Source organism: Silurus aristotelis (assembly GCF_946808225.1).
Source record: "Silurus aristotelis genome assembly, chromosome: 21".
Taxonomy (NCBI): domain Eukaryota; kingdom Metazoa; phylum Chordata; class Actinopteri; order Siluriformes; family Siluridae; genus Silurus; species Silurus aristotelis.
This window is the reverse complement of record NC_139594.1, coordinates 7409138-7479095: the sequence shown is the minus strand read 5'-3', so window position 1 is coordinate 7479095 and position 69958 is coordinate 7409138. Positions and strand designations below refer to the sequence as shown.

At 37.1% G+C, this 69958-nt stretch overlaps 8 protein-coding genes across 11 annotated transcripts in view; 3 read left to right on the top strand and 5 right to left on the bottom strand.

The window, feature by feature from the left end:
• Positions 1-6153, top strand: part of zc3h7a (zinc finger CCCH-type containing 7A) — a 16704-nt gene extending 10551 nt beyond the window's left edge. For both annotated transcript variants that reach the window (XM_083524362.1, XM_083524363.1), the window contains 9 exons: positions 247-332; positions 463-644; positions 729-799; positions 890-1026; positions 1129-1234; positions 1347-1455; positions 3736-3869; positions 4152-4315; positions 4400-6153. In XM_083524362.1, the coding sequence (XP_083380488.1) occupies positions 247-332; positions 463-644; positions 729-799; positions 890-1026; positions 1129-1234; positions 1347-1455; positions 3736-3869; positions 4152-4315; positions 4400-4589 (1179 nt within the window). In that variant the 3' untranslated portion in view covers positions 4590-6153. The remainder of the gene's footprint in view (positions 1-246; positions 333-462; positions 645-728; positions 800-889; positions 1027-1128; positions 1235-1346; positions 1456-3735; positions 3870-4151; positions 4316-4399) is intronic.
• A 498-nt stretch (positions 6154-6651) lies between these two features.
• Positions 6652-9501, bottom strand: snn (stannin). The gene is made up of 2 exons (XM_083524660.1): positions 9296-9501; positions 6652-7821 (listed from the first exon to the last, which is right to left on the bottom strand). Exon 2 carries the CDS (start codon positions 7738-7740, stop codon positions 7477-7479), a length of 264 nt encoding a protein of 87 aa, XP_083380786.1. The 5' UTR covers positions 7741-7821; positions 9296-9501; the 3' UTR covers positions 6652-7476.
• Positions 9502-14658: 5157 nt separating this feature from the next.
• On the top strand, positions 14659-20118 carry litaf (lipopolysaccharide-induced TNF factor). Its single transcript, XM_083524650.1, has 4 exons — positions 14659-14808; positions 15072-15318; positions 19158-19311; positions 19419-20118. Exons 2-4 carry the CDS (start codon positions 15081-15083, stop codon positions 19525-19527), a joined length of 501 nt encoding a protein of 166 aa, XP_083380776.1. The 5' UTR covers positions 14659-14808; positions 15072-15080; the 3' UTR covers positions 19528-20118.
• Positions 19924-22972, bottom strand: rmi2 (RecQ mediated genome instability 2). Its single transcript, XM_083524654.1, has 2 exons — positions 22583-22972; positions 19924-20290 (listed from the first exon to the last, which is right to left on the bottom strand). The coding sequence occupies exons 1-2, from the start codon at positions 22869-22871 to the stop codon at positions 20139-20141; spliced, it is 441 nt and encodes a 146-aa protein (XP_083380780.1). The 5' UTR covers positions 22872-22972; the 3' UTR covers positions 19924-20138.
• Positions 22973-24603: 1631 nt separating this feature from the next.
• Positions 24604-31415, bottom strand: ubfd1 (ubiquitin family domain containing 1). 2 transcript variants are annotated; one of them, XM_083524600.1, is made up of 7 exons: positions 31304-31415; positions 30169-30483; positions 28843-29051; positions 28613-28678; positions 28321-28426; positions 28138-28220; positions 24604-26315 (listed from the first exon to the last, which is right to left on the bottom strand). In XM_083524600.1, the coding sequence occupies exons 1-7, from the start codon at positions 31317-31319 to the stop codon at positions 26205-26207; spliced, it is 906 nt and encodes a 301-aa protein (XP_083380726.1). In that variant the 5' UTR covers positions 31320-31415; the 3' UTR covers positions 24604-26204. The 2 variants fall into 2 exon arrangements, with proteins under 2 accessions (XP_083380726.1, XP_083380727.1); XM_083524601.1 differs by having other exon boundaries at positions 30980-31332.
• Positions 31416-31433: 18 nt separating this feature from the next.
• On the top strand, positions 31434-48328 carry LOC310716892 (UNC93-like protein MFSD11). The gene is made up of 13 exons (XM_083524517.1): positions 31434-32402; positions 37755-37810; positions 37895-38002; positions 38092-38171; positions 38425-38521; positions 38729-38787; positions 39675-39828; positions 39930-39979; positions 40415-40480; positions 40586-40711; positions 46064-46238; positions 46310-46445; positions 47891-48328. The coding sequence occupies exons 1-13, from the start codon at positions 32163-32165 to the stop codon at positions 48041-48043; spliced, it is 1500 nt and encodes a 499-aa protein (XP_083380643.1). The 5' UTR covers positions 31434-32162; the 3' UTR covers positions 48044-48328.
• A 6376-nt stretch (positions 48329-54704) lies between these two features.
• LOC310716879 (uncharacterized protein) lies at positions 54705-64442 on the bottom strand. Of its 2 annotated transcripts, XM_083524483.1 has the most exons (11): positions 64321-64442; positions 58244-58335; positions 57906-57996; positions 57698-57815; positions 57442-57596; positions 56913-57076; positions 56659-56803; positions 56473-56566; positions 56195-56258; positions 55968-56053; positions 54705-55856 (listed from the first exon to the last, which is right to left on the bottom strand). In XM_083524483.1, exons 3-11 carry the CDS (start codon positions 57988-57990, stop codon positions 55079-55081), a joined length of 1689 nt encoding a protein of 562 aa, XP_083380609.1. In that variant the 5' UTR covers positions 57991-57996; positions 58244-58335; positions 64321-64442; the 3' UTR covers positions 54705-55078. The 2 variants fall into 2 exon arrangements, with proteins under 2 accessions (XP_083380609.1, XP_083380608.1); XM_083524482.1 differs by lacking the exon at positions 64321-64442 and having other exon boundaries at positions 58244-58484.
• A 2076-nt stretch (positions 64443-66518) lies between these two features.
• LOC310716951 (uncharacterized protein) overlaps positions 66519-69958 on the bottom strand; it is a 4605-nt gene continuing 1165 nt past the window's right edge. The window contains exons 4-10 of the mRNA XM_083524610.1: positions 69734-69888; positions 68917-69084; positions 68664-68808; positions 68464-68557; positions 67804-67867; positions 67544-67629; positions 66519-67421 (exon numbers count right to left, since the gene is read on the bottom strand). Coding sequence (XP_083380736.1) covers positions 66755-67421; positions 67544-67629; positions 67804-67867; positions 68464-68483 — 837 coding nt within the window. The 5' untranslated portion in view covers positions 68484-68557; positions 68664-68808; positions 68917-69084; positions 69734-69888 and the 3' untranslated portion in view covers positions 66519-66754. The remainder of the gene's footprint in view (positions 67422-67543; positions 67630-67803; positions 67868-68463; positions 68558-68663; positions 68809-68916; positions 69085-69733; positions 69889-69958) is intronic.

Here is a 69958-nt window from a genome sequence, read left to right as displayed (position 1 = left end):
TAAGTCATATTAGCATGCACAGTTGTTCAAGTCAGCTTTTTTAATTCAGCTTTAAAAGTAACGCATTCTATACAATCTAATCAGTTCCTCTACTGTGGTATTAAAAAGTTATCAGACTGTTGATATATTGTTCAAATGTAACCGTACGACATTTATCACATTCCCAGCATGTTGTGCTCTGTGTCCACAGTAAAAGCATGTGTTTGGTGTTATGAGGTCTTCTAATAAGTGTGACTTGATTTATAGGTGTGCTTTGATCAGAAACCCAGAAAAATCAGCAAACCTGGTGTCTGCTCTCATCAAATAAAACAGCATGGGCTTGATCAGAATAAGTAAGCATCTCTTCTCACAGTTCTAATGGTGATTGATGAGTGAAGTCTGTCTTAAAGCTTAAAGCGAAGACACAGAGTGAGTGCATCTGTAAACCCTCCCCTGAACAAACGCCTTCATGTTTTTCATCAGGTGCCTCGTCCATTTATTGAAAAACCCTACACTGAAGTACTCCAGAATTCGCCCTTACCACTCACAGTGTCAGTTGGATCTGTGTAGACATGCAGTGCGCTACGGATGCCAGCGAGAGGATTACTGTTTCTTTGCCCACAGCTTTGTGGAGCTCCAAGTTTGGATGATGCAGCGTGAGAAAGGTGGGCTGTAAAGCTCAACTGCAGTAGTGTAGATGAGAAGAGCTGTCCATCAAGTGTTTTATTTCATTGATGTATTTTTTTCAGGTATTACACATGAAACCATTGTACAGGAGGCAAAGAAGTTTTGGAACATTGATCACAGCTCTCGTGAACAGGTGCCTAGACGTTTTTAACATGCTGATTTATACCTGTTAAATAGAACAAGTTTTAATTCACCACTGCCTTTTCTTTTTGTGTTCACTTAGGAGTTGCAGGTCGTCTTAAAGAAGTTTGGGCCTCCTAATCTTAAAATGCTGTTTGTGTGTGGGCAGTGTTGGAGGAATGGGCAACTCACTGAGCCAGACAAGAACAGGAAGTACTGCAGTGCTAAAGCCAGACACGTGTAAGTTTTTGCCTTTGCCAAAATGCCTGACTCAACACCAGTTGCTGTTCTGCTAACACACATCAGAAGTAAAACTAAAACTAACCCCACCCACTCCCCCAGCTGGTCCAAAGAGAGGCGAGTGGTTCTGGTTAGTTCAGTCGAAAGGAAAAAGTGGACAGAAGTTCGTTCTCTTCCAACAAGAAAGCCAGCACCTGCTCAGTTTGAGGTGAGCTTCAAAGCATTGTGTTTTGTGCTCATCACAAAGTATTGAATTCTAACATCATTTGACATTTTCATGCAAAATAAATTTCACGTGTGTGATTTTTTCCCCTCTTTAGATTTGCCTGCATGTGGCTGCAGGCAAGAAATGTCAGTATATTGGGAACTGCACTTTTGCCCACAGTGAGGAGGAGAAAGATCTGTGGACCTTTATGAAAGATAACAATAGTAAGTCGACCATGAAGTAAATAATCTTCCTGACTCATTTGCTTGAAAACATTTAAACCTACAGTGGGTACGGAAAGTATTCAAACCCCCTTACATTTTTCACTCTTTGTTATATTGCAGCCATTTGCTAAAATCATTTAGGTTCATTCTTCTTCCTCATGAATGTACACACAGCTCCCCATACTGACAGAAAAACACAGAATTGTTGACATTGTTGCAGATTTATTAAAAAAGAAAAACTGAAATATCACATGGTCCTAAGTATTCAGACCCTTTGCTCAGTATTTAGTAGAAGCCCCCTTTTGATCTAATACAGCCAGGAGTCTTTTTGGGAAAGATGCAACAAGTCTTTCACACCTGGATTTGGGGATCCTCTGCCATTCCTCCTTGCAGGTCCTCTCCAGTTCTGTCAGGTTGGATGGTAAACGTTGGTGGACAGCCATTTTCAGGTCTCTCCAGAGATGCTCAATTGGGTTTAAGTCAGGGCTCTGGCTGGGCCATTCAAGAACAGTCACGGAGTTGTTGTGAAGCCGCTCCTTCGTTATTTTAGCTGTGTGCTTAGGGTGATTGTCTTGTTGGAAGGTAAACCTTCGGCCCAGTCTGAGGTCCAGAGCACTCTGGAGAAGGTTTTTGTCCAGGATATCCCTGTACATGGCCGCATTCATCTTTCCCTCGATTGCAATCAGTCGTCCTGTCCCTGCAACTAAAAAACACCCCCACAGCATGATGCTGCCACCACCATGCTTCACTGTTGGGACTGTATCGGACAGGTGATGAGCAGTGCCTGGTTTTCTCCACACATACCGCTTAGAATTAAGGCCAAAAAGTTCTATTTTGGTCTCATCAGACCAGAGAATCTTATTTCTCACCATCTTGGAGTCCTTCAGGTGTTTTTTAGCAAACTCCATGCTTGCTTTCATGTGTCTTACACTGAGGAGAGGCTTCCGTCGGGCCACTCTGCCATAAAGCCCCGACTGGTGGAGGGCTGCCGTGATGGTTGACTTTCTACAACTTTCTCCCATCTCCTGACTGCATCTCTGGAGCTCAGCCACAGTGATCTTTGGGTTCTTCTTTACCTCTCTTACCAAGGCTCTTCTCCCCCGATAGCTCAGTTTGGCCGGACGGCCAGCTCTAGGAAGGGTTCTGGTTGTCCCAAACGTCTTCCATTTGAGGATTATGGAGGCCACTGTGCTCTTAGGAACCTTAAGTGCAGCAGAAATCTTTTTGTAACCTTGGCCAGATCTGTGCCTTGCCACAATTCTGTCTCTGAGCTCTTCAGGCAGTTTCTTTGACCTCATGATTCTCATTTGCTCTCACATGCATTGTGATCTGGAAGGTCTTATATAGACCGGTGTGTGGCTTTCCTAATCAGGTCCAATCAGTATAATCAAACACGGCTGGACTCAAAGGAAGGTGTAGAACCATCTCAAGGATGATCAGAAGAAATGGAAAGCACCTGAGTTAAATATATGAGTGTCACAGCAAAGGGTCTGAATACTTAGGACCATGTGATATTTCAGTTTTTCTTTTTTAATAAATCTGCAACAATGTCAACAATTCTGTGTTTTTCTGTCAATATGGGGTGCTATGTGTACATTCATGAGGAAGAAGAATGAACTTAAATGATTTTAGCAAATGGCTGCAATATAACAAAGAGTGAAAAATTTAAGGGGCTCTGAATACTTTCCGTACCCACTGTATATAACGGCAAGTGTACAGAAGGCTGGAAGCACGAAATTAGTGATCATGATAAAGACTGAAACACCAAAGTAGAAGTTAATTTGCCTCAATTCTACACCATTAAAAGCGTTATATCTTCCATCGACCCATCCTCCATTTATTCACTATCATTTCTTTAGTCATAAACTGAATCAGTTTAATTTGTCTTAATTTATGGGCTTGTGTTGATTTATTTTAATTTACTTTAATAGTAATAATGTAAAACCTGGGTTTCACAAAATATAGATGTTCTATTTTCTTTTATAAGTTGACTGTTTTCTCAAAATGTAGTTAAGTATAAAAGTAAGATATTTGACTTTGAAATGTAGTGGAGTTAAAATCCCTCCAAATGTAAATACTTCAGTAAAGTACAAAAAAACGACTTATGTACTGTAACGAATTACATTTACTTCACTTTCCACCACTGGTTTTCCTCCCCAACTGCAGGAGCATAAATACAACATTCTTTTTCCATCAATTTCTTCTAATAGCTCATATGACTGTTTTACTTCTGAATCTGTTGCTATTCAGCTCGATAAATGGGACCCTTTGTGTGTGCAGTTGCAGATTTGGAGCAGCTTTATGAGAGTTGGCTCCAGTCTCAGAAACTGGGCAATAGTGAAGAGAGCTCAAGCAGTGCTGCTAAGGAGAACGGGAAGCAAATTCACATGCCCACGGACTACGCCGAGGAAGTGGTAAAGGAGCAAACCCACCCCCGGAATATTTCATACATTATTCATACATTATTCATACATTATCTTTGTTATTTAAGCAATTATTTCTATATACAATGCACTGCAAGCACAGGAAACTGCAATTCACAGCACAGGAACAAGATAAACTTCCAGTGCCCCTGTGTAAACTTGCATGACGTCATTGAAGTTATTTCTGCACCAGTCCCTAATTTATTTATTTAATTTCCCAAAAATCCATCAGCTGTGTCCCAGCTTGCGATGAACATTTGTCTTCTTCACTAGGCTGGTAACCATTGTTGGCTGTGTGGGAAGAACTGCAATAGTGATAAACAGTGGCAGCAACACATCACGTCAGAAAAGCATAAAGACCGCATGTTTAACTCCGAGGATGACCAGAACGGCTGGCAGTATCGCTTTCCCACAGGAGTTTTTAAAGTTTGTGAGAGGTGAGTTCATATTGAATCCTTCAGCATCCAAGCACTGTTATAAACACTAAATGTATTTCATAGATGTTTATTTGCTGGCTGCAGGTTTCTCAAGGGCACGTGCCCCGATGGAGAGAAATGTACTATGGCCCACGGCGAGGAGGAGCTGAAAGAGTGGATGGATCGTCGAGAATTTCTTTTGATGAAACTTTCCAAAGCTCGAAACGACCACTTGATATCGCCAAACGATAACGACTTTGGCAAATATAGTTTTCTGCTTAAAGACATTAAGTAAACTTTAATAATAATAAAAAAGTGCCAGAGATGTTTTGAAAAGAACGTTTAGGGAATACAGTGTTGAAGTGGACGAGCTCGAGTGAAGCTCCCTACACTCTGACAGAGGGCACATGGCCCTCTTTATTTTTCTCTCTGGTTGATCTTAATGGGGGAAAAAAAACACGGATCTACATATTGCTGAATTACGGCTTTGATCAAATTAACACAGGGGGAAAAAATAAATAAAAAAGGGTTATGTTCCAGCTCAGTAAGTGTTACACAATGGGCCTCTTAAGATTCATTGACTTTGTATTCAGGCCACAGACACCAAAGACGAAAGAATACAGTATAAGTTATTATTAATATTTGATCACATGATTGTAACAGGCTTATGAGAATTGGTTGGGCTTGTTATCTTTATATATTTTAATATGTAGTGATTTAATTTTTCCCTTTTTGGATTTTGTCAGCTTCTCTCTTATTTTCTGACTTTAGCATTATTTTATATACCCTGGTATTGAACTGTTATTGCATCACTGTTCTTTGACATGAGAAGTGCATGAGAAAGCAGCATGTAAGAAATAAGTTGGTCATTTCAGCATGATGGTTTTGGAATCATTGTTGGCTGGTTGGAGTTGTCTCAATGCCCTGAGAGAAGCTTAAATATACTTCCAGTGTTTTTCTTTTTTAAACTGACAGTTTTTCTTTTAGCTGATTTAGGTTCCTGTTCTCCATTAGGGATGTTCTGATTTTATTCACAAGTAACAATGTTTGGAAAACACTGACTGATGCACAAGAGGAGGTTGATAAGATTGAACTAAGGTACTGCCCTTTCTTTTTATCGTTTAGTCTTTTATTATTGCTGTAAAAAACAAACAGGCAGTGTATGTTTAAGAGGCAAATCCAAAAACTTTTTGTAGAAGTGAATATTTTATTGCCTCGCTGTCTGACCTTTGGTGTTTTGAATACAATATTCCTTTCCCATCGTAAAGTCTTCATTCTATTAGAAAGTGAAAGAAATGATTGGCACTTGACATGGAGTAGCTGACATATGGCTCTTTATTGTTCTCAGTATTTAACGTTAAAACCCCTTCCCTTTTCCTGTAGCTGTGAGGAACACACGAGGGAGAGCAACACCTAAAAATTTATTGTTTTTGCTTGGTTTAAGCATGTTTGAATTGAAATGCTTATTTATTTAGGATAAGTACATTATGTATGTCTATTATAAGCCAAATTCATTTGCAAGAAAGTATTACTATTAAAATCCAGAAGCCCTCGTCCTTTAGATGTACCAAAGGGCTGGCGTGTGTTCGGCTTTTTATTCCAACCAAGCTGGTGTAACTCATTCTGCGTGTTCGATCAGATTTTGGTCTTCAATTAGATATTATTTGTGGTTATATTTAACATTATATCAAGGTGAAGTTCTTGCTAAAAGACTTGTCTGGAGATCTGAATTCAGAACCTTCTGATTATGAGGTTAGAACATTAACCACTGAGCCACAGCAATTGGGAGTGGGATTTTCATTTTCCTCTCTGATTTACTTGTTACAACTAATGTGTGAATAAACAGAGCATGTTCATAATTGTAGTTCTTTTTGCCTGACTTGAGCTGCAGTGTCTTCTATTTTAATAAACAATGCCTTTCTGTGTCCTGCCAACTTCATGTATGACTACAAGGAAGTATAAACTTTTTTTGTGATCCCGGTGCCAATGTACTGTTCATTTGGTGGTGTCTGGGGCATGTTGAGAGGGAGGGTGGGTAGGTGGTATAATAGTGGAAAAAGCATTAACAGTTTTTTTGATTGCCAGGAGTTCAAATCCCAGCTACACCAAGCTGCCAAACCAGGGCCCCTGAGCAAGGCCCTTAACCACATAGCTTCTCAGTTGTATGAATGAGGGAAATGTAAGTCGCTTTGGATAACGGCGTCCACCAAATGCCCTAAATGGTAAGACAGTGGTGTTCCTAGAACAATTGCAGTGTAGCCCAGTGCATGTTTATCTGTTATATGTTTCTATCAGGATTTTTAAACAATCAAGTAAAATCTGAACATGAGCAGATCCCTGAAAATAAAAATACATCATGATCAAAAATCACATTTTATTCAATCATACAGGAAATTGGATAAATTTACGACCTCAGACAAATTAATGCTTGTCATTTTCACATGACAAATGTAAATGACGAATAAAAAATGATATCCTTCAGATGACCTTATCTATTTCCATACAGAAACGTGCTCAGCCACCATAACGATCACCTCAAGGATCCTTATGTTGTATCTCCACACAATAAGACCCAGTCACTGGCTTTAATTCATGATGGCTTCTTAGCAGGTCAGAATTACAACAGCATTGAGTGTCAAATCACATGATCTGTAGAAATGAAATACAAATCTAGTTTCCATGCAAAAAAAAAAACACCTAGGCTGCAGATTGCAGTTGGAGCTTTCCAGCTGGAATAACATCTCGGAACCTAAATATGTAATCAATAATGGATTGTTTATTTAATATACAATCAATTTCCATTGAAAATGTGCCGTCATTGCACATAGTGGCTACACCAGAGCCAGCTCTGGCTAAAACTAGATTTCTTCTAAAACTGGAAAAATGAAAAAAGTGTTCCCTAAAGACATAATGTAGCAGATAAATAAATGTCAGCTAGTTGTACATAAGAAAATAAAGTTTCACATTATAACAGGGTTCTACTGGATAACCACAACGTGCAAAAAAAGACATTCAGACTAAGGAGACTTTAAAAGCAGCTGGACAAATGCATGCAATAGCCTTGTTCTGATTCGGACCCGAAACCATTTCTCGTTACAACCGTTAACATAAGTGCTATATGTTTTGCCATATATAAACAGAACGAAGAAATTTGCTCTCTCCTGGATCACGTTGGAGAATAATTAGCTGTGGCTCTCAGTGCAGGTAGGAGCAAGTTTGCTCTTATGATCCGCCCGAGGAACACGGGCCGAGTACTGGACCAGGAGGAAAGGCTCTTTGGTTTCTCCTTCACCGACGATGCTCTCCTCATCCTCAGACTGAGTCAAGCGTTGCAGCCGCAAGTAGCACCAGCAGCCTAAGATCAGTGCTCCCAGAGCGGCAATAGCAATCAGGATCACTATAATTGTCGCAATGCCGGTGGTGGGGCTGTGGTCCGTTATCGGCATTTTCTGCGTAGATATTTCAGTCTTAAATGATCTTTAAGATGCCGGTCCCGGTGGAGTGTGGTCTTGGTAGTCTTAAAGAATCTGATTTTCAAAAAAGTAAGGCAAAATTACAGACTTGAATATGGGCATGTATATTGAGGTTCAATAGGTATTTTTTTTACATAAATTTTTACATCATTTACAGCATTATGACATGCAATTTCTTCCATATTATTCCACAGAATTCAGAAAATCCTATCCCTTTATTAACATGGAATTGCCTCAATGGTCATCATTTGTTACCTACAAATCAGCTGTGAGTGATGTTCATTTTCCTGCTTGAAACAACCTATATGGTTTGTAAAATATTTAGAAAGCTGATATACACAATAAAGTAATATATAACTAATTTAACAGAGAAGTACTGCACTCTATTGCCAAATGTTTGTGGACACCTGATCACAAGACCATCAGATTTATTCTTATCTGCTATAATAATCCACTCGATTTTGGAGTGTGGCTGTGGGGATTTGTGAATGTGTTCATTCAGCTACATGAGTATTACTGAGATTAGGCACTGACAATAGGCAAGTAGGTCTGAGGTGCAGTCAGTGATCCGTCATGGCTCTGTGCAGGACAATCGATGTATTTTCATTCCAACCTTAACACAGAAGACGAAGAAGAACTACATAGGGGTGGGATGTGTGTCCAGATACATGTGTGTGGAGCAACTAAGCAACTCAAGAACAATGAGGATGGATTTGAAATGTAATTAATATTAACAGTCTACTACAAGACTGCAGTTTGAATGAACACCTCACAGAACAGTGAACACACTTCAACAATGAATTATACAATTGAATTATAATGAAGGAACATTCGTTCCAACGCAGATGAAGATGGGTCCCCTTTTAAGTCTGGTTCCTCTCAATGTTTCCTCTTAATAACATCTCGAGGAGTTTTGCCTTGCCACAATTGCCACTGGCTCATACATTAGGGATAAACTTATAAAGAAGCAAACTTATACATTCCAACTTCATAACCTCTTGATATCTGTAAAGCTGCTTTGAGACATCCATTTTTGAAAACGTTATACAAATAAAGCTAAATCTGCACAATTCATTAAACTGAATTGTGGCCACTTTGACTGCTGATACTTGGAGCGGCCATATTAGTTTGACGTCACAAACTGAACTCGTTCAGAGGGCGTGTTTTCTGTTGTTGTTTCTAATTCGAAATTATTAGTTAGAACCTGTAGTCAAACGGAGCACAAGAACATGCATGGACCCTAATTTAAAACCTCAAAAGCAATCACAAAGGCATTATCGCTTACTGCAACAACTGTCTCTTGTCTGAGCACAATGTTGTTAATGTAGGCGTTATGGGAAACGATGCTCCAAGCAATGAGAAGATCCGAGCATCCTCAGCACAGATGTTGGTTCGTGTGCACACGCAAAGAAAAAAAAAGCACTGGAAAGCCCAACATGTTGTAGGAAAGCAGAACAGAAACTACCCGAGACACTTACACCTGCAACTGCTGCATACACGTCCCTTAATAGCAATGCATTTCACTCACCATCAAGCCTCATGGAAACTTGCGCGTGCTGATGCTGGGACGAGTCATGATCCCAAACTTCCAGTCGAGGGTTATCATAGAGCAAACCGCATTGTGGAAAAATCCGACAGCGTCAGAATAAATACATTTGCCCCCCCACCACCAACAAAAACGAACAGGAAGTGTGTATGAGAGCGCTGTCACTTGACAGGAAATTACATCACCGCTGCAAATCTGCACCCAGCAAATCAACACCTGGAAGCTTTTTACACCAACAGCAGAAGAAACTGCATGTGGGTGAAGGTTTTGCAATACACGTGAATAAAATGTAGCTGAAATGTAGCTACATGATGTTTCCTCTTCAAAGGAAGATCAGTCTGAGCAGATGGAGGTGGTTCCAAATCAACAACCTAAATAGCCATGAAGTTACTCTGCAACTCTTTTGAGAATAGATTTAGATATGTAATTAATATGAACAGTCTCCTACAATGGCTCAGGAATGCAGGTTGCATGAACTGTTCTCTTAACACTCCACACCTGACCAATGATGGAGTTATAATGAAAGGATATTCCTTGACACCCATATGAGGATTTTTCTCTAGGTTTTTTCCTAATGCCATTTTAGGGAGATTTCTTTCCAAGTCAAGTCAAATCAAGAAGCTATTATTGTCATTTCAACCATATATAGCTGACGCAGTACACAGTGAAATTAAACAACGTTCCCCCAGAACGCTGATGCTGCATACAACAACAATCACAGAACAGAATACACCGGGCTAAGGACTAGTAAGTGTCCTCGCCACATAAATTGCATGTGTGCAACCTGGTGCAGACAGTGCAAGACAATACAGGACAGTGCAAAGACAACACAAGACAGTGCAAGACAATACAGGATAGTGCAAAGACAACACAAGACACTGCAAGACAATACAGGACAGTGCAAAGACAACATAAGACAGTGCAAGACAATACAGGACAGTGCACAGACAACACAAGACAGTGCAAGACAATACAGTAAAGTGCAAAAACAACACAAGACAGTGCAAGACAATACAGGATAGTGCAAAGACAACACAAGACAGTGCAAGACAATACAGGATAGTGCAAAGACAACACAAGACAGTGCAAGACAATACAGGATAGTGCAAAGACAACACAAGACAGTGCAAGGCAAAACAGGACAGTGCAAAGACAACACAAGACACTGCAAGACAATACAGGACAGTGCAAAGACAACACAAGACAGTGCAAGACAATACAGGACAGTGCACAGACAACACAAGACACTGCAAGACAATACAGGACAGTGCAAAGACAACACAAGACAGTGCAAGACAATACAGGACAGTGCACAGACAACACAAGACACTGCAAGACAATACAGGACAGTGCAAAGACAACACAAGACAGTGCAAGACAATACAGGACAGTGCACAGACAACACAAGACAGTGCAAGACAATACACAAAACACAAAATAGTAAATCTGTTGTAAAGAGACAAACTGAACAGTAGCAAAAATGTAAACAAAATGTCGTGCAAAAGAGAAAATAGCAACAATCCAGAAAGATGTGCAAAAACGGCATGTAAACAGTTTATGGAAATGAAGTGATGTGAGTGGTGATGAAGACATGGATATGCGAAGTGGGTACGAGTGTCACCACTGGCTCGCTCATTGGGGATAAACTTATAGGCAGTACACATTCTTTTATACAACATTATAACATCTTTATCTGTGGTTTAAGACAAAGTAAAAAGTGCTATGTACGGTGGCCGAGAAGTGCAAAACACATCCAAAAACAAATTAACAAATCCAAAACCAAATTAACAAATCCGAAAACAAATTAACAAATCCGAAAACAAATTACCAAATCCAAAACAAAATTAACAAATCCAAAAACAAATTAACAAATCGAAAAACAAATTAACAAATCCAAAAACAGAACAACAAATCCAAAAACAAATTAACAAATCCGAAAACAAATTAACAAATTCAAAAACACATTCACAAATCCAAAAAACACAACGACAAGCCAGACAAACCAGAAAAGGTAGGTATAGTTTGTGAACGTAAACTTACAGATCATTGGACAAGACACCTGTCAGTCAAGATATACAGGTGAATGACAGGTGTCTCGTCCAATGATCTGTAAGTTTCCATTCACAAACTATACCTACCTTTTCCGGTTTGTCTGGCTTGTCGTTGTGTTTTTTGGATTTGTTAATGTGTTTCGTGCAACGATTCAGACAAACCGGAAAAGGTAGGTAGTTTGTAAATGGAAACTTACAGATCATTGGACGAGACACCTGTCATTCACCTGTATATCTTGACTGACAGGTGTCTTGTCCAATGATCTGTAAGTTTACGTTCACAAACTATACCTACCTTTTCCGGTTTGTCTGAATCGTTGCACGAATTTGTTAATTTGTTTTCGGATTTGTTATTTTGTTTTTGGATTTGTTAGTGTTTTCTAATTTGTTAATTTGTTTTTGGATTTGTTGTTTTGTTTTTTAATTTGTTGTTTTGTTTTTGGATTTGTTGTTTTGTTTTTGGATTTGTTAAATTGTTTTTGGATTTGTTAATTTGTTTATGGATTTGTTAATTTGTTTTTGGGTTTGTTAATTTGTTTTTGGATTTGTTAATTTGTTTTTGGGTTTGTTAATTTGTTTTTGGATTTGGTAATTTGTTTTTGGATTTGTTGTTTTGTTTTTTGATTTGTTAATTTGTTTTTGGATTTGTTAATTTGTTTTCGGATTTGTTAATGTGTTTTGCACTTCTCGGCCACCGTAGTAGCTATGCGAATAAAACTGAATTGAGCTGAATTAAATATGCAAAAGTATGTGGACACCTGGACATTACATCAATGTGGTTTCCCCAAAACCGTTATCACCAAATTGGAAGCAAACAATGGTCTAAAACTGCAACTTTACAGTTTCCTTTCACTGAGACTAAGAGGTGCAAACCTGTTCCAGCTGTACCTGAGTCGAGCTCCATGAAGACTACCTCCATGTGCTACGTCTTCAGAATGGTTTAACAGCAATTTGAGCAGCCACATTATTCTGACAAAATCTATTTCATTTGAGCTTACTAAGAACCTAAAACGGTATAGTATCAGTATTGTCTTTTTATTGTAGCTTTTAGGTGTAAATTAGTTAGCGCTCTAAATGCTTTTATTATTAGCCTAATACTAATATCATAATACAATTATCATCATCATCGATCGTACTTCATATTAGGTGTCTAACGACTATGTGCATATGTTTAAAATAATAATAATAAAAATGATCATGTTAGATACAATGATTTAACTTACTAATTTTGTTCATGTATTGCAGTACACTTGATGCCACTGAGGTGTAGTATGGTAAGGCTGGCACAATTACATGCAGGTACATATAAGTAAAATGTAAAAACATATTTACACAATGCACAGTGTATTAAATTATAAATGTATATGTTAGTCATTAAACACACTTTATTTATTAGTGGGTGCTCCTTATCATCATCATCATATTTTTTACTTAATTTACTGCCCTTCTATAGTCTTGCAGCTGTGTGACTACATGAGCAGCCTGCTGTCTCTATGACGCCTGACGTTTACAGAGTACAGGCTTTGAAAAAAAATCATTTCCCACATCATTGAACAGCACACAGCCGACTTTATTATTGTGACGGTATCGATAAGCCTCTGAGCTTTTCATATTACTTATTGCTTTACCGTCACAAGCAACTGAATCAATAACATAGCTAAAAACGCTACTGTATGTTATGCGTTTAAAAAAAAAAGTTATTCCTTTATTAACGAAGGGACGAGTATGCTGATGTTGTTCTTTATAAGTTATGTCGGCGTGTGATTCCACATCTTGCTATAAACCAATGAATGAGTAGTGACACTGCAGTGAATTATTGTTTACGTCGTACGTGAAGGTTCACCCTGCTATTGCTCACATTTTGTTTACATTTTTGTACAATGTTCCCTTTACTCTTTTACACACCGCAGTGTGCAATATACAGCAGGTTTACTGCCAGTGCTATTTTGTGTTTTGTGTATTTGTCTTGCACTGTCTTGTTTTGTATTTGCACTGTCCTGTATTGTCTTGCACTGTCTTGTTTTGTATTTGCACTGTCCTGTATTGTCTTGCACTGTCTTGTTTTGTATTTGCACTGTCCTGTATTGTCTTGCACTGTCTTGTTTTGTATTTGCACTGCCTGTATTGTCTTGCACTGTCTTTTGTTGTATTTGCACTGTCCTGTATTGTCTTGCACTGTCTTGTGTTATATTTGCACTGTCCTGTATTGTCTTGCACTGTCTTGTGTTGTCTTTGCACTGTCCTGTATTGTCTTGCACTGTCTTGCACTGTCTTGTGTTGTCTTTGCACTGTCCTGTATTGTCTTGCACTGTCTGGTGTTGTCTTTGTCTTTCACAATGCACTTTATGTGGTGAGGACACATAAAGTGTTAGTCCTTAGCCCTGCGTTTTCTGTAATGTAGCTCTATGTTGTTTAATGTAGCATCAGGGTTCTGGGGGAACGTTGTTTCATTTCACTGTGTACTGCGTCAGCTATATATGGTTAAAATTACAATAAAAGCTTCTTGACTTGACTTGACCATAGCTTGCGCAAAACCTAATGGGGCATAGAAAACATGTGGATTGCTTCTGCAGTTCTGCAATCATGCATTTTTTTTGTTTTGTTTTAGATTATTACCATTGGATTTTATCTTCCATGCATCCACAAAGAAACAGGAAAATTAGTTGTTTTTCTGTAGTTTGGTTCTGGAGTATTAAAAGGAAATAAATGTAGATTTTTAAGATTCTCTTTCTAAAATAAAGATTTAATGACCAGAAGGTACACGGACCTGTATTCAGGTAATACCTGGATTCTTTCTGCATTTCTCTTTGCTGTTCCTCCTGTTTGAGCCTTTCCAAGCAACTCTAACTTTATTTGTGTGGTCTTCCAGAATCTCCTTTTCAACTTCTGGTTTCCTGCTGCTTTATCAAAACAGTTTCCTGTTTCTTCCCTTTTCCCTTCAGTACCAAAGAAGGCCACAGATGTCTGCCTTCAGCCTGCCACCCTTTTAACCACATTTTCTTGCGTTATAGAGCAGGACTTGTAGTGTCTTGTATAATCTGAGTTGATTAAGCAAATAGTCTTGTGATAAAATGATAAGTTTTATAAATTATATTTAGAATAAATCAGAGTACCTGGATACTTAAGTACTTTTTAAGGTGAATACTGTTGTACTTTTACTCATGTGAAAGTTTCAAGGGAGCACTTTTACTGGAGTCATATTTGACCTCATGTGTCTCTACTTTTTCTCAAATACATGCTTTATGTACTTCTTCCAGCACTGATGTACAGCTTGCAGGCAGAGTTGCGTTTGGTAGGCGGGGCTTAAGAGTCATTGCTGGTAAACCACGTGACCAAACGCGGAACTTCAGTAAACAGCGAAAGCCTCGGAAGTCATGTCTCATTAAGTTGCTGTCGGTGTTCATTATAATCTCACATCCGTCCTGCGATTTTTAAACACGAAATGTAAGTATCGCGGTTTATATATGAATAATGACGTTCGGATATATGCATGTATCGGATTGCGTTCAGTATCGATTTGACTCGTGATGAAGTGCTGTGATGTCGACTTCAGGCGTCTGCGATGAAAAACACGGAAAAAAATGATCATTATGGTCCATGTGTAAGACAGCACATGTCAGTCTTTCCCTCTCTCTATCTTTTTCTTTTTGTGTGTGTGTGTGTATGTGTGTGTTTGTATGTGTGTGTATGTGTGTGTGTGTGTCCAGACTGTCCCGATGGCCAGCGCTCCTCCGATGGAGTCCTCTGTTCCGCTCGGCTTCGCCCCTCCGCCTCCGTCTTATGATGAAGCTACGGGCTCAGGAGGCATTTACCCACAAGGCATTTACCCACAAGGCACTGCGCTTTCTCCTCCTCCGCAACCTCCGATGGAGAAAGCTGCATCGCCTTATCCCCCACAAGCTTATGCACAAATGTACCCGAGCCCTCAACCTGTACCCACTGTTCAACCCTTGGGTAAGGAGACTCACTCACTGATTCATTCACTGATTCACTCATTAATTCACTCACTGAGTCACTCATTAATTCACTCACTGAGTCACTCATTAATTCACTCACCCACCCACTCACTGATTCACTCACTGAGTCACTCATTAATTCACTCACCCACCCACTCACTGATTCACTCACTGAGTCACTCATTAATTCACTCACTGAGTCACTCATTAATTCACTCACTGAGTCACTCATTAATTCACTCACCCACCCACTCACTGATTCACTCACTGAGTCACTCATTAATTCACTCACTGAGTCACTCATTAATTCACTCATTGAGTCACTTATTAATTCACTCACCCACCCACTCACTGATTCACTCACTGAGTCACTCATTAATTCACTCACCCACCCACTCACTGATTCACTCACTGAGTCACTCATTAATTCACTCACCCACCCACTCACTGATTCACTCACTGAGTCACTCATTAATTCACTCACCCACCCACTCACTGATTCACTCATTGATTCACTCACCCACTCACTGATTCACTCACTGATTCACTCACTAATTCACACACCCACTCACTGATTCAATCACCAATTCACTCACCCACCCATTTACATTTACATTTGCGGCATTTAGCAGACGCCCTTATCCAGAGCGACGTACAAAAGTGCTTTGAGTCTCTAGTAATGAATAAATCTACACTGGTACGCTAGATTACAAACTTAATATAAATATAACCCTTGAATTCTACAAACTTGGAAAGTGCTAATTTAAGTATTTCAGGAAGAGGTAGGTCTTCAGTCGTCGCTTGAGATTCACTCACCCACTCAATTATTTACTCACTAATTCACACACCCACTCATTAATTCACTCACCCACCCACTCACTAATTTACTCACTAATTCACTCACTATTTCACACACACTCACTGATTCACTCACCAATTCACTCACCCACTCAATAATGCACTTACTGATTCACTCACCCACTCACTGATTCACTTACTGATTCACTCACCCACTCACTGATTCACTCACCCACTCATCAATTCACTCACTAATTCACTCACCCACTCATCAATTCACTCACTGATTCACCCACCCACTCACTGATTCACTTACTGATTCACTCACTGATTTACTCACTGATTCACTCGCCCATTTATTAATTCACTCACTGATTCACCCACCCACTCACTGATTCACTCACTAATTCACTCACTGATTCACCCACCCACTCACCGATTCACTCACTAATTCACTCACAGATTCACTCACCCACCCACAAATTCATGCACTCACTCACTGATTCACTCACTAATTCACCCACTCACTACTTCACTCACCCACTCACCGATTCACTCACTAATTCACTCACTGATTCACCCACCCACTCACCGATTCACTCACTAATTCACTCACAGATTCACTCACCCACCCACAAATTCATGCACTCACTCACTGATTCACTCACTAATTCACCCACTCACTACTTCACTCACCCACTCACTGATTCACTCACTAATTCACACACCTACTCACTAATTCACTCATTCACACACTTACTAATTCACACACTCACTCACTCATTTATTCTTTCCCCCATTCACTCACTTGATGCCTCACTCAACTTTATTTCTACTCAGGCCATTACCTACGTCATTCACTCACCCACTCACATACTCTATAACTCGGTTGTAATTTGCAGCTGTGTCAGTACGTATGTCAACGTTGATAAGATTATAACCTGAAGATTTTAAAAGAGAAAAAAAAGAACGACGGTTGTAGACCTGGGACATGGTTTGTAAAAAAAACCCTACACATAAATAGGATGTTAAAATCGTAAGATCACATGGAGATCTAATTTGTAAATATCCGTATATGTGGAGCCACGCTGTACTTTGTGGGTTCTAGCTGAAGGAAAACTTCTGCAATTAACTGCAATTCTATAAAAAAATGACACCTGAGTTACTGAACAACAGATCCTCTCATTTGTTGCCTTGCGCCGTATTTTTTAATCTGTGTGAGAATCTGTTGCTGGGAAAACTGAAAACAAAAATAGTTCAGTGATTGATGGAGTGGAGAAACTGGTTGTGTGGTTACAGGCATGTTTTATATGTAAATTACTTGTGCCTTCGTTCACCTTTTTATATTTTCAGGTTACATTGAAGCGTATAAGTTCAGTTCTTTGTCTATCTGACCCTCAAAAGCAATTATTATTTTTATCTGTTGTTTTCGAAACGGTGAAATTTGAGTGCAGAAAGAGCAGGTGTGGTTTTGTGTGCGGATGGTGTGGCACGTGTTCATGAGCGTCTTATTACACAGGATATGACAAAATCCTTTGTGAAATTTCTACATTGCCGTTACAACTATATGTACACAAAGTGTATTTAAAGATTAATGTATTCGCTCTTTGGTCTCTAAAACTGATTGACTTTTGTGTGTTTGTGAATTGATAACAGCACATTTCTGTCACATCGTGCGTATACAGTGTACCACACGCACCATAAAGTAACACAATTTAGATTTATTAGTCATTGTACCAAAACGAGTGCAGGCTTTATTCTGATGTGAGTTGTTTATTAGAAGGATGTAGCATATCCATTTTTGTTGTCTCGTTTATAACGCATCCATACTGCAATATCAAATGACCACAAGAGTGGTTTTTAGTGGGTTGTATATTTGACGTATGTAGATATTTGCATTGTGTGGTCATGTGATCAAATATGCACCGAGATGCGACTCTTATTTTTGTGAAGTGAAGGGTCAGGTATCTGGATGAATGGGACTGAAACGATCAAGGAAGCTGAGTTTGGTGGAAACAATTCGATAATTTAGCCTGGAGGTTTATGGAAAAAAACTCCGATATGGCTGATCCAGGCAGGTGAAGAAATCACAGAGGAGCTCCTGTAACATTAGCCCAGAGCAACATGTAATTTGAATCACACCTGAATAGAGCTTTGGTTTGTTTAATTCAAGTCCTGAATCTTAAGACTTCTTTGTATGTTTGCTATTTTAAAGTAAAAATGTCAATAAGAGAAGTTCTTTTTTTTAATAATCTGTGATCTTGATTATTAATGAGCGTAACCAGAATGTGCAAAATTGTGAAAGTGGAAAATTTTCATCAGTTATTTCTGCTTGTTAAGTTTCGATCCAGAGAAATAAATCTCTTCGGGTTGTGGTTTATCGAATTGCAGTGCAGAGGAACACTGACGTGGTTCAGATGTCTTTCTCACAGCGCACACACACACAAGCACAACTTCCTGTGATACTTTTTTTTTTTGGCTGATTTTCAAAGATAATTTATATCTATGTTATTTTGGTTATGAGGCACAACTTCTGTAAAATTGGCCATATAGTGTAGTCATTAATAATAATAACAACAAAACCCCTCACTTTCTCTCATTGTATTTTCTTTCTCTTTATATCATTGTAATGTCTCTTTGTCTCGCTCTCTGTCTCTCACTTTCTTATTGTAGTCTCTTTTTCTCACTCTCTAATTTTACCACCTCTTTATCTCTCTCCATCTGTCACTTTCTCATTGTACTGCCTCTGTCTCCCATTCTCTCTGCCATTTTTGTCTTTCTCTTTGTTTCTCACTCTCTCTCATTGTACTGCCTCCTTGTTTCTCATTCTCATTGTACTGCTTCACTCTCTCATTTTACTGCCTCTTTGTTCTGCTCTCTGTCTTCTTTTGCTTAACCTCTTGTTGCTTTCCTGAACCGTAAATTAAAATCTGCTTGTGCCTATTTGTACTGGAATCTGTTAAGCACCTAAATAAGAACAGCCTGATCAGTGACGATGTATGTGATGATTCTGGTTCTGATGCTGGCCTTGTTGGTTAGTTTCCGTGCAGACGGTGTACGTGCAGCCGACTGTATTTGGAGATGTTCCAGTGCAGACATGTTGCCCTGTGTGCTCTCAGGCTGTGATAACTCGCATGGAACACACTTCAGGCACCATGGCCTGGCTGGTGTGCGCAGGCCTGTGCATTATTGGGTAAGACTTTCACCTGTGAATGAAGATGCTTATTCAGGCACATGGCATGCGTTTTGCTCAGGATGTTAAGTTTGATGTTCCTGTGCTCTTTGTGTCTATTATTCTAGCTGTATGTATGGGTGTTGCCTGATCCCCTTCTGCGTGGACGGCCTGAAGGATGTGACGCACTTTTGCCCCAATTGCAACAATCCTATCGGTTCGTTCAAACGGCTCTAATGTAGAAACAGGAACTGAGCACAAATCCACTCTCCGTTTTTGTATTTTCTTAATTCCTGCATTTCTTATTACTGCAAAAGTATAATTAACTCTTTACTTATTTCTACCATCCAATATAATAATATCCAGCTTATTATTCGTCCACTTTCTTTGCACGATGCCTCTATACGATAATGTTATAAACCACAATATTGTTAGTTATTACTTGTTTAAAAACAAATGACATTTGTCACTAGGTAACAATGTTTTATTCACCGAAGATGTTCTTCAGCTGAAAGTTACTTACATTTTTACATTTGTGTCCCTTGGTTTTAAACTGCACACATTTAAAATCCCCTCCTGCCATATCTTTACTCATAAACCTTCTCCAAGACCAATAATGAATAAAACTGCAAGTGCCTTTAATAGTTTAATTAACAATAACATGTTTTGCCTCACTTCTATGAAGAACTTTTTTTCCCACTTTATTCTTATAACAGTGTTTTGTCACAATGTTTCACTATGTTTATTGAAAGTTATATGTAAGTACTTCTAATATAAGGGGCACACAAAATTAATAAACAATTTATTAAAAAACAAACAAAAAAAAAACGTATCAAATATTACGTTGATTACGACAAGGTGTGTTGGAGGTCTTCAACTTCATATTTCCACATTTTCCTGTGCATGGCTGCGTTATCCGAAAGATCCGCCATCTTCACCGCACGAAGCACCGGCTCTGGACTATGAGACTGAATGATGCCCATAACCATCACGTACTTCCCTGGGGGAGGATGGGATATAAAAGATGTGAGCACACTGTGGTACTACGGTCATCCTGCTTTTCTTGTTCTAAACAACAATATAAATGCTATAAATTCCAAGGCAACAAAAATGACCCGTATGCACTCTTTATCCTGATATATTCCTGCTTAACGTGTAATGTGATGAGAAATTTACAACTGATTCCAAATTGAAACAAGGTCATATTGGGTTTAGTTTATTCCAAGAACAGAACATTTGGACCTGGATTACACTGTAAATAACTGTAATAAACGTAATAACGTAAAAACCATGAGAGGACATGGTGTAGGACATGGTGGGTGACCCCGAATAGCCGAATTTCCGATTCTTTGATAGGAAGAGTCTCATTCCAATACCAGTCTCGCAGTCGAATCTTCACAGGGGTGTTATGAAACGAGGATTGTGCTATTGTAGTTATATAGGGGATGCTCAATGTCTAATTTCACACAGAACTACCGCTTTTCTCCCAATAAGTTAATATACAGCCCTTGATAATAAAAAAAATTGTGAAAAGAAGCTTTTAATAAATATTTTTCATTTTGTATTGTTTTGGAGTGCATCGATGTTGCGCTAGAGTGTGCTCTTTGTAGTTCATCACGTGTAACTATTTGGGGTATTTGGCAGATGCTCCTATCCAGAACGACTTACATTTATCTCATTCATACAACTGAGCAGCTTTAAATAAGAGACAGGAGGTGGAGCTGGAGGTAGCAGAGCTGAAGATGTTGAGGTTTCCGTTGGGAGTGATGAGGATGGACAGGATTAGAAATTAGTTTATTAGAGGGACAGCGCATGCAGGATATTTTGGAGGCGAGATTGAGATGGTTTGGACATGTGTAGAGGAGGGACATGGGATATATATCTGTAGGAGAATGCAGAGGATGGAGCCACCAGGAAAGAGGAATAAAGGAAGGCCAAGGAGGAGGTTTATGGATGTGGTGAGGGAAGACATGCAGGTAGTTGGTTTGAAAGAGGCAGATGTAGAGGACAGGGGGGTAGGGAGAAGGATGATCTGCTGTGGCGACCCCTAATTGGAGAAGCCGAAAGAAGAAGATACAACTGAGCAGCTGTGAAGTTAAGGGCCTTGCTCAAGTCCAAAGCCACCAAGCTACCATGTTCCATACAATATTAAATTCCTCATCCCTATGATTTGGAATACTGATGTTCATTCGTAAATGTAGACAACAAAACACCAAAGCACAACAACAAAAAAGCCCAGGAAAGATGCTGCATCTCTCCAAGAAGAAAAAGTCAGCACTTTGCACCCAAAACTAAACCAATAATGTGTAGACATCAGACTCGTGTACTTGGTTAACACATCATGCCTGTTTTTATTCTCTTCACGGTTATAAAAATCTCTTTTAAGAACGGTTTCCACTAGATTTTGGGGTGTGGTTTTTGAAACTTGTGATCATTCAGCTATTTGTGAGATCAGACACTGATACTGGATGAGGAGATCTGAAGTGCAGATGTTGTTCCACTTCATGCTAAAGGTGTTCATTGGGGTTAGGATCAGGGCTTTGTGCTCAAGTTCTTCCACCATGACACACCACGTCTTATCAAAGCTCACTTTGTGCTCAGGAATGTAATCATGCTCGAACGGAATTTGCCGTCCATTAAAGAGAATTTGCAGACGTACAGCATACATATATTACGGGGCGCATTCAAAGTTTTAAGAAGGAAGGGTCAGATGTGTACCAAACGTTGGCCATATAGTATATAGTAAATATGTATATATACACCAACCAGGCACAGCTTTATGACCATCGATCAGACATAACATTATGACCACCTGTCTAATATTGTGTTGGTCCCCTGTAGCTCAAACTGCTGAAGAAGTTGATGCTGTTAATGATCGATGTTTTCGTCTGTTGGATCGGTCCATCACTCCCCATGTGCATCAATGAGCCTTTAGTGGCCCATGACTTTTGTTCCTTCCTTCGACCACTTTTGACAGATTCTGCAGACTGGGAACAGGCCATCACAATTTGTCAAACTTGCCCAAATCCTTATGCTCGCCTATTTTTCCACCACTTTGAGGACAAAATGTTCACCTGCTTCCTAATAAATCCCACCCACTAACAGGTGCCATGATAAAGAGATAATCAGTGTTGTTCACCTCACCTGCCTGGTGTATATATCGAGTGTAAGTCATTTCGAGGTAAGAGGTGTTTCTGTGTTTTGTTGGCAGCCATGTTGGTATGACGTCATATGTTGAACAAACGATACAGGACAGCTGCAGAGAAGGTAAATGATGAACGGCATTACTAACCGGGGCTGAGGCAGGGTTTTCCTCTGGGAATGTTATTAACACCGGTGATGTGGAAGTTTCCCGTCTCGTCCAGAAGCAGGACGGAGTTTTGGTCGGTGTGAGCTTCCACCACGGTGCCCTGCATCCAAACCACCGACACCGTTAACCACCCGCTGCCGCAAAGTCTGCGGATCCTCAGCTCCGTCTTTCCGTTCCCCGCACTTTCCCCTGTGGCTTCTCTCAGTTGGCTAGACATAACTTTAACTGGAGGCCTTCTCGACTTTTCTCCATTCGAACCCGACACGTTCATCCCACCGCACGTGCACAACCGGAACTACAGTCGGAAGAAAACAAAAACCGCGGGGCCTACTGTCTGCATGACGTTTAGCCAATCAGAAAGCAGAGACATAAACAGCTGTCCAATCCCTGCGCGCTTAAAAAAAAACCACTTCCTTGTTTTAACTTTCATTTCAAAATAACAGCTCAAAATGGAACCTTAAATCAAAATAAGAGTCACTGGAGTAGTCTTCGTTGCTGACGGTCACCCCCATCCCCCCATAAAAAAACATTTTCTTAATCTATTCTCACATTAGCATCACAGAGAACATCCCTACAATTTAAAATAAATTAATTAATTAAGATAAGGCACAAGATTTGAGAGGGAAGAAACTCAGGACTGTACTACAACTAAATATTTCGACATGCAGGCACATTTTCATCCCTGTTTTATTTGTATAGTAGTATTATATTTGACACTTTTCGTAATATCCAATTTTTTTTTTATTATAAAATTGTAAAAGAAATAATAGGATTCTAACTGAAATATTTGTCCCTAACAAGCAAATCGTAGCGAAGTGCATGTGTTCTGGGGAAATGTAAATCTAATTAGCATTATGCTCGACAAGTAAATTAATCCTATAAACTTAAGCTTGTGTTTGTGCCTCTTAGTTCTAATAAATAGAAATGTTATTAGACAACAGACCTTCAACAGGTGCTTGCTTTCAGCTTTGTTCGAGGGAACGACATGTATTTGTGATGGCAAAGTGTCCACAAACTACCACATCTTCGTTTACTTTCCCAACATTTTGTAAACGCCATTATCCAGAGTGACTAACAATTATCTCTTTTTTATTACACAATTGAGCAGTTGAATGTTTAGGGCCCTCGTCAATGACCAAGCAGTGGCAGCCTGGTGGTGCTGGGATTTACACTCAACCTTCCAAATCCTGTGTCCAATGTCTTATTCACTCACTTATCTTCAATTCACTTTTTATTTGTATAGCGCTTTTAACAATGGACATTGTCCTAATGCAGCTTTACAGAGATAAAGAGGTTATAAAATATGAATTGATATATTAGTGCCTCTAAGTTTATTCACAATGAGTGAGCTAGTGGTGATAGTGGCCATGGAACACTCCCTGAGACGGTATAAAGAAGAAAACTTGAGAAAAAAACAGACTCAAATTGGAACATGTCCTCATCTGGGTGGAACCGAATCTCCATTCAATATAGTTCCATCATTACTGAGGTGTAATGTTCAGGGATGTTTAATCAAACTGCAGTCCTAATGAATTGATTGGTGTATAATGGTAGTATATATGAGTTATACATCACTACTACTGGAGGATCTCTGAATGCATACAAATGGATATGCACACTCTCTGTTTTTACCTTTTTAAATAATCCGGTTTCTGAATTTTCTTCAAAATCGGGTTGAAGTTTAACTTCTTGGACTTGACATTCATTTGAGCATTCATGGAAGTTTTGTTTATTATGCATACAAGGATAGATGATGACTGTTCAAAAGAAAACTACTACAGCTGTATGTAAAATAAAAAAATAAAATAAAAAAAGGCTTTTATTGCCTGGCTCAGATTATACTCCTGTACTGATTATGCACAGCCATTCATCAGTCATCAAAGGATTCGTAACGTTATAATAATGGGTGAAAATAAACCCCAAAACCTGTATGATTTTTTTATGTTGCTATTGTTCAAACCCATATTTTCATATGCATACATTTCGGATGGCAGGAGACAAGATTGTATTATCTCGTGTTCTTTATTTACATAATCAGTCATAGTCAGGCTGCATTTCATCCACCCGATTGGTCAAATTGCCTACAGTGGTGGTGTTAGAACAGAAACGGTCCCTTTCTGTCTGAGGTACATTCCCGTTATCAATAAAATACTGTCATGAGGATAATCTTTGTTTAGCTGCTTATTACTTAAATCATAAAAGACAATGCTTATTACTGGTTAGCACCATAATTGACATTGCACAAGTGTGACCCGAATGTATAAAGCAATCAAAGAACCAGAATCGATGTACCGGATGAGAAAATACGGCATTAAATTGTGTCGAACGATGGGGTCTTCAATACATCCTATATGAGGTTGCTAGCCAGGCAGCACAGGATGCACAGGTTGTCATGAAAGCACAGAAGCAAGGGGACAAATGTTAACATCGTGGCTTCGAGAGTGGGACACAGCATAGGCGGTAGGATACAGGACGCTCACAAAACAATGGAAACACCTCGGGCGAAATCGGTGTGTATTTATTTAACAAGGAGCCACATTTTTATTTAAATAAATGCACTTTTTGAAGACTGTATAAATATCATGTGTAGAATTCAAATTCAGCTTGGTTACACATGTAAATAAAATGTAAAAAAGTCCTCCCATGATGTAACAGTCAAAGGTTTGGATGATTGTAATGCAGACTGCGATGTTAAACATCACTTATGTGAGAGGAGGTTTTCAACAGAAGTGTCCACGTACATAGGTCAATGGTTTTCTACTTATTCTCTGTATTCTTATACAGTTATAGTTAATATTAAGTAGCTTCAGTACTATCCATGCATTTGCAATGTGAACACTGAATTATGCTGTTAATTAAAATCATACTCGCATCATTTTATCTTTAATGTGGAAGCCTTTCATACGAGAAGCATTGTATAAGGATTATTATATGGATACGTATTAAATTTATATTTCTGAGCATGAAATTAAATACAAGAATAAATATGCTTTCTGTGGTGTTTCCATTTTTTCATTTACCTCCAGTACATGTACCATACATCATCAACCCCTTTAAAGTATTCACTGTGCTTGAAGTTGCTTAGGGCGATTTATATTATCCCAATTTATTTAAACCAACCTGAATTATGTGTGGGCAAAGCATTTGTTTTTAAAACAAATAACCAACAATACCAAAATAAACCCCTCAGCACAATGAGTTATGAACTTTGGTTTGAATGAACTGTAATGATGGAACAAACTGTACAAGAGAAAAATCTCCCTGATCCATCAATCATTTTCCTTAAATAATATTTTATTTTTTTTAACATGTATTTGTAAGTTCTGTACAATTCTTTGCTTATCCTTGGGGTTGTCTATAAAATAGGAGCGATGATTTAGGGACGAGAGAGAAGAGAGAAAAAAAAAAAAAAAAAAAAAGGGAGGGGATTATGCCATTTAGTGCACTTAAAACCCAGGGGAAAAAATTGTCCGCCGGAATTCCTTCAGTTTTTACATGGTTGGGGAAAAAAAATAATCAAAAGTTCTTTTCATTAAACAGCGTCCAGTTATGGTTGTTGTTTTGCTCTAAATCCCGATTCTTCAGTGTCGATACAGGAGGCACGTTAAAAATACTGCCACTTTCCAAGGACTGTGTCTTTGATTGCATCGACGTACTGTGCAGGCACCCAGTAAACCCAGTATTGAGAGGCTTCCGTCGGACCCAGCTGAAATGCCTGGGACAGTGAACAAAAACATCAAATAATTATAGTGGCTATATTAAGAAATAAAATTTGATTTCATATTGTCAATGTCTTACACATAAATATAGTCTTGAATTTAACTTGCTGTTAATCATTTCTTTTCAAAACTCTTTGGCTAAATCCTGAAATAATAACTAAAACCAATCCATTTGTGTCATTCAAAATGTTGGAACAGATTTTTTACAGTCTGACAGGGAGATCTGACATTTATCCTAATGAAAAAGGCCACTACTATTAGGGACTCAAAGTATCTTCATGCATATGACACAAGGATTCCAAACAGAACATTGCCCAAAGCATCACACTGCCTCCACAGACCTGCCTTCTTCCCATAATGCATCCTGGTGCCGTCTCATCTTCAAATATATAAACATAACAAATAGCAACAAATAGCATACCATATAAAATAATGTTGGATTTATCGGAGTAACTGAGCCATGCCAAAAAAACTAAATAAAGATTTTCATGTTGCTAAACTGTTTTAAATATTTTCATATGCCCAGAATACATTTGATTTTATATTCGAGCATATGAACAGATAATGAAGGTGTATGAGGCAAGTTCAGGGTTCTTATTTTTGGGATGAAAGCTGCCATTTAAACTCCAGTGTTACTGATAATGCTTTACTTTTCAATAAAAAACAAGAGCAAAAAAAAAAAAAAAAAAATTATAATGTAAACCCACAAAGGAAACGACTTTGTTCAGAAGACAATAAACACCCAAGCAGCTGCTTTCAAGTGTTTTGCTGCAGGTGCTGCAGAGTGCACCAGAGCGCAGGTTTCTGATGCAGCCATGACGTTGCTCTACAAACAGCAGCAGGTTTTGTATGAAAATAAAAGAAACCCCTAGGATAAAGCATGGCAGATATTTTTCCACCTTTACATGAAAGAGCACTATGTTTTAGTGTAAAAAAATAGAACAGAGGTTACAATAATCTGGTCGCATAAGTGTGCGCATGGTTTTCTCACGGTTCACGTGTCTGCGCTCGCAATGAACCAATTTAATGAATCAATTGAAACTTATTTTCAAAACATCAGCTATTGAAACTATACTGCTTAAAGATCAGATGTTTCTGCAGGATCATCTTGGATTTCATCCCACTGCAGAAACCATAATCCACAAAGAGCTCATAATGCATGTGCATAATCTTAAAGTTTAAAGGTATCAATCAGGAGAGGGCGTCAAAATTTTTTCCAAAACTTTAGATGCATCAGCGGAGCAATCAACAACTGAAGAAGAACACGGCACACCCCAGTGGTATAACCAAGAACAAGATGTCTATCCAAAATAGATAAAAGGCATCTGGTACTCGTCCCTACTTGTATGTGAGGGAGGGTGGCTAGATGAAGCTATTTTACCATGTCCATGTTGAAGCATGGTGGTGGAAGCATCATGCTATAGGGCTGTTAGTCAAAAGAGACATTGACAGCTATAGTTACCATTTTTTTTTTCTTTCAGCCGAAGAGAGAAAGAGGAGAAAAAATTTTTTCACCTGTATGACTTTTATATCCTTCCCTCATTACGTTTTTTCCCCATTCTGTATAAACTAGACTGTTGTGTCTGAAAATCTCTGACCAGCAGTTCCTGAAGTCACAAAGATCACACATTTCCCCATTCTAATGTTTAATTTTAACCCTAACTGAAGCTCTTGGCCTGCAGCTGCATGATTTAGTGCACTGATTGGGGCACTTCATGAATGAACACGTGTGCAAGTGTTCAATTCTAAAAATGTGATTAAACCGGACATTAATGCAGAAATTCAAAATAGAGAATGGGACTGATAGAAAAAACATACCATCATATGGTAGTCTTCATGACCTTCTATTGGCTCAGTCACAACATTTTTGATGGATCCCATTGGGATTTTTTCTGTCCTTTCTACAAAAATACATACAAAAAAAAAATAAAAATCATAAAGGTTACCAAATTCAAAACCAACGATCGTTAATAATAATACAGATGAGAAAGAAGTTGTCACCCTTTGTTCCGATCCAGAGCTGATCCTGTTCCAGTTTAAAAGTGAGCCGTACTTTTCCTCCAGATTTGTTGTACATTCCAGATAAAGGCACTGTTGGTAAACGCTCCTGTACAGATCAGTGAAGAAATGAATGAAGATTGGAGTCGTGTGAGGTTTTTTAACCGTCTATTCACATTATAAGATTCATAAACAAATGTAATGTTTAAGACATTAACACTTGAGAGTGGCATAAATCTGTATAATCATATCAAACACACAGCATAAAGAAATTAAACAATTTAACATTTATTACCTTTACTCCTTTTAATGTTGGCATAACATCCTCCGGTTTTCCTTTGTCCAACACTTTTCTATGTTGCTACAACAGGAAATGATTGATTAGGGCGATAGCGTTAAAAAAGCAACCACAGCAAACATTTCATGTGTATCCATCCCTTTATTCACACAGCTAAAGCACTGCTGAATGGAGTGTAGAGAAGAATCAAACGAATATACTTGCATTTCGTAAATAAGGACTCCCACCTTTTGTCTGCACAGCGGCTCTTTTTTGTTTTCCTCAGCTTTGACTTCTTGTTGAATTACTTCCTTCGGTGTATTTACAGCCAGCACGTCGTTTATTGTTGACCCAACCACCATTATTTTCGCACCGTTTGTAACTTTTATTTCGCGAAGCGTTTTGTCCTCGGGTAGCAGTCCCTTGTACATCACCTTCTGCATAGCGGGTGGAAGACCTATGCAAAATAAATGAAATAAAACAGCCACAGAATTAACCTGAAAAAATTCCTTTCCACCACATACATTTGGCACGATATGGCCAAAAGTTTGTGTACGCGACCATTTCGGAGAGATTCTGAAGTGTTCCGAGTTCTACCACTCCGACCTTGAGATAAATTATAACAAGCATCATAGCAAAGGGTCTGAATAGCTCAATAAAAATATATTGACATTATAATAATTATTAGCAAAGCTTTTTTTGATTCCTTATTACAGGGAATGTAGTGTAGATGTGAAAATGGAAAGCATTTAAAGCTACTGTAGTACAAAAAATATTGAAGGTGTGTATAAATGCCAAATCAGGCCTTAATACCACTTGTAAATGTAGAGGACACTATACGACCAAAGGTATGTGGACACCCAACCCTCGCATCTATGCATTCTTGTTAAAGCTCTTATTCAAGATTTTTTTTTTTTTAATCCCTTTTCTTTTATACGTTTTCCACCACATTTTGGAACTGGACTGTGAGGATTTCAGGTACAGGAGCATTAGTGAGATTAGATACTGATGTTAAGTGAGAAGGTCTGGTTCATCAGCCAGTGTTCCAATTCATCCCAAAGGTGTTACTTAGGGTTGAGGTCAGGACACTGTGGTTCCTCCATTTAAATTTTTTTACCTCAGTGTGTGAATAAAACTCTCTGCGTTCAGGAGAACCATCATGCCAGAACAGGTTTGGGCTGCTTAGTGCTAGTGTAGGGAAACTGAAAGTCTACAGAGCATATGAAGAAATTCAATACAATTGTGTGTATAAATTGTGACAGCAATTTGGGGAAACACCATATGCGGGCGTGAGCGGGTGTCCACATACCTTTGGCCATGTCGTGTAACTAACATTTACTATGCCCGTCACAAGACAAATTGCGCAGTCTGTCACCATTGCAAAGCGCAGACATTTATGGCAGCTGGATAGCTTATAATGCTCTCGATGAAAGAGAAAAACAATTTTTTACAAGTAGTGACATCACATATTTATGATATAATTTCCAAAATCCTGCCATGTCACTTTTTTAAACGTGCGTCACTAACGAGGTGCTACTCCCCTATCCACACCATTACCTAAAAACATTTCTTACCAGTGAGTGTGTGAATTCTCTCTTTCAGCTTTGCCCCGGTTCCATCTAAAGGTATTTTAAGATCGTATTTGTTCTTGTTCCAAATAATTTTCACTTCCACCATCTCCTTCCCCTCATCGCTGTCATCTCCGTTGCTGACCGCGGAGACCTCAGACGGCGAAGAGTTTTCCCCGTCGGCGAGGACGGCTTGTTCGAGCCCTGCTCCTTCGAGCCCTGCTCCTTCGAGCCCTGCTGCATCTCCTTTACTGCCCTCGTCAGATGACACTTCGGATGCTTTCAGGCTGACTTCGGTTTCCATTTCCATTCCCTCGCTTCCTGCACGAATGAGGACAGACGGACGTATTAGGGACACTGAAACAGACTTTCAGACACATGATTAGTAAATAAAGCTTTCTGTAATAGGCTGAATGTGTAGAAATGTTAGAAAAGCTTTCATTTTTAAACTTGCTTGGAGGTGCCCTTGGATAAATGGGGCGGTTGACCCTTCATTAATGTAATGATTGATCAGGATTGTTGGCAATACAAACACTTGGGTCATGATGATCTGTGAAATAGCATGTCCTGTCAAGACAGTAAACCAACTGAACAGACTCAAATATGGATGTGAGATGTTTTCATTAAAGAAGTGACTTTATCTCTATTTACATTACGATCCACAAACATGATGACAATGATGATGCTAAATGGTTAGCTTGTTAGCTAGCTAGCTGACGTTGGCAAGCTAATGCTGAACCATCTAGAAAAGTCTCCATGGTAACTTGGTTAGCTTCGTAGCCTTGATCTATATGCTAACCCGGCACTCATCACTCACCAATGCTTCCTTTTCTCTTAATTGCTTTTTTTTAGTATTTTAAATTATTTATTTTTATTTTTGGTTTGGAAATAAATCCCCATATGCTCTGGCACACGGAGCACAGCTAATAGAGCTGTTCTTCTTAAGTTCGCCAACAGCTCGCTAGGGCTCAAGTTTTCGAGCAGGCGTGTTAGCTAGCTGAGCAAAGCACATGCACGGAACGCGATCCTGACCCTTCTGTATCGCATTACGGAATACAAGCAAATACTCGGAAGACGCCTAAAAGCTCTGTCGCGAATAGAATTTAAAGCGGGTTTTCTGGTTTTCTCTGAAGGAACCTACCATCCTGCGCCGCCATGATGATTGTGTACAATATGAGGAATGCCTGCTGGGAAAGAACGCGCTGTCACGGATTGAGCCGGCTCGGCTTCCGTAGAGCATTTGTTTTTTCTCTTTTGGCGATTCTGAAAATCTGGACAATCGATTGGCGTATTTTATTATTTATTTATTTTCTGTCCTTTTAGCTGTAAACTTTTTAGATATTTCTTTTTCTTTTAAACTTTATAATTATTTTTTTATCCAGCAACTAAATCCTAAGACTGGGATAATCATAAAAGCTGCACTTGAGAATGCACGGTTATATTTTTTACTAGGTAAAAGAGTTCAGAGCTGCCATGGCTAGGTGAAGTGTGACTTCTCAAACCATGCAAAAGTTTAGATCAGAGATGATACGCAGAAAACAGAAGATGAACATATTAAAAACTGTTCCTATTTGTTTTAAAATATCATGTCTAATTTTATGATTTTATCTGAAAATCTGATTTTACAGTTTATATATGTGTAGATTACAGTGTCACAGACAATAACAGCTAGTTTTAGTTTCTATTTTATGTCAAATCTGATTTTACAGTTTATATATGTGTAGATTACAGTGTCACAGCCTGTAACAGTTAGTTCAAGTTACTATTTTATGTAAAATCTGATTTTATAGTTTATATATGTATAGATTACTTTGTCACAGCCAATATGTTAGTTTAAGTTACTATTTTATATAGAAATTGATCATATTATTTATTTGTGTAGATTATAGACACAGTTATTTGGATCAGTTCCAAAAGAGCCTGTGTTGAGGGCAATAAGTGATCACATGCTAGTTAGAGCTGAAATTCCCGCAGTCTGACATACACAGGAGTGTTTGTGTATGTTTGCGTGTGTTCAACTAAAAACCCCATTTTATAAACGTGTAACACTAGTTAGACTTCACTTTTTCCTGAAATGGATCTTGATTTTTGCTGAGATTGTTCAGATTGTGCTCACACTCTTTGCACAAACCAAGAGAAAAAAAAGAGAGATGGCTGACATCAGGACTTATAATGTGGTGATTCTGGGAATAGCTTTTTTACTTGTTTTTACAGCCTTTACAACCTGTGGAAATATAGAAGTAAGTAGAAACTTTTCTTTAAAAGCATGCATTCTCTATGTTTTTGTTTTGTTTGACTTTGTTGAAAAAAGCATATATATATATATATATATATATATATATATATATATATATATATATATATACACACACACACACACACACACACACACGTACATGTATACATATACATACACACATATATATGTATATATAACGTTTGCTTTCTGAGTGTATATTTGTTAATTGTTTAGCAAATCCGAGTCAGGCGCATCTCATGTTTGCAGTCTAGTATTATAATGTATCTAGCACTGGCCGTATATCATGTCATATAACTTTAGATACAGGAGTTTACACCACTTTTATAATGGTTATAGAGTTATAAAAGCTAATCCCTAACTCTAGAAAGGTTTGATAGATTATTTTATTAAGTCTGAATTTCCCAAAAGGAAAAATATTCATTGTGTATGTGTACAAGGCATTTTTCTTAAAATTCCCAATGCGGTGTAAAAACATTTAACACCCTGCTTCATTTTTAGATCAGATTTAAGCTCATTCTGATAAGAAAATATTTTATGCTGTGAATGAATGGTATGTTGACTGATGCAACACATCATGAATGGTGTGAGAACAAGACAGTTTATGTTTAACCTCTCAAAATGGCATCACTACTAGGATCTACCAAAGTCTACAGAAAGGTAAAGGGTTTTATTTTTGTCTGTCTTGTTTTCTTAGGATAACAACTTAATTAAAGATTTTTGTGTGACCTCAGGATAACAAAAGTGTTGTTTTCACGTAGCAGTGGTATGCTTGCTTACGTTATTGTGGTCAGGGGCACATTGTCATTTTTGGTGTTATGGAGATTCTGCAGTATTTATGTCTTATATACAGTGTCATAACCACATAGCTGTCACAAGTGCTTCATGAAACTGCCCACTTTAGGACCATTATAATGCTCTTAATGGCATAGATGGAGATTTCTGAGTCACTTTCTTGAGTTATGAAATCTAATTTGGAAATTGTTTAGCATTATCATTTCCTTTTGTGCCAGTAAAAAACGAATTCGCTTGTACAGGATGCACATGTATGTGTAATCATGCCTTTCAACATCATGAGAAAAATAAGTGATATTAAGAAAACCTCTATAATTATCGAGTCGTAGGACCAATTTTAGGACGGTTTCCTATACGGCTTGAAGGACCAATGTTAGAAAGGTTTCCTACCCAGCTCGAAGGACCAAATGTTAGAAAGGTTTCCTTGGTGTGCGCTGATCAGAAGATTGTACTCGCGACAGCGTGTCAGTATAAACACTGTACAGGATTCAGAACACTCAAACCTTACTGGGTTTAGATTCTTGCTGTCAGTTGCCAGCGGCTGTTCGGGACGTTGCGTGATGCCAAATGCCTAATGAAAAATGACGACTGCTGCTGAGTGTTCTGGCCTTTTAGGCTCTTGATGGAGAACGGTGCACTGTGATGTCAGTGTTGACTTATCATGAGTGGTAAACTGTATATCTGCCTCTTGTGGTGAAGCATGGAATTACAACTGAACCTTTCCTACACTGCAGGCCACCAAATATGCATGGCATGTTTGTCGCTTATTCCAAGTTAAAAGTCTGTCGGTTTGATCTTGGTGTCATCCTCATCAGCTATCTCTGGTAAATTAATGAGAAGGGTAACTGGCTGTGTGTATAATCTACCCTTGACGTTGACCTCTGCAGACCTTATGTCCTTATCATGCTCCAAATCAACCAAAAGGCTCTTGGTAGCTGGGGATCGACCATCATAACAACAAACCCAACTGCAAGGGTTTTAGTCTCTGCATGCCATTTGTGTCATAGCTGGAGATTAGGTAAGCAGTGTCTAACAAAGCTTGACCAAAAATAATCAGTGAGAACTTGACTTTGTCTCTATCTACTTTGTCCTATGGATTCATCGGTGGAGTATAACACTTAAGGTAAAGAGCTGTCTGGCTGCCCCATAAGCGAGAGATTTGGGGTAATTGGGTCTAAGTCTGCTACATTATAGGAGACATAACCTAGAGGTTTGCTAATTCCCTCTATTTCGATAAGTACTGTTTGAAGAACTTCTTCTGTTACTGTTTGTGCACCTACTACTGTATGGAGGGCATTTTTAAGAGATCGGATCTCCTTTTCCCAGCTGCCACCAAAGTGAAGGGCATCAGGCAGGTTGAACAGAAATTCAATATTTTGTTTGGCAAGGTGTCGTTGAAGTTCCTGGCTGCAATTCATTAAGGCATCTCTTAACTCTCTCTCTCCACCCTGAAAGTTAGTGCCCTGGTCGGATAACAGTTTTAAGGGGGTGCCCCGGCGTGCTATAAATCTCCTCAAAGCCATGAGGAAGGAATCAGTGTCTATATCTGTGAGGAGCTCAATGTGTACACATCACACCTTGAGACAATGGGCTGTAAAGGAATACCTTTGAGGTGTTGGTATCTCTGCTGGAGTGTTGCAATGGGATAAGAGTGCTCAGCCAAATGTGATCAGAGGTAAATGCATTCTGGATCCAGTAACTCCATTGGGGCTGCGATATAGAGCGTACTCTAAAGGAAACTGTTGCCCCATTGAGTTTCTTGACATCTTGTCGAATAGTTCTTAATGTTAAATCTTCTTTTTGTCCTTGTAGCCCTAGTTCCTGAACTGCAGCTGGGAGAAGCATGGTCCTTTCTGATCCACCATCGAGCACTGCATAAGTGTTCAGGACTACTGTGCTGCAATACAAAGGGACCCTCAGCAGAACACGCCTGGAACCCTAAGACCTGTCCAGATACAGGGTTCTGCTCATAGAACTCACTAGAGAGATACTCTCTGTTTGAGATCAGCCATTACCCTTATGAAGGATTTGAAATTGTTTTTCACTGCACAGACGACAGGGCTTTTTTAGAGTACAATTTTTAGCTAAGTGTAATCGTCCACATTTCCAACAACGCCTGCTGTCCCTGATCCACTTGACCATCTGATCTGTACTAAATGCCTGGAAAGTGGTGCACTGGCTTAAGTAATGTTTGGTATTTTCGCAGTATGGGCACAGAAGTCTGATCTGTTCAGATCCCTGTGCTGGCTCGGACTGATGCGAGGGCGTCAGCATCTGCTTTTGTAACTGCTTTTGGGGGTTGCTCAGCTCCATGCAGGACAGAAGTGAGTTTATCTTTGCTACTGGGCCTGGTTTTGGCTGCACCATCTTATGTGTCTGCTCTTTCCTCTGATTCGAGCTCTTATATAGGGCACTGGCTTGGGCACTGCTGCCGCAGGTGGTTTACTGATAGTTCGGGGCAATGGGACTGGAGTCTCTCTGAACTCACCCCTTCTGAACTCCTGTAAAATCTTTTAGTCTTTGCATAATTTAAAAACAGACATTTGTAGCAGTGATGCCTGTTGTGTTTAGTATTGGATATAAAATGTAAAGATTTGGTGCAACAACCTTGAAGACAGGGCCCTGTCTGTAACTGTGGAGAAAGTGCAAGCAAAAATTTCTTTAAATAGTCCTTAACAACTTACAAAATATCTACTATTATTGCAGCAAGTCTCTTAAGAAACTGCCAGTTTTCAGACAAAGGGGATGTTTAGTCAAATTTTCTGAAATGTATCTCAATTTACACTGCCGTCTCTAAGGTCATGTTGTTATTCCAAAATGTGTCTGCTGATTTTTCTCCATGGACTTGGCAAAGTGGTGTGTACATCTCTCAGACATGGTACAGTTCATACTGAAAGTATTCACACCCTTTCTTTGTTAAATTATGTATAAAAACATTTTCATACCAGTCTACACTCAATTTGGTATAAAGACAAAGCAAAAATAGAAAAAACCCAACATAAACTACTGTATTGATATAAGTAGAGCTGTTGCTATTGATTATTTTAGAAATAGAGTATTCTACCAATTATTTCGAGTCATCGGATAAAGAGTACTCTTCCTTTATTAAAGAGCAATACCAAATATACAAAAGAAAATAAGACGGGTTTTTAAATGAACAAGTAATTTGTTTCCTTTAAAAAAAAAAAATTATAATTATTATTGCTTACATTTTATTACAAGAATATCTGTGAAAACTAAACTCATTTAGTGCATTTTTTAAATTTAGTTTCATTGCCATATTACATAAAAATGTAAATATAAATTACTCTTAAAAAAATTTTTTGGTGTTTTCTTTGTTTTAGTTTGAACTGATCCCAAACTTTGGAAACTTTCTGTCGTTTTCTTTGGCCTAAATCATATGAAAGCTCGTTTCCACCACATTAAAAAAGTTTGCCTAATTCCAACTTTATTTCTCGTTAACATCCAACATTTCTGGTGCATCCCCCATGGTGTCAGCCTGAAGTTTGGAGCTGTTGGTGTATGAACGAGGCTCCTTTGCTTCATCTTTCTTGTTCCGTCTTCTCCAGAGCTGATCGGAGGCTAAGTTTGATACCATGCAACTCTATTGATTGTAGCCTATTTCATTTTCAACGTGTAAAGCTTTCTGGCACTACAATGGTGGGTGACGATACCTGATTGGCTAAAAAACTCGGAATTAGGCAAACCTTCTATTAAATGTTTCGGAAACAGGCCTCCATATGAATCTTCTTCTCACCCCCCGCTGTTTCTCCCCATCCCTACATTTTTCATTCTACAGGGTCTTTTGTGTTCCCTGTCCAGAGCGCTTCAGAGTTTAGAGAGTGGTACGTCTGTAATAATGGTCTGTGAGAAACGCAGTGCTCCATGTGTAGTTAAATGGACTAAATGAATTTTTGTAATAGAATGACAAGTTACTTAAGGAATCGTTACAGCCCTAGATATCAGCATTCATGTCTGTTTAACATTTAGCTCAGGTGCATCCCATTTCTCTGAAATCTGATCTTTTACTCTCAGTGTGGCAAAGTCAATTAATTGGACATTTTGGAAAAGCACAAACCTGTCTATTTAAGGTCTAGAGCACCCCAAAAACCCCAAAAGGTCATGATGTCAAAGGAATCAGCTGCAGAGCTCAGAGACAGGCTTGTGTTATGGCACAGATCTATCGATAGAAGGTTCCTATGAGCACAGCATCCTACATTCTAAAACAGAAGTCGTTCTTGGAGCCGGCAACTAAGGAAACCAAGCGGAAGGAAGGAAAAGGGCCTTGATGACAAAAAACTTGATATATAGGGATTGAATGTGTGTGCTTGTATGGTTGTTATGGTCAGGTGTCCAGATAACTTTAGCCTTATCGAGTATTTCATACAGGTGATGCTTTTATTTGATCGATGAGACAGATGTTATGAGACGGATGTTTTAAGGAGTTTAACACACTCTTCACTTATATCTTTGAAGTTCGACGCTTATTTACCATCACAAAGATTTGATTGCATAATTAATTCACCTTATTTCTCTTCAGCAAACTGTGGTAAAAAGTCTGGATAATGCTACTTTTAGTGGAAGTGGGTATCACAGGTAAGATATAAAAATATTATCTAGGTCTCAAGTATACACGGTACATTTATCTCATGTTGAGATGATCATATATTCCTTTTTCAGCCTCGGCATAATATATGGAGTATTTTCGTTTGCTAATTTATTCGCTCCCTGTGTGGTAGCAGTAATCGGACCACGGTTTACCATGTTCTTGACTGGCATTCTTTACAGGTGTGTAACACAAATTACACAAGTCCAGTTCCTTTAGTGAATATTTAATGGATATGTATTTTAATACCCAATTGTTTTCTGTCTATTAGTGGTTACATCGCTGTATTTATAACTCCATTAACCTGGTCCTTTTATTTGACCTCTGTGCTGATTGGGATGGGAGCAGCTTGTAAGTATTCACTTGTTTTCAGACGTTTTATTAAAATAATGTGCAGAGAACATCACGTGACCTTTGTTATAGATCGTCTATGGTAATATATACAGCAATAGAGCCATGTTGCCAGGTTTGGATTTGTAGTATCTAATAAGGTATTAAAGGCTAATCCTGTACAGTCACAAATAAGTTGCATGATTTATAATGTTTTGTGAGGGCCCTTAGTTTTCAAAAAATTACGTAACCCCCGTTTTATTTTAAACCACAGTGCTTTGGACGGCTCAAGGGCGTTTCCTTGTACGGAATTCGGATGCATCCACCATTAACAGAAACACAGCAATGTTTTGGGCTTTGTTGCAATGCAGGTAATTGAAACCAGCTGCTTAAAATTTAATCTACCCTAAGAAGGAATGTGCAAAATGAACAATTTACTTAAAACATAGGAATGTTGGCTACCCTGTGAATTGTTCACTGCAAATGTCTTACTGCTACATAATTTCATTGTTCAAATTTGATTCCTTTTCAGTAACATTCCTTCTTCTTTTTTTTTTTTTTTTTTTTTTCCTTTTCAGTATGTTGTTTGGCAATCTTTATGTTTACATAGACTGGAAAGGAAAAACAGACATATCAGGTAACTTAAAATGTCTCATAACGCATAATAATCTTGAAAATCATTATTCATTTCGAAAATGTATTCACAGCATTGTTTGTAAAGACAAGAAAAACACAGGGTTGGCAATTTAAACAGCACCCATGAGGTCTGAAAACTCTTGAATTTGAGTTCTTATTACAGGCAAGATTTCTCTAGTTGCTCCTGTGAGAAAAAGATTATTGCAGTATTGGTAGATTAAATAAAATAAACCACCTTATTTCTTATTTATGCATTCCCTTACATTTTTGTATTACGTCTTATGTTTTTAATATGAATGTTGCAGTGCTAAATTAGAAAAAGACTTTTATGAATACTGTAGACATGGCAGATGCCCTCATCCAGAGCATACATTTATATCCCATTTATACCCCTGAGCAGTTGAGGCTGAAGGTCTTGCTCAAAGGTCAGCAGTAGCAGATTGGTGGTGTTGGGATTTAAACTCATGACCTTCTGATCCGAAGTCTAACATCTACCCACTGAGCTGTCAGCTGTCTGTAGGGCTCATTCTTTACATTGTATAATTTACAAGATAAGTTCACCCTGTGATGTTTTATAGCATGTAATTGATCAGTTTATATATATATATATATATATATTGACTCCTGATACAATAGACCTGATTTGTTGATATATTATATATATATATATATATATATATATATATATATATATATATATATATATATATATATATATATATATATAATATATTCCATCTACGAATATCAACAAATCAGGTCTATTGTATCAGGAGTCAACGTTTATTATGAGGAACATGAAACTGACAAATGTCCTTGAATAATAAACTTAATTTCAGACGTTTTTTTAAGAAGTTTTTAATTTAATTTCACTCTGGCCCCTCTTAGACAAAGATAGAAGAACGATGTTTATTGCTCTGTTGGTCGTCTCTGCACTTGGAACACTAAGTTTCCTCCTCCTGAGAAAGTCAAGTCAAGATGAGGAAGAGGAGGATGTTCTCTCTGAAGAAGAAGGCCAGTCCTTGCTGTCGTCCCAACTAATGTACATTAAACCCTATAATGATTATTTATAAGGTTAAGATTAAACATAGCAATTCCTTAGGTGTGACTGTGTAAATATTTTAATACTTGCTCATGTTACAGATTTAATCAGCGAGCCAGCTCTTCCATAGAGGAGGTCAAAGCAGATTTCAGTAAGTGAAATCTTGCCTTGCGCTTGTTATTTTAATTGTGCAATATACTGTATTACAACCCGCAAGACTTGCGTTCCGTGGTAACCAATGAAATTGAAAAAACAAACAGGATTGTGTTCTCTAGGAACGGATTGTTTTTGAGGGACTTGACTACGCATGGATTGAATTGGACAGTGACTTAGAAAGCATGCAGCTGTTAAAATGTGAAATAAAGCATTCTGTGTGGTGCTGGTCTGCAGAGTTTTCCTTCTCATCATGAAATTCTCTCGAATTCACAAATACTTGTACAAAATCCCATTCCAAAAATGGAGTTCTTTAAACTATCAAACAAAAAGTCACAACAAGAACTTATAATACAATTTTCCAGTGACAAAGCAAATGGTTTATAATATTTCTGCAAGTTTTGACCATTTATTTCTGTTCTATTTTTTACAGAGAAAATTTTGCACCTTTTTGGCACGAAAAGTATATTACTGTTAAGCTTCTCCATGGCTTACACTGGTAAGTTGGATATAATTATAACATACTGTATTATGTTACATTATTCCTTTTACTCATCATATGTGGATTAATATAATTCCTGTGAGCAGTGTTTACTCCTTTCAGGTCTGGAGCTTTCTTTTTACAGTGGTGTGTACGGGACTTGCATTGGAGCTACAAGGGATTTTGGCGACGACTCCAAAGCCCTGATCGGCATTTCAGGCATTTTGGTGGGAATCGGAGAGATCGTTGGTAAGCAGACATTCATTCAATGATTAAAGGAGATTAATCATTAACAAGCTTTTTAATGCATCGTTTGGCAACCCATACAATTTATTGGCTGTAAAGCACCGAGCTGTTTTCAGTACACCTGTAGAGGATCTTGGGGATTCTTGCATTCAGAACATTTCAAGCTCTTTTATAATTAAAATCTAAAATCAGATAAAGGGGTTTTCTAGGGAGTTCAGTCAAATCTGAACACTGAGAGACTTTGTTTATGATAGAAAAATATGTAGTATATATACACAGTATATATGTGCGTGTGTGTGTGTGTGTGTGCGTGTGTGTGTGTGTGTGTGTGTGTGTGTGTGTGTGTGTGTGCGTGCATGCTACTATGTGCATTGTATATACAATACTACCCAGATTATTAATAGATATTCACAATGTTCTTATAGATAATATTGAGAAATATAAGTTTTAACTAGGAGATATATATATATATATATATATATATATATATATATATATATATATATATATATATATATATACAGTGAGGAAAATAAGTATTTGAACACCCTGCTATTTTGCAAGTTCTCCCACTTAGAAATCATGGAGGGGTCTGAAATTTTCATCGTAGGTGCATGTCCACTGTGAGAGACATAATCTAAAAAAAAAATCTAGAAATCACAATATATGATTTTTATAACTATTTATTTGTATGATACAGCTGCAAATAAGCATTTGAACACCTGTCTATCAGCTAGAATTCTGACCCTCAAAGACCTGTTAGTCTGCCTTTAAAATGTCCACCTCCACTACATTTATTATCCCAAATTAGATGCACCTGTTTGAGGTCGTTAGCTGCATAAAGACACCTGTCCACCCCATATAATCAGTAAGAATCCAACTACTAACATGGCCAAGACCAAAGAGCTGTCCAAAGACACTAGAGACAAAATTGTACACCTCCACAAGCCTGGAAATGGCTACGGGGAAATTGCCAAGCAGCTTGGTGAAAAAAGGTCCACTGTTGGAGCATTTCATTTCATTTCATCTTCTCCCGCTTATCCGTAATTCGGGTCACGGGGGAAGCAGTCTAAGCAGATTCCCCAGACACTTCTCCGTGTCCAGGGATCGGGCTGTCAAGGCCCCCGCCTACGACTGCTGCCCAATCCTCTCAGCACCGTCCCTTACGGTCCCTCCTGCAGGTGGTGAGCCCACGGGAAGGCGGCCCCACGTCGCTCCGACGTCACGGTCCTTGATTTATTTTTCTCGTAAGGGTCCCCTGGAGCATAGAGGGTTAAGGGCCTTGCTCAAGGGCCCAAGAGTGGCAGCTTGGCGATACCGGGGCTTGAACCCCCGACCTTCCGATCGGTAACCCAGCGCCTTAACCGCTGGAGCCACCACTCCCCCACTGTTGGAGCAATCATTAGAAAATAGAAGAAGCTAAACATGACTGTCAATCTCCCTCGGACTGGGGCTCCATGCAAGATCTCAATGATCCTAAGGAAGGTGAGAAATCAGCCCAGAACTACACGGGAGGAGCTGGTCAATGACCTGAAAAGAGCTGGGACCACCGTTTCCAAGGTTACTGTTGGTAATACACTAAGACGTCATGGTTTGAAATCATGCATGGCATGGAAGGTTCCCCTGCTTAAACCAGCACATGTCCAGGCACGTCTTAAGTTTGCCAATGACCATTTGGATGATCCAGAGGAGACATGGGAGAAAGTCATGTGGTCAGATGAGACCAAAATAGAACTTTTGGGTCATAATTCCACTAAATGTGTTCGGAGGAAGAAGAATGATGAGTACCATCCCAAAAACACCATCCCTACTGTGCTTTGGGGGTGTTTTTCTGCACATGGGACAGGGTGACTGCACTGTGTAAGGAGAGGATGACCGGGGCCATGTATTGCGAGATTTTGGGGAACAACCTCCTTCCCTCAGTTAGAGCATTGAAGATGGGTCGAGGCTGGGTCTTCCAACATGACAATGACCCGAAGCACACAGCCAGGATAACCAAGGAGTGGCTTTGTAAGAAGCATATCAAGGTTCTGGCGTGGCCTAGCCAGTCTCCAGACCTAAACCCAATAGAGAATCTTTGGAGGGAGCTCAAACTCCGTGTTTCTCAGCGACAGGCCAGAAACCTGACTGATCTATAGAAGATCTGTGTGGAGGAGTGGGCCAAAATCCCTCCTGCAGTGTGTGCAAACCTGGTGAAAAACTACAGGAAACGTTTGACCTCTGTAATTGCAAACAAAGGCTCCTGTACCAAATATTAACATTGACTTTCTCAGGTGTTCAAATACTTATTTGCAGCTGTATCATACAAATAAATAGTCAAAAAATCATATATTGTGATTTCTGTTTTTTTTTTTTTTTTTTTAGATTATGTCTCTCACAGTGAACATGCACCTACGATGACAATTTTAGACCCCTCCATGATTTCTAAGTGGGAGAACTTTCAAAATAGCAGGGTGTTCAAATACTTATTTTTCTCACTGTATATTACGAATATTTAATTCTATATAGAATATAGGGTATAAAGCATTGTCCACAGTGCCATGTCCAAATATTTTTCAATTTTAGTATTATCCTTAGTTCAATAATGTATAATATTGGTCCCTTTATCTTTACAAAAACCAACACAGAACAAAAGGACGAAAATGCTCTGAGCTAGTATAAGTCCTGCACAGGCCATGTTAAACCATGTGTGTTGATCAGAATCTTGCATATGATGTCATACTTCAGCTCTAAGGACGCAAACTTGGCACGAACCACCCTGTCTTCATTTCTGTGGATTTAACAGGAAAATAAAAGCTGGATGCTACATGTACAGAATAAATTCATTTTTCTTTCTGCTTGCTTTATAAATTATAGATGTATTATTTTCAAAATAAGACTATAGACTATGTTACAGTACATTTCTGAATAATATATATATTTTAAAACACACTTTTCAAAACACTAATTTTGAATCAATCTCTCTCTCTCTCTCTCTCTCTCTCTCTCTCTCTCTCTCTCTCTCTCTCGCTCTCTCTCTCTCTCTCTCTCTCTCTCTCTCTCTCTCTCTCTCTCTATCCATCTATATATGTGTTTGCCCCTAAAGCTAATAACTGGTTGGGCCACCCTTAGCAGCAACAACTGCAATCAAGTGTTTGTGATAACTTGCACTGAGTCTGTTACAGCGCTGTGGAGGAATTTTGATCCACTCATCTATGCAGAATTGTTGTAATTCAGCCACATTGGAGGGTTTTCAAGCATGAACCGCCTTTTTAAGGTCATGCTACAGCATCTCAATAAAATTTTGGTCAGGACTTTGACTAGGCCACTCCAAAGTCTTCATTTTGTTTTTCTTCAGCTATTCAGAGGTGGACTTGCTGGTCTGTTTTGAATCATTGTCCTGCTGCAGAACCCAAGTTTGCTTCAGCTCGAACAGATGGTAAACAGCAGAATTCATGGTTCCATTTATCACAGCAAGTTTTCCTGGTCCTGAAGCAGCAAAACAGCCCCAGACCATCACACTACCACCATATTTTACTGTTGGTATGATGTTCTTTTTCTGAAATGCGGTGTTACTTTTACGCCTGACGTAATGGGACACACACCTTCCAAAAAGTAAAACTTTTGTCTCGTCAGTCCACAGAGTATCTTCCCAAAAGTCTTGGGGATCATCAAGATGTTTTCTGGCAAAACTAAGACGAGCCTTTATGTTCTTTTTGCTCAGCTGCAGTTTTCATCTTGGAACATTGCCATGCAGACCATTTTTGCCCAGTCTCTTTTTAATGTTGGAGTCATGAACACTGACCTTAACTGAGGCAAGTGAGGCCTGCAGTTGTTTGGATGTTGTTGTGGGTTTTTTGTGACCTCATGGATGAATCTTTGCTGTGCTCTTGGGGTAATTTTGCCACAGAAAACATCTCAAACGACTCGTTGCAGCGTCGTCATAAATTTGCCAAATCATGTCAAATGTCTCTGTGGCAGATTTTCCAGTTTCACGCAGAATTTAGTGTTTTTTTGCGCTTTGTTTTAACTTGCTGTCCATGATGAAATCAAGGATGTGGTAACGCACATAGTCAGAATAGCACCAGTTGCACAGCTCCCTGATGTACATAGGACATTTTCTTTTGGCGCACTCAGTTACAAAGATTGGTGACCCCTGTGACTGTGCGTGCAGCCTTGTTCTGCCATCTGTTGGCATGTTACAAAGAAGTACTTTTTCTTTATTAAAGCGCAATGCTAAATATACTAGAGAAAATAAGCCGGGTCTCTTAAAAGGAACATGTCATTTGATTTCTTTTTAGAAAAAGTCACGTTTTTATTGTTGAAATTGCATGCAAGAATATCTGTGGAAATTAAACCTATTTAGTGCATTTACTTGTCATATTACATCAAAATCAAAATATATAAAAACAAAAAAATTTATAAAAACAATTTCAAATTACTCTAAAAAAGGTAAATGCATTTTATGGTGTTTTCTTTGTTTTAATTTTAATTTATCTTTAACTTTGGAAACTTTCTGTAGTTTTCTTTGGCCTGAATCTTCTTCCTGTTCCTCCATTTTTAATTCTGCAGCATCTTCTGTGTTTACCTGTCCAGAGCGTGAGTTTAGCGGGTGGTGCGTCAGTAATAATGGTCCGTGGGGAAACACAATGCTCTGTGTGTAGTTAAATGGACTAAACAGAACATTGAGGCAATTCATTTGTAATTGAATTACTCGAGTTAGTCGAGGAATCGCTTCAGCCCAACACTATCTGCAATCTTCAAAGTCACATGGGCAATATCTCAAAGCTGTTTCATTAATATGTGAAACATATTAATGAATAATGTTACACAAATATTCATTAATTGATCATAAATATTGTTCACAATCAACTTGCAATAGCACATTTTTTATTACTAAGGTGGGCAGAATTTATGATTGTAATTGTAATAGCTTAAAAAATGTAATAGCTTTTAACTGCTAATGTATTCTCTTGAATAATCATAATAATTTAATAGTCATATCACACAAGTAAATAACAAACAGAACAACACCTGTCCAGCACTAAACCTGAAAATGAAGGTTAAAAAAAAAACATGTGCAAATGACAATAGAGCAAATAAAAGACATTTAATAGCATGCACAAAACATTTGAAAATAAATGCATTATTTATTTTTTAGAATAAATAAACTACAGGAAAATAAAAGCAGAAATGTTGTGTTCAAATGACTGTCATAATAATTGCACTGCAAGGTTGTAGTGTAGAAAGTTGTTCTCAGTTATACTAGTTGTTGTAAGCTACAGTTATTCCTTTAATATTATGAACAGGAAAAATAATATCCAACTGGACCATGGACCTAGCTGGACTGAATGTTTCTTGGTTGGTTGCTTTCAGGTGGAGGGCTGTTTGGCCTTGTGTTGAAGAACAACCACTTCAGACGCACATCAGTTGTCTTCCTTGGAATGGTGGTGCATTTTGTGGCCTTCTTCCTAATCTTTCTTAACATCCCAAATGATGCTCCAATGGCTTTTGAAACCAGTCTGCAGCATAACCCTTATCTGACTCCAAGGTACAGTAAAGATAGACTCGGCTCTTTACTAAATGGTTTCTGCATTACGAATATATTCTGCTTTTTCTTAGTGTGCCCATTGCAATGCTGTGCAGTTTCCTGCTTGGGCTTGGGGACAGCTGTTACAACACTCAGCTTTACAGCATTCTGGGTTGTGTTTACACTGAACAAAGCATTTCAGCCTTCGCTATCTTCAAGTTTATTCAGGTAAAATCCTAATTAATGCAGACCTCAGGAGGAAATCAAGAAAATATTGTACATACTAGAATGATAACTATTGCAAAAAAATATACAAATGCTAATTATGCAGTAGTTTAATCTCAGATAGGATTTTCTTCTGCTCACAAAATTATTCCTCATCTTTTGGAGAACAACACCTGGTAAAGTGAACGTAAACTTACACTTTGTTATGGAAGTTTATTAGCAAGTAGTTGTCTGAAGAAAACAGTACAGCTTCCCCTAATCTTATAACTTTACTATTATAAAGTTTTTCTCTTGGCCATATAGTGTATAAGCCTGTTTAATGATGCAGGAGCCAATCAGGAGGCATGGTTATATCACGTCAATCACCATAAAGCATCCTTCACAATTTCTTATCAGATATACTTGGGAGCAATCTGTTATCAATTCTGATAAACCTGTTTGCAATCCACTGTTTGCCCCACTGCACATATATTTTATTGTACATAGTCATATTATTATATCTAGTGCAATTATCTTTTGTTTATTCTTACATTTTCTTTTATTCTTACATTTTCTTATTGCTGCTGGTCTCTAAATGCTACCAAACTAATTCCATTGTATCACTATAATGACAATAAAGCCTCTAAGTCTAATGGCTTGTAAAATGCTTTTTTAAATTTATATCAAAGCATTGAAACCAATGAAACCCACATGAAACCAATCTGTGGGAAATTTGGAGAAGAAAAGACTACACTGATCATGAAATTTGTACCAGAGCCCAAAGGCGGACTATATCATTCATGCCTGAAAAGTGGCATTCCATGTTTCCAAAGCTGGTCTAATCCATGTATGTCTAGTCGATCACATGTTTGACACCTGACTCACACTGCAGTTGACCTCCAAACTTTATTTTGGAACTGGTGAATCCACAAGATGGCTCCAAGTCACCAATTTCAGGTTGAGACAGACTTCCTGGCTCACCTGCAGGCTTGAATATAGGGACCATTAACTATGATCAAAGTTGGGCACATTCAGCCTTTTTGGGGGACTTTAGGGGATCTCCTTTTGCCTGAACTTTTGCATCAGATCTATTAATCAAGCATGACCATGAGGTGAGCAGAATGCTCACTATGCTTCCTTCATGACAGGTTTATTGGCCACTATACATACAGCTTGGACTATACAAGACAAGACAAAACAGACGATACGAGACAATACAGACAATGTGAGAGAATATAGACAGTACAAGTATTAAATAGGAATACAGAGTATATGACAGATCAGTAATGTACATAAAGTGTGAGAGTGCATGGTTGTGCAAATAACACAACTGTTAGTTTGTAGCTCATTTCCTAATTCAGTAGCAAATTTGATTTTCTCGGTTTTCTAACAACTAGTATATAAACACATTTTAATATTATGTAGTGTGAGCAGAAATGTTGAAATCTGTTTGCCTCTCTGCCTGTCAGTCTGTTTTTGCAGCAGTGGCATTTTTCTACAGTGGCTACCTGCTGCTGAGCTGGCAGCTCCTCGTCATGGTCATCTTGGGCTTCATGGGCACACTGTGTTTCTTCGTGCTGGAGCGGAACCTGAGCGTCTCAGCCGATCCGCCAGAATACTAGCTCTTCTCATTACACCGCAGTCCATTCAGGTTCTGTATTTGCAAAACATGCACTGCATTTACTCACACTAAACGTATTAAGCAATGATCTAATTTCTGAAGAGTATTCTACATTTGTGGTGTTTGACCTTTGCTTGCAGTGGTATTGGTTTGAACATGCTGTATTGCTGATTGTGATAGGGAAACTCTACAACCTTATAATTTACTACGTGATCATTTTAGCAAACCTTAGTTAGATTGGTCTCAGAGGTTTCAAGGCAGATTGGCCAATGTTGTAATAAACAAAATACCAAAAACAGATGCTCTGACAGTTTGCTTTGATTCAGTTAAAATATGTGGTATTGAGAGACATTTTGATTGGTATGGAAATTGTTAAAATACTCTATCTGGTCTGGCGTATGAAGAAACCAAATAATTACTCCAATGTGTACTTGTTGAATATCTTATTCCAGATGTATTACCCTTATGCAGTTATAATAAGCTCCTTCTAGGAGTTCTTCTAGGAAAGCTTTCGATGAGACTTGTGGCCATGGGGATTTTTGTTCATTCAGCTACAAATCATTATAGTGAGATCAGGAACTGATGTTTGGTGAGGAGACTTCATTTTATCTAAAAGGTGAACACACTTTGTTTCAATGGATTGGAAATTGTAATGCTACAGTATGCAAAGGCATTTTATACAATAGTGTGTGTCCAACCTTTGGTTTGGGGAAGGAGCACATGTGGTTGTCCACATACGTTTGGCCATGTCGTGTATATTTTCTCTTTATCGTGTGTTGACTCAGTTATCCGAGGTGTAAGATATCATGTAATAAGAACATGACGAATGTTATTTCTTTGTTGTAGTAAGTATTATCTGTGTCTTCCTTTCTGGGTTGCTACTTAAAACTTTCTTTCGGCTTCTCCCATTTGGGGTCGCTACAGCGGATCATCCGCATGTTTGATTTGGCACGTTTTTACGCTGGATGCCCTTCCTAACGCAACCCTCCCCATTTATCCGGGCTTTGGACCGGCACTAATGGCTGGGGTTGGTTCCCTGACCGGGGATCGAACCCGGGCCGCAGCGGTGAGAGCGCCGCATCCTAACCACTAGACCACCAGGGAACCTTCTGGGTTGCTACTTGCTCTGCTAAAATCTGATTCAGACCAGTAGTTAGCTGGTCTAAATTGGTGTTCATAACCTGTTGAATGCATGTCTTGGCCTTCACTTCCCTATTCATTAAAAACAACAGATTGATTAATCGAAAGGTTGTGTCAGTAAGCATATTGGCGAGAAAGCTATAATAATAATGTTAGACACCTAATTACCTTTTTGGGGAAAGATTCATCACACGTTTTTGAGCTTCTGACAATTAGATGTGCAAGAATGAACATGATCTGTTACCAGAGAGCTGCCTGTGGCCCTCTCAGGGTTCTTATTATTTCTGTTTAAATTTTACAGAATTTTGTAATACTTGTGGACATTCAAGCTGTATGAATATGTTGTAAAAGAAAATATTTTGTTTGTGTGTCTGTTTTATGCTTACATATCCAGCCAAAGTTTAACTTTTTTTAATATTTTCCAAAAAAATTTCAATATAGCTCTTTTGGTTTAAACGTTACTTTATATCAGTATCAGCAATTGTTATTTAGTATGCAAGCTATGAAAGACAAAAATGTGTAATACTAAAAAAAAAAAAATAGATCACATGTTTCCAGTTCTTGTATTGTTCTTCATCTGTATTGATTTTTTTTCCCTGTCTATTATATATATATATATATATATACAGTACAGACCAAAAGTTTGGACACACCTTCTCATTTAAAGAGTTTTCTTTATTTCCATGACTATGAAAATTGTAGAGTCCCACTGAAGGCATCAAAACTATGAATTAACACATGTGGAATTATATACATAACAAAAAAGTGAACTGAAAACATGTCATATTGTAGGTTCTTCAAAGTAGGCCTCAAGAGAATGCCAAGAGTGTGCAAAGCAGTAATCTAAGCAAAAGGTGGCTACTTTGAAGAACCTACAATATGACATATTTTCAGTTGTTTCACACTTTTTTGCTATGTTTATAATTCCACATGTGTGAATTCATAGTTTTGATGCCCTCAGTGTGAATCTACAATTTTCATAGTCATGAAAATAAAGAAAACTCTTTGAATGAGAAGGTGTGTCCAAACTTTTGGTCTGTACTGTATATATAGCTTTGTATCTTTCATAACATACCATACTTGATGCTTTCACTAATCTTGCAGTAGTGACTGAGTGCTGTTGAAGTATCAGTAACTACAGACTGTTTGTGTTGTCAGTTTTATAATCTAAATGGCAAACATTCACTTTTCAGCACTGATTGAATAATAGCTAAGCAAATGATAATTACTTTATTATAAATAATTATCTTTTAGGGTAAATGTTTTTAATCTTAATATACTGTATATTATGCTTTGTAATATTACAATCATGCAGATTGAGGTTTTTGTCTTTTGTATACTGTACATGATTATGATTGGTATGTATTTTACTATTGTCATAAAATGTATTTTCATAAATTTGTGCTCTTAAGTCTAATATACAAGTGCCACTGCAAAGCAGACGCTCTTATTTTTTTGGTCATTTACAGGAAACAGTATAACCCAATTAAAGGGAAATTTCATCATGTCCTGTCCACTCAAAAAAAAAAAAAACTAACATCAATGACGCACCCACTAGAAAGCACAAGCATGTGTTGTAAGAATCAACTCAAGTTTTCTCTATGCTTGTTTTGTTTTAAACTCAAGAACACCAGAACAGTCTTTAATGTGAGGCAGGAAATTATTGCAATTTAAGCCTGTGAAAGAAGTGGAAAAGTTTTACGTTGTGCCAATCAGATAAATGTCCTGCAGTCACAAATAGATAATGGAGTATTGATTTCTCTATAGTCAGGCCATAAAAGCTGCGTTTCCTTAATCCATCTGGCATCCGAGTGCAGTTAAAACGTTTGCATTAAAGCATTCTAAAAGTGTTGCACTAAAATGTTGAGTAATTATTGTATTTATGCTTTCAAGTAATGGATTCAGAAACAAGTGAATAGAGTGCAATAAACCTTTAGAGCTGATGGCAAAAACAACTGTAGGTCAGTCTTCTGTTTTTAAAACCCACTCATATTTTGAGGTGTACAGTATATGCAAGTGCTACTATTGGTGTTGTAATTTTTCTAATTGGATCTGCAACAATGAAAGATTCCTGCATTGTCTTTGTAAATCATGTGCTCATTTACATTTATACTTGTTGAAAAAACATTTATACTGTTTCTTTTCAGACCCATTGCCTAACCGAGGATTGCAATGAAGGACAGGTGTTTACATTTTGTATAAATGTTTTATTTTGTAAGAAATATAAAATAATGCAGAAAAGAATTGCACAGAATACAATTAAGCAGTACAATACTCAAAGTAACAACATATGTAGATGTTCTTAATTTTTTTTAGTTCTTAACTACAAAACCTGAAAGATAAGTGCTTACCAAAGGGGGTAAACAAAGGAACAATAAAGCCCTCCCTCAGTAAATTTTGTGGTTTCTGCAATTCTCATGATGCCGGCATTCCGCTAGAGCAAGAAATTTACAAGAAATTTCAGCTTCATTAATGAATGTCTCAACAAATCTAACACTGAGAAATCAGAAGTAATGCCTTTGGTAAATGTGGACCTTTTAGATAAACAGTAAATGTTCATGCATTTTTTTTTTTTTATACTGGTATGCTTGAATATATTATGATTAAAACCTCAGAATAACTCTAACATCAGAATATAGTTGAATAAATTTGCAGTATTTTGTTTCCTTTTTTATCGTATTGTAATAATTGTATTTAACTACAATGTGGACGAGTATTTACTGGTGGTACAATCATGGTTACTATTTAAAAAAACACAGGATAAACATAAACCACAATATATAGTAGCTAGAAAAAGCTATGATTAAAAAGCCATTGTTATATTGTCATAAATGTATTTAAAAGCCCAACTTTGAATGACTTGAACAATGCCTATTATGCATCATAAACGAAGGCGAAAACAAGCACAGGAGACTCTAATAAACCAGAAGCAGAATAATTAATTCAGTTTCAGTTCAGTTTGCCAAAATGTTTTGCACGTCATCACATTCATCTACTGTAAAAACCTGACACCTTTTCTGACAGATCTTGTCATGTGTTTGATATGAATAGACCAGGACATGTAAAAGGATACATTCACATTACAAGGAAAAGTGTTTTGTTTGTTTGTTTGTGAAACGATAGAATATATCAAACCCAACTACCCCTTTCTCCCTTCAAACTATTTATCACATTAGTCTAGACATATTTCCTGTACACTCATTACCCTCTTTTCCTTCTGCTTGGTTATATTTTTGCCTCTGATTCAAGTGTTTCTCAGCAATAGCCAGTAAATGAACTTTCACATATCTAACGTCTAAATATTATGATAAACTGGAATGTTAGTAAGTGACAGAAGAAAAGACATAAGACAATGGACTATACATTTTTCATTATTCAAGAGTAATAATTTCTGATTCGAGAGCCTGCTGCTTGGAAATTGGCGAAAAGTTGAAAATACACCGTTCATTAGATGTCAGTACAAGAGCCACAGACCCGTCCTGGCATGTTTATTGGAACGAGTGTGGAACTCTGTATCTCTGTTGTGCACATTTAATTTTTTGGAAGTTTTCTTGGGTTCTTCAAACACAGTGAGCCGCACACGCAAGCCAGACCAAACCGAAAATATCTGCTAGATCTACAAAAGTTTTGAAAGCGCCGATTTTCTTTGGATTCCCACGTACAGGGTATTAAATACCATGTGCCTGTAAATTATCAGGTGTGTAAATGGCATAAATAATTTGTATTTGGAAATACCCATGAAACTCGAAAAAGGTTAAAGTTTCAGAGCTGAAATGACAAGTAAATGGAAAAACAAATCCACAGTAGGAGAGATAAAAGCTATTTTAACACGCATATGCCAATTGATAAATATAAAAAGCAAGTGTAACAAAAAATGTTCAAGTGTAACAGGGCCTGAAGAGTCCAGAATATGAAGCTAAAATGACAGAAAGGGTGAATTAAATGTGAATAATATGAGGAGAAATAAAAGAGACTATTTATATATATTTTTTCATTTAAAGCCATTATTTTGGTCAATGTTTGCCAGATGTCCCTGATGCTGTGTTGTAAAATCAAGCAGGGAATGTGCAACATGATTTTGACCAGATCACTTATCAAATTGGGCACTCCTTCATTTTTCTTTATTTCTTTTTCCAAAATTTTACATAAATTATTAAAGACATTCAAACTATGAAATGATGTAGTGAACAAAATATGTATATATTTTGTTCAATATGAATGTATTTTAGATTTTTGATACTTCAATGTAGCCACCTTTTGTTTGATTACAGCTTTGCACACTCTTGGAATTCTCTGTCAGCTAATGAGGTAGTCTCCTGGAATGGTTTTCCAAAACACTTGAGGAGTTCCCAGAGGATTTGAGTACTTGTTGACTGGTTTTCTTTCACTTTATAGTCTAGTCCACTGTGACTTTATAACCATTCCAGGTGACTACCTTGAGAATCTGATGAGAAAATGTATTGAGTTTGCCCAGCTGTCACTAAAGTTAAATATAGCTACTTTGGACAATCTAAAACATGTTCTGGGTTGTTTAACACGTTTTTGTTTACTCCGTAATTCCATAAATGTTCCGTCATTGTTTTATATATATATATATATATATATATATATATATATATATATATATATATATATATATATATATATATATATATATATATATAGTCAAAGTAACTTGTTGCAGATGATGAATTGAAGCTGAGCAATTTAGATTTACATTAGTCATTTTCTCAGGCTTGTTCCAGCTCCATACTGTTTGTTTGTTTATGACGTCATTCAGTAATCTGTCCCCACAGTCTTGTACTTCTTTATATCCGTGCTAGACGTGTTTTGATCTTTAAATAAACCAGTTGTTATTTTTCAGTTTGTCCCAAATATGTCCCTCTCTTGTCCTCAGTGGTGGTGGTGACATTAAACAAATCATAGCAAGCGTTGTTCTTTTACACGACCCTTAGTGTTTAGTTAAACTTCAGGCTAAGTAGAAGCATTGGGAACTGTGCAATGAAAAGTAAGTCTGAAAGGAACTGAATATTTAAAAACTACATGTTTTCTATACAACCTAGGCCTTTCCTTAACAAGGTAACTTCACATTTATTCAGAGGAACAAACAGCATAGACTAGTTTGATCAGGTCTTTTCAGAGGCAAAAACACCTATGAAACATTCCATGATGCATGCAATTAATTTTTTTTTTCAGTTTATGAGTTCCAGTTAACAAATAATTTTAATAGTTGTTTATTTGACTATATTTAACTGGAATTTTTGCTCTGTGGGTGTTTATCCATACAAAATAGTCTTACAGGCTCATGTGTGCTTTCTTATCCCTGTTCACATTCTCAAGTTAAAGGTAGATGATTGAAGATTGCTATATTCAAGTGAGAAACACAAAGAAAGTGGTCAGGCAGTTTGTTTTACACTTTCTTTCAGTAACTTCTGTAATTTTACACGACAACAAAGCGCTTCTTTCTTTTTCCTGAACATCACTAAAGTTTCTCATGTCTAACGAATTATTATTATTTTCTAAATTATTATAACAGGGTTGTTTTTTTCCAACCTATCTTGTGTTACTGCCCATCAGATAAGATACTGACATAATAAAAAACAACATTCTGTTACCCATACTTCTGCTTTTCTAATACTTCTGCATTTTGTTTTACATTGTTGCAGAGTTATTAGGTTTATTCATGCAAATAGCTGCATTTCCTGTGGCTTGTGCCAAAGTTAGTAAAAAGCATCAATAGCATTGTAATATATTGTAACACTCAAAGAGTAGATGTATATCATTCATATTGCCATAGTTTGTAAGAACACACTTTTTAAGCACAAGTTAACTGCTTAATGGTGAAAACATTCAAAATCTTTCATTATGAGAAAATGATGCAGGCTGAGTTGTGAATTCAAACCCTGTGATAGGAAGAGTCAATCTGAATACCTGGAGGAGTATGCAAAACTGGGCCACAAAGATGTTTTAGCTCGGGTTCACAGGCAAGGCTCTGCTGTTCTTCTGAATTTTGGAGTAAGCTCTGAAAATCTTTATATCCGTTCTCCACTTGGATGATGCCGGTTTCACAGGAAATATTCTGTGGGCTGCACATTTGCGTTTCCATGATCAGATTAACATCATTATGGGAACTGATAAATGCTTGGTCTGTAGGCACACAATCTATGACCTCCTTGACGCTCTGATATGCGGGGACCATAATGATCTCGTTGCTGGAAGGTGTGTACTGAGTCGGGCTGGTGTTTTCAGATCCTGACCAACCAGTACACGGGCCGTACTCAAAGTCTGTCTGTATCACTGGATCCTGGGTTTTAGCCAGATTTAGAAAAACATTTTCCTTTTGATTAATATCGCCGAAAAAGCCCATAGTAGGTTTGGGAAGCTCGTCCGAGACAGAGAACATATAGAATTTGTTACTGAAGCCAGAACTACTCCCACTATCCCGTTGGATGTCATCACTGTTTGGTTTCATGTTTTTGTAATATTTGGTTGACATCAGGTTTGTTTGACGAAGGTTTGTTGACTGAGATTCTTGCACAAGCTCCCAGTGAGCATTATTGTCTTCTACACTCTCATTGCCTGTCTGGCCATACACCACTTCAGATGAACTGCCATCTTTACCAAGGCTATTGAGGCTATTTTCATCTCTAACATCCACCAAAGAAGATCCCAGCCTGAGGACAGGAAAACAGTAAGACTTTAGAAGAGCACTTAAGATAAAAATATCGCTTATTTAATTTTATTTGCTACTTTCTTTTCAATACTGTAAAATAAAAGAAAATCACCATGTCTTCTCCCCAGCTTGGACCACTTTTGACGAGTCAAGATGAACAGGTGAAAAGTCGTTTTGAAATGACATCAAGTTTGGGACCTTGTAAAACATCAAAAACATTCAATTATTTATTTTGGCAGTAATATTGCCATAATATTGCCACGTGTGTATGTTGAGGTGAATAGTATTTAAATATGTAATTTCAGTGCGTGTTGCAACTAATGGGAAATTGTTGCCTACCTGTTTTACAAAATTGGTGGCTATTTTTGGGGTAGGAATCTTTTCCCACCAATCTGTCAGGAGTCTGCATTTAAAAACGAATTACATACAATTAAAAACTGACCATTTACAGTGTAAAATGTTGCTAAAAAGCAGTGCAAAAGTATCAAATTTAAGAATATCTATTGTTAAAGTAGCTATACAAATAAATAAAATAATAAAAACCTTTAGTACAAGGATTTGGAGGGTTGAATACAGTTCTAGACCATGGGTAGGCAATAGAAAGCATTGTTACATACCTGTCGTAATAGTAGTACATGCTAAATACGCAGATGATCAGAATTACACATATGATGGGAATTATTATCTTGAGATATTCATTTGGAGATGGGGCTAAAGACACAGATGCATGTGATACAGTTAAATATTTGTATTTATTTATAAAAAAAATTTTTTAATGATTTAAAAACGAATAAAATACTAACGGGTGGTAAACCAATATGGATCACTGTAGTCACTGAATATAAAGTTTATGTTTGATTTTATTCTTGCTCTCACAGTATAGTTCGAATTGGACTCAAGGTTTCGGCCTACAAGCCAATAATCCTGTTGGCCTTCATTCAGTGTCACCTGAATGGAAAAAAGGAAAAGAAAAAACTAGTCAGCTATTTACATAATAATTGTAATTGTCACGTATGTAAATTGGTGTCCGTTTTTTTATTACACATATTCCACTTACAAATTTTCTGCTTTCTTTGTTTCCTTCGACATAGTAGGTGAGCTCTGAAATCAGATCACTGTTGAATACTCGCTCCTTGGTCGTATATTCGGTGTCCCATACAATGTGAAAGTTTCCATCCTGTGTCTGATTGACTGCCACAATAAATGGCTTTTTGGGCTTAACTGATTAAAAAAATGCAAATAAAATTAATAAATAAATAACACAGGAACATAACATGAATTATACAGTATATAAAGTACCAGTAAAATAATTGTAACAGCTATACATTTAACAGCATCTACCATCTATGATAACAGTGTTATAGCAAGATAAAACCAATGTGAGCCAAGCTCGAGGTCATAAAGAAGACTTTATCTCTCATGACAACTTATTTACTTTTATATAATGGCTGATACTTAAATCAAAAACATCTCAAAACATTTGAATGCAGAGGCATCATCATGTTAATTAATGAAAAACACCTTTTTAGTGCAAAGAATGTCATCAAAAATAAAATGTAAATAAGTGAGAGGTTATGTTCACTTACTGCTTTCTGTAGTAGAGATATTTTCAGTGAACAGCACGTTTTTATTTTTCAGCACTTTAACCTTGTAGTCCTCATTGACAACAAATCCAGAGAAAACATTTAATAAACATTCACACGCATTGGAGTTTAGCTGTTCGAAATCACACGTGAACAAACTGCAAAAACGAGAAGAACAAAGTATAGTAATTAAGTGATCATTACCTTGGCATAGTTTGATCTTTTAACTTAGGAATTTAAAGTGCACTGAGAAACTTACAAATTATCTCTAGAGGCATTGAGACTGTATTCAGGGCAACTGTCAAGTTGAACTGGGGTCAAAATGCACATCATCTCTGTGAGGTAATCGTTGATGCATTCCAGATTCAGGTTATGTTCTGAAAGCATCATTTTTTTAAGGTTTGAATGAATTCAATAGTCTTACTGACAGAGTGTTTTTGCAAAAGCAAATTTAACAGCAAACTTGCCTGCTTGGGTGTGGTGTTCAGAAGATTCAGTCATGCCAAAAGTGATTAGAAAGCCTAGATGAAGGATGAAAATCATGGCCCCCATCCTAGGCTGCATAATGAAAATGAAAGAATATGAGGATTTTATTTTTTTTTTATTAAAGAAAAAGAAAACCATAAATATTATATATATATATACACACACACACACACACACACAAATATATATATATATATATATATATATATATATATATATATATATATATATATATATATATATATAAACACGCCTATATATATATGGATTTTTTTATAACCAGCTACTTCAGAGCATTGAGCGCGCTTCAGGAACTCACCGTTGTGTTGAGGCAGGAAGTAGAAGACAAGACTTCCAAGTTCTCCTGGGATCACAGTCTGATCTGTTTGGTTTCTGTCCTGAGTTTTACACCTATAGCACATGTCCTGTATTAGCAAATTTACATTGTAGCGCAAGGGTGACACTAAAGAAGGTTTAGGGAACACCAACTCTACCAGCAGCAGAAGCAGCACCTCCTCCTCCTGTCTCTCACTTCCCCGTTGTGGGATTGGGCAGAATGGGCGTGTTTTTACTGCTTTTACTGGAACCACTGAACCAAGGCAGTTCTCTGGAAAATCGTAAGGAAGCTTCACTCCTCCCATTTTACTAAAGTAGACACGGAGAACAAAAGCCAGCAACGCGTTACCCATGAACACATTTATGTTTGGACAGTGATACACAGCGCAAAGAGTCTATTATGGCAATGTGTGTAAGATTTCATGAGTCATTACAGATTATTATTATTACTCTAAAAAATATTTCCTAAAGGTGTGATTAGATTACACTGAAGGCCTGGGCCAATCTTTAATAAACCTCAAGATAATCATGGACTGGACTAGGGGTAAGATTAGACATTATACAGGTGTGTTAGGGATTAGTGCTGGGGGAATGGGGTTTAGATTAAACTGTAATGCATGGGGTAATTTAAGAATGTCTATAAGTGAAATATTTGTTTTTCAGCCAGTGTCTGTCTTCATCCCAAACGGCTCTATTCCGCAGATAAGTGCACTACATAGGGCACAAACTAACCGTTTATAAACACTTTGTAGGGATCTACATGTATGCTCAGGAAGCCATTTGGATTCGGCCAGTGTTAACAGGCGCAGGAGGACGGGGGATTGAAAAATATCGGAGACGACAAACTTTATAAACTTCTTCAGTAAGCACAGACACGAACTTTATTTATCTTTAAATATAGACCATTTTTAAGAAGTAAACAATAACAAACGCGTTGCGATGATACTGCGCATGTCAGGTCCCAAAGCATTTCCGGCGACGCCATTTTTAAATCACAGACCTGTCAAAATTAAATATCTAACGCCTACTTTTTTAATTCAGTTAAAACAGCACAGTTAAGATATTCATAAAATAAAAAAAATAGATGATAATATGTAAATAGCAGAGCCCTTAAATCAGACATTGAGGTGACAACTTTTCACTCAGAATGTTAAACATTTACCTGAAGTACCGAATCCAGACATGTATCATTGTTTGGTTGAGACCGAGTGCGTCTGCATGAAAGAAGTCTTAGTCATACAATGTAGATGATGTTTCTCTTGTGTTTGGTAAGGGAAGGAGCATTAAACACTGTTAAAAACGTCCTCTGCTTGGTTCCTTGTTCGGGTGATTGGGGAGGTTTTAGTGCGTATTGCACTTGCATGGAAATTTGCTGATATGTAAGGTTCTAAAAGATGTACTACAACTTTTATTAATATCTGGAGATAATACCAACGAGAACAGTGCCTCACGATTTGGAATCTTGGGAAAAGAACAGTCTGCATGGAAGTTCTCAGAGTGTGGAGAGAGAGAGAGAGAGAGAGAGAGAGAGATGAGATGAGATTTATTTCTTTTGCATAAGATTAAAATAAATACAATAAAAAAAGACAAAAAATAAAAAGTATAATCCATACAGATGTTCAGGGAGAGGCAAAAAACTCAAAAGGCTTTATTTAAAGCCTCTACCTAAACAATAAAGAAATCAACAACTAATGAAATTATGTCAAAAACCCAGCAAGTCAAGTCAAGTCAATAACAAAATTACAAAGCAACACGAAATTTATCCTTTATTCGACTTTTATAGCATGTTCAAGAAGAACATTCTTTTGCCACATGGGATAAACCATTCCATAATTTAGTACGCTCAAATCCTATCAAATATTGACCTCTACAAGGGAGAATTTTAAGAAGATAAAAATCTGAAAATTGATGTTACGTTACGACCTGTGAATTTGCAAAACAAAATGCTTAACCCTCTTTAATATACCAGTAGATTTATGTATTTTACTGCTCATGTAGTCAACTTGTTGCCTCCACCTCAAAGTCTCATCAACAAAAACTCATAAGAATTTTGTAGTTGACACTTACAGCACTTCAATTGACTCAATTGTTACTTTTGATAGATCTTTATGGTATATCTGTTGACCACTAAAAAATAATAAAAGATTATACATACATACACACACATAGATTTTTTTTTATATTTAAAGATTATTTGCACTCTTGATCACTGAATTAAAATTAGAGTGAGAGAGAACTAGTTGTGTCGTCAGCATATATTACTGGAAAAACATTTGACAAATCATTTATATAAATAAAAAACAATAATGGTCCAAGTATGGACCCCTGAGGAACCCCACAGGGTAATCTTGCTTTGCTGGAATTGCAACCTTTAAATTAAACAAACTGTCTTCTATTAAAAATGTTTGAAATGTAAAATGTTTTTAACCATTTATAAGTAAGATCATGAAAACCATATTTATACATCTTTTTCAATAAAATATAATGATTAACTGTATCAAACGCTTTTGACTTGCTTTTCACGTGCATAGGTAACCTTGTCAATTAGGGGAAGCAAAGTGATATAAGAATCCATATAGACTTTTGTAAAGAATAGACTGTGTATCTGAGTAAAAAATAATTCGTTTATATACAATTTTTTCCAAAATTTTTGAAAAACATGACAAAATAGATATAGGTCTATGATTGGTAAAACATTGTGGATCATCTGCTTCAACAGATTAAAAAATTTAGCTATCTTTAAATCCTCTGGTACCATGCCTGTTTATAAAGAAAGAGAAAAATGTGAACAAGTGGCTTCAATACTGATAAATTTCACCTGTTTGACAAGAAAAACTGAAATATTATCTTTACCAGCTGAAGTTCTTCAATAATTTGACTTATTTCTTACATTTCTGATCACTTAAAAATAGAAATAATAGTAAAATATTCTGATATATAATTCAATGATTCACCATTTCCAAAAGGGTAATATTAGCTAATTTATGACTGTAATGAACAAAAAACCGAACATTTCTGAGCTATATTAAATGGATTATTTAAAGAATTGTCACCATCCACAAAGTCCAAAGGTAGCTTAGAAGTAGTCTTTTCTCTTTGCAGCAACTGATTTATTATTGTCCATGCGGTTTTAATATAATTTGAACATTTGTTAAATTTTTCATCTAAATATTGTTTTTTTTTGCAGATCTAATAGAATGATTATATTTATTTCTGCAAAGTTCCTAAACACCTTAGCAGGGTAAAGTAGTATTTAGAACATATTTTCTGTATAGTGTTTCATTGTTCTCAACATTTTTCAAAAACTAGCTGTATCAGCATCATATTCCTTATACAGATCATCCCAAGATGCACTAGAGATCAAATCTTTAAATTTAGATAATTTCAGAATTCTCTTTTGCTGTATTATTTTTGATTGTTGAATCTTATTTTCCCTAATTACAGAATAATGAAATATGGGAAAATGATCAAACAAATCTACCATATATTCTGTCTTGTCTGAAATTGTGATCAAACTTTTGCAGATTGTGAGATTTTAAAATCGTCAGGCTCTTTTTGTCTCATTTCTAGGCTCACATTAAACTTGCTTTGACAGATCATCAATCCTCCCGTTTGAAGAATCAACTATGATTTATATGCAAGTTTTGAAACTTTTTTACCGTTGTTCAAGCTAAGTTATGTAGAAGTCTTGTAAAAAATGAATTACATACAATTAAAAACTGACAATTTACTTACACTATACCACTTTATGTGCCTGACCATAATATTTAAACTATTACATTTAAGCAAATGTGTATATACATATAAAAAGTTATTACTGAAAAGCAGCGCAAAAGTATCAAACTTTATGACAATATCTATTGTTAAAGTAGCTGTACAAATAAAATTATAAAAACCTTTATTTACAGTTTCCAGCAGTATCCACGAACATAGGCAATAAGGCATGCAATAATACTTCAAAATACAAAAAATGTATATGTATGTTAAAAAAAGAAAGAAAATAAGAGTGTTTGTTGAGTCTGTGCAAAGTCCTGTCGACTCAAAGTGTCAATGTGCATCATATAGAATGTGTAGTGCACAACGGCTGATGATGTTCAGAATGGTGAGGTAAGTCAGCACTGAACTAAAACTAAAGCATTGCTACATACTTGTTACATACATGGTAAATATGCAAATGATCAGAATTACACATATGATGGATATAATCATATAAGAATAATCACATATAGAATATTATCTTATTATATATGTCATTTAAAGATGCTGAGTGCTGAGGACACAGATGCATGTGACATGGTCAAATATGTTTATTTATTTATTTATTTATGTAAATGGTTTAAAATACTAATAAAAATCCTAACGGGTGGTAAACCAATATGGATCACTGTATTCACTGAATATTAAGTTTACGTTTGATTTTATTCTTGCTCTCACAGTATAGTTGGAATTGGACTCAAGGTTTTGGCCTACAAGCCAATAATCCTGTTGGCCTTTAATCAGTGTCACCTGAATGGAAAAAAGGAAAAGAAAAATGTTTTTATTATTTACATAATAATTGTAATTGTCATATATGTAAATTGGTGTCCGTTTTTTTATTACACATATTCCACTTACAATGTGAAAGTTTCCATCCTGTGTCTGATTGACTGATACAATAAATGGCTTTTTGGGCTTAACTGTTTAAAAGAAATGCAAATAAATGTAATAAAGTTAAATAAATAACACAGGAACATAACATGTATTATATATGAAGGGACCAAGTAAAAGAATTGTAACAGCTATACATTTAACAGCATCTACAATCTATGATAAATGATACATCAGGTTTTGTGATTTTCAGACAGAATAAAGACTCAGTAGACGTAAAAGAACTCTGTGGCTACTAACAGAAAATGTTAACTCCTTTACATAGACAAATACACAGTGTTATAGCAAGCTGGGCCTACAAAAGTTGCAGCGCCACAGAGTCTCAACTAAAGAAGACTTTATCTCTCATGCCAACTTATTCACTTTTATATAATGGCTGATACTTAAATCAAAAACATCTCAAAACATTTGAATGCAGAGGCATCATCATGTGAATTAAAGAAATAAAAACCTTTATAGTGCAAAGAATGTCATCAAACATAAAATGTAAATAAGTGAGAGGTTATGTTCACTTACTGCTTTCTGTAGTAGAGATATTTTCAGTGAACAGCACATTTTTATTTTTCAGCACTTTAACCTTGTAGTCCTCATTGACAAGAAATCCAGAGAAAACATAAAATAAACATTCACACGCATTGGAGTTTAGCTGTTCGAAATCACACGTGAACAAACTGAAAAAAACAGAAGAACAAAGTATAGTAATTAAGTGATCATTACCTTGGCATAGTTTGATCTTTTAACTTAGGAATTTAAAGTGCACTGAGAAACTTACAAATTATCTCTAGAGGCATTGAGACTGTATTCAGGGCAACTGTCAAGTTGAACTGGGGTCAAAATGCACATCATCTCTGTGAGGTAATCGTTGATGCATTCCAGATTCAGGTTATGTTCTGAAAGCATCATTTTTTTAAGGTTTGAATGAATTCAATAGTCTTACTGACAGAGTGTTTTTGCAAAAGCAAATTTAACAGCAAACTTGCCTGCTCGGGTGTGGTGTTCAGAAGATTCAGTCATGCCAAAAGTGATTAGAAAGCCTAGATGAAGGATGAAAATCATGGCCCCCATCCTAGGCTGCATAATGAAAAACTATATATCGGTCTCCTCTGATTCTAAAGGGGAAACAACAAAAAAAATAAAAATATATATACACACACACACACACACACACACACACAGATAGACATAGATAGATAGATAGATAGATAGATAGATAGATAGATAGATAGATAGATAGATAGATAGATAGATAGATAGATAGCAAAGAGTAATGAGCAGGGTTCTTTTTATAACCAGCTACTTCAGAGCATTGAGCGTGCTTCAGGAACTCACCGTTGTGTTGAGGCAGGAAGTAGAAGACAAGACTTGCAAGTTCTCCTGGGATCACAGTCTGATCTGTTTGGTTTCTGTCCTGACCTATAGCACATGTCCTGTATTAACAAGTTTACATTGTAGCGCACTGAAGAAGGTTTACACCAACTCCACCAGCAGCAGAAGCAGCACCTCCTCCTCCTGTCTCTTCCACTCCCCCGTTACAGGATTGGGCTTTAAGCCAGCAACGCATTACTCATGAACACATTCATGTCGAACAACAGGGGCATGAGAAAAAAGAAACAAGGAGATTTCTGAGAAACTTACTGTACTTGTAGCCAGGGGCGCCGTTAGGGGGGGGTGCAGAGTATTCCAGGCATATGGGCCCAAGAGAATTACAAACAAGTATACATAAACAAGTAATTTCTAGTACCACATGATAAAAGATTATTACAAGATTATTCATTTCAGGACAGTTAAATACACTGCACAAAGAGTCTATTATGAAAAACATAAGATTTCATGAGTCATTACAGATTATTATTATTACTGTGAAAAAAATAAAAAATTCTAGAAGACCTGGTCTAATAAATCTTAGGATAATCATGGACTGGACTAGGTGTAAGATTAGACATTATACAGGTGTGTTAGGGATTAGTGCTGGGGAAATAGGGTTTAGAATAAACTTTAATGCATGGGGTAATTTGAGAATGTTCTATAGTGTGACTCGAAATTACGCTTAGTGTAATTAGGAATTATTTTAAGGGTGTTATTGTAGATCAATCTTGGGGTAATTAGGGAATATTTTGGGAGGGTTAATTAAAGATCATTCTACAGGTAATTGGGGATATTTAAGGGATAGGATTTGGGATTATTCCCTGGATATTTGGAGATTATTTTTGTAATGTTATTAGAGATAATTCCAGGGGGTAATTAGAGATATAATGGGGTGTATATATTACGGGCCTTTTTTTAAAAACAGCTCACCATAGCGCCACTTACCAGTGAGCTGCATCTAATTTTTTTGTTGCTGTACTTTTTTTAACTCACACTTGCATTGGTATAAAGTTAATTAATTCAAGATAATTATTGTGGGAAATCATTAATATGATCAGTGTCTTCACATAGATGAATATCATAAATTTTTTATAATACCATATAATTAAAGGTAAATTAGGCAAATTTGTTATTTCAGAAGTGTGTATCAAACTGGTAGCCAAGAAGTAGCTCTCAGTGTCAAAAAGGTTGGCAACCCCTGATTATATATATATATATATATACCTCCAGATTCCTGTGCTTGTTTGAGAACTACTGAAGAGCTCTTTTTAGAGAAAAGAATAAGACCCTTTATTTGTCACCTATCTATTACAGAAAAGTAAAATTCTTTTCTGTGCATATCCCAGCTTGTTAGGATGTTTGGGTCTGATCTATGATACAGCACTCCTGTAGTAGATATGGTTGAGGGCTTAAATCCAGGGGCCAACACTGGTTGCTCAGCAGTGCTGGCGCCAAAACTTTTGTCCTTCTAATATATGTGTACATTTATAACATTGTTATTTGTATAACCTATAATGCGTTTTGGTTTGATAACTAGTGGTCACTTTACAAGTTTAGATAAAAAGGTCTTAATGAAATTTCCAGAGCAACATTATACGATTATAACAACAAAAAAAGGAAAAAAAAACTGTAATAAGCAACAAGTGCATATGAATGTGTAGGTCTGTTGTCCACATATTTTTGGGTTTGTTGTTTATGTTGTAGGGTAGCATATACAAATGTAAACAATTTAGGATTTCCCTTCTTTTTCACCAACCTGACAAGCACTGCCTGTAATTTCCTTAGAAACATTGTGAAATGTGCAATGAACATCACCGCTGCCAAAAGCAATTCTGAAAGGAACTAAATATTTTAAAACTACATGTTTTCTATGGTGTATCATTTATAAAACTTCCAAAAGATTTCCTCATAGTTACAGTTTAATACAGGTGTACATCCTAGGCCTTTCCTTAATAAGGCAACTTCACATTTATTTAGAGGAACGAACAGTATAGACAAGTTTGATCAGGTCTTTTCAGAGAAACAAATCACCTATGAAACAGTCCACGTTGCGTAATATGTCCATGACGTGCGCAGTGATATATTTTCTTTCTGTTTATGGCTTCCAGTTTACAAGTTATGAAATAATAATTTTATAGATGCACTTTTTTCTGTAATTTTTGTATTATCTATGTATCTTATGTTGTTATTGGCCATCATATAAGATGCTAACATAATTAAAACATTCTGTTTCCCATATTTCGGCATTTTATTTTTGTAGAGTTATTCATTATATACATGTAAATAATAAGTCTTGTACCAATGTTAGTATAAAGCATCAATGGCAATGTATAAAAATAGTGTAACACTTGAGAGTAAATTTATATCATTCATATTGCCATAGTTAGAATGTATTCACTATTAAGCAGTAAACTTGTGCTTAAAAAGTATGTTCTTACAAAATCTTTCATTCTGAGAAAATGATGCAGGCTGAGTTGTGAATTCAAACCCTGTGATAGGAAGAGTCAATCTGAATACCTGGAGGAGTATGCAAAACTGGGCCACAAAGATGTTTTAGCTCGGGTTCACAGGCAAGGCTCTGCTGTTCTTCTGAATTTCGGAGTAAGCTCTGAAAATCTTTATATCCGTTCTCCACTTGGATGATGCCGGTTTCACAGGAAATATTCTGTGGGCTGCACATTTGCTTTTCCATGATCAGATTAACATCATTATGGGAACTGATAAATGCTTGGTCTGTAGGCGCACAATCTAAAATGCTGGTGTTTTTAGATCCTAAACAACCAGTGCATGGGCCGACAGAAAACACATGCTCCTCCTTATTACGGTCATCGAAAAAGCCCATAGTAGGTTTGGGAAGCTCGTCAGAGCCAGAGAACATATAGAATTTGTTAGTGAAATGAAAACTATTTCCACGTTCCCGTTGGATGTCGTCACTGTTTGGTTTCATGTTTTTGAAATATTTGGCTAACATCAGGTTTGTTTGACGAAGGTTTGTTGGCTGAGATTCTTTCACAAGCTCCCAGTGAGCATTATTGTCTTCTACACTCTCATTAACTGTCTGGTCGTACACCACTTCACATGAACTGCCATCTTTACCAAGGCTATTGAGGCTATTTTCACCTCTAACATCCACCAAAGAAGATCCCAGCCTGAGGACAGGAAAACAGTAAGACTTTAGAAGAGCACTTAACAATAAAAGAATATCGCTTATTTTATTTATTTATTTATTGCTACTTTCTTTTCAATACTGTAAAATAAAATAAAAAATCACCATGTCTTGTCCCCAGGTTGGACCACTTTTGACGAGTCAAGATGAACAGGTGAAAAGTCATTTTGAAAAGACATCAAGTTTGGGACCTTGTAAAACATCAAAAGTATGCAAGATAGAATTAAACTGTTTCTTTTGAAAGTCATTTTACCGTGTGTGTGTGTGTGTGTGTGTGTGTGTGTGTGTGTGTGTGTGTGTGTGTGTGTTGGGGTGAATAGTTTTTTTACCATGCAGCAACTTTTGGGAACACAAATGCTACCTACCTGTTTTACAAAATTAGTGGTAATTGTTGGGGTAGGAATCTTTTTCCACCACTCTTTCAGGAGTCTGCAATTAAAAATGAATTACGTACAATTAAAAACTGACTATAAAAACTATAATATGTGCCTGACCATAATATTTAAACTATTACATTTAAGCAAATGTGTATATACATATAGAATGTTATTACAGAAATGCGGTGCAAAAGTATCAAACTTTTTGAAAATATCTATTGCTAAAGTAGCTCTAAAATTAAATAAAGATATAAAAACCTTTAGTACAAGGATTTGGAGGGTTAAATACAGTTCTAGACCATGGGTAGGCAACAGTACCTACACATTCACCTAAAAGTACTAACTGTACCTTCTTATTCTTTTGGGTTTTTTCTCATTAGGGTTCGCCACAGCGGATCATCCCTCTCCACACACCCTGTCCTCTACATCAGCCATCTTAATCACGCCTCTCTCACATAGTCTCCAAAATGCTGTCCCTCTAATAAACTCATTTCTGATCCTGTCCATCCTGGTCAATCCCAACGAAAACCTCAATATCTTGAGCTCTGCTACCTCCAGCTCCACCTTCTGTCTTTTACTCAATGCCCCTGTCTTTAAAACTGTACCTAAACTATCTAAAGTAACTAAAATTAAAGCATTGTTACATACCTTTCGTAATAGTAGTACATGGTGAATATGCAGATGATCAGAATTAAACATATGATGGGAATTATTATCTTGAGATTGTTATTTGGAGATGGGGCTGAGGACACAGATGCATGTGACACGGTTAAATATGTTCTTTTTTTTAATTAATTCATTAGTTTATTTATTTATGTAAATGATTTAAAAACTAATAAAATACTAACGGGTGGTAAACCAATATGGATCACTGTAGTCACTGAATATTAAGTTTACGTTTGATTTTATTCTTGCCCTCACAGTATAGTTGGAATTGGACTCAAGGTTTCGGCCTACAAGCCAATAATCCTTCTGACCTTTATTTAGTGTCACCTGAATGGAAAAAAGGAAAAAATTATAAAACTAGTCAGCTATGTACATAATAATTGTAATTGTCATATATGTAAATTGGATGTCCATTTTTTGTTACACATTGTCCACTTAAATTTTTTCTGCGTTCTTTGTTTCCTTCGACATAGTAAGTGAGCTCTGAAATCAGATCACTGTTGAATATGGGCTCCTTGGTTTTATATTCGGTGTCCCATACAATGTGAAAGTTTCCATCCTGTGTCTGATTGACTGCCACAATAAATGGCTTTTTGGGCTTAACTGTTTAAAAAAAAATGCATTAATAAAGTTATATAATTAACACAGGAACATAACATGAAATGTGTAGAAAGGTAGCAGTAAAAGAATTGGAAAAGCTATACATTTAACAGCATCTACAATCTATGGTAAATGATCTTTCAGTTAGCACACATTTTGAGATTTGCAGACAGAATAAAGACTCACTGGACCAAATAATCCCAGAACATGCAATTATAAACTAAAAAAAACAAACAAACAAAAAAAATTCTGTAAAATAATAAATTGTCTTTAATGCATACAAACAGTTTGGCATCTTTATTCTACCTTTATATTGAAAGAACTCTGTGGCTACTAACAGAAAATTTTAACTCCTCTACATAGACAAATACACAGTGTTATAGCAAGATAAAACCAATGTGAGCCAAGCTCAAACTCATGTTAATAAGACAAGCTGGGTCTACAAAAGTTGCAGAGTCTCAACTAAAGAAGACTTTATCCCTCATGACAACTTATTCACTTTTATATAATATCTGATACTTAAATCAAAAACATCTCAAAACATTTGAATTCAGAGGCATCATCATGTTAATTATTGAAATAAACACTTTTATAGTGCAAAGAATGTCATCAAACATAAAATGTAAATAAGTGAGAGGTTATGTTCACTTACTGCTTTCTGTAGTAGAGATATTTTCAGTGAACAGAACGTTTTTATTTTTCAGCACTTTAACCTTGTAGTCCTCATTGACAAGAAATCCAGAGGAAACATTTAATAAACATTCACACGCATTGGAGTTTAGCTGCTTGAAATCACACGTGAACAAACTGAAAAAAAAAAAAAAAACAAAGCAAAAAAAAAAAAAAAAACAGACGAACAAAGTATAGTAATCAGAAT

Excerpts from the sequence above, each read along its gene's own strand:
- LOC310716892 (XM_083524517.1), top strand. The coding sequence starts at position 32,163 with ATGTTTGCGTGTGTTCAACTAAAAACCCCATTTTATAAACGTGTAACA. Across the intron at positions 38,788-39,674 it reads AGGAAAAACAGACATATCAG|ACAAAGATAGAAGAACGATG; the intron begins GTAACTTAAAAT and ends GGCCCCTCTTAG. Across the intron at positions 39,829-39,929 it reads TTGCTGTCGTCCCAACTAAT|ATTTAATCAGCGAGCCAGCT; the intron begins GTACATTAAACC and ends CTCATGTTACAG.
- rmi2 (XM_083524654.1), bottom strand. The coding sequence starts at position 22,871 with ATGAACGTGTCGGGTTCGAATGGAGAAAAGTCGAGAAGGCCTCCAGTT. Across the intron at positions 20,291-22,582 it reads AAAACCCTGCCTCAGCCCCG|GGAAGTACGTGATGGTTATG; the intron begins GTTAGTAATGCC and ends ATCCTCCCCCAG.
- ubfd1 (XM_083524600.1), bottom strand. Across the intron at positions 28,427-28,612 it reads CAACATTAAAAGGAGTAAAG|GAGCGTTTACCAACAGTGCC; the intron begins GTAATAAATGTT and ends TGATCTGTACAG. Across the intron at positions 28,221-28,320 it reads GCTCTGGATCGGAACAAAGG|AAAGGACAGAAAAAATCCCA; the intron begins GTGACAACTTCT and ends GTATTTTTGTAG.
- LOC310716879 (XM_083524483.1), bottom strand. The coding sequence starts at position 57,990 with ATGGGGGCCATGATTTTCATCCTTCATCTAGGCTTTCTAATCACTTTT. Across the intron at positions 57,816-57,905 it reads TGAACACCACACCCAAGCAG|AACATAACCTGAATCTGGAA; the intron begins GCAAGTTTGCTG and ends TGATGCTTTCAG. Across the intron at positions 57,077-57,441 it reads TATCTCTACTACAGAAAGCA|TTAAGCCCAAAAAGCCATTT; the intron begins GTAAGTGAACAT and ends TTTTTTAATCAG.
- snn (XM_083524660.1), bottom strand. The coding sequence starts at position 7,740 with ATGCCGATAACGGACCACAGCCCCACCACCGGCATTGCGACAATTATA.
- litaf (XM_083524650.1), top strand. The coding sequence starts at position 15,081 with ATGGCCAGCGCTCCTCCGATGGAGTCCTCTGTTCCGCTCGGCTTCGCC. Across the intron at positions 15,319-19,157 it reads ACCCACTGTTCAACCCTTGG|TTTCCGTGCAGACGGTGTAC; the intron begins GTAAGGAGACTC and ends CTTGTTGGTTAG. Across the intron at positions 19,312-19,418 it reads GCAGGCCTGTGCATTATTGG|CTGTATGTATGGGTGTTGCC; the intron begins GTAAGACTTTCA and ends CTATTATTCTAG.